We start from the raw sequence: 72,089 nt of genomic DNA on the forward strand, positions 1-72,089 counted from the left end.
TGGTCTTTTTTCCTGTCCAGTTGAAGGATGCGTGAGTACTTTTCAGCGCCATTGTAACCTGGAGCGGCATATGCATTATAGCAAGTGCAAATTTGTAGAGGGAAGACACTCGCTTCTCGACAAGGCAAAGATTATTTACGCTGAAAAACTACAGGAAGGATCAAGCGCACAGCCATTTATTGCTGGTTCTGAGCTTTCAGAACAAAGTGTTCAGGCGTTACCGCAGGGCTAGGCATTGCGATCTACGAAGAAGGCTGCCCGTTTCAGTGCTAAGCGCGCAGAAGGCCTACCTAATCGAAAAGTTTATAATAGAGAACAGACAGGATTCAAAGCAAACCCCGCACAGGTGGCTCAAGGTATGAGACATACAAAGCATGAAGACGGGAGCGGCAGATTTACTGTAGATGAATTCCTAGCCCCACAGCAAATAAAATCTTATTTTTCAAGAATGGCGGCGAAATTCAGGCAAGAAAGTCACGACGTTGCAGACGAGTGGGACGGTCAAGCTGTTGCAGAGCAAGATGCGTATCCCTCCGCCCGTGCGCACATTCTTGAAGAGTGTCGGCTGATCCACCCGATCACTAACGATACATACAACCTCTGTGAACGGTACTCAAGAAATAGGCTGACCAAGCTCAGCGTCCCTATTTTGCGCATAATATGCAGCCACTTTGAAGTGGAATCGACAATATTCCACTAAAGCTAAAAAAGCCGTATGTTCAATTAATTGAAGAGCTCGTGAGATCGTGCTCGTGTGCATAACTGTCTTAAATTTTTGTTTACGTCGATGTGAGACTATTCATCCCTATTGGGTCTTTACGTCGATCAGAGTCATCAGATAATACATGCATCGATTAGGATCGACAGACCCATTACCCATGCCTCAGTGCAAGGTGCGTAAGCCTTCAGCAGTCTGTGACGCAATTCTAACTGTTTGCAGCGGTCGGCAGTTAACGGAGTCAACTTGTGAAGCCAATACACATGCAGTCCATGCTTGGCGCTGATAAATGGTATGCACAGATTAACTACAATACTCAAATTGAAGTATAAATACGACAAAGTATCGATTTTACGGTTTGTTACAATTTACAAATTGTATCCGTCCTCGGCCGTTCAAAACATGAGGATTTTGTGTTTTGCTTCGAAAAATAATCGCTAAAAGTTTAAATTTCAGGCAGCCTGAGCAGTAGACAGGACAAATATTGATAGAAAGTAGCTTTTTATCCGAAATAGTAACGATTTTTTGTCAAAAAAACTGGCATATTGTCTTTTCCACGAGCGCTTTGCTGATTTGTCGCCTCTAATTGCGTGACAAGGAATGGCGTGTTTTGTCCTTTGTGCCACTTTTGTCTGGCGCCCTAAAATTTCGCATTTTAAGTAGCCCAAAAATTTTATTGCAGCTATTTGAAGAAGAAACCCTGTTCTTTCGCTGGATTAACTTGACATAACTCCATGCCATGTACCAAGGTGCTATTTTACCCTCTCAATTCTGCCTTTTTTTTGTCCGCCGAAATGTGTGAAATATTAAAGAAAAGCAAAAATCGCCCAAAAATTCAGTTTGCGATGGAATCGGACAAATAACATTTCAGACTGTTTGTAAATAATGTAATTTGTGATGATCTTAAATTAGCATAAATTACTATTTTGCCGGCACGGACCAGAGGGCTGGGTACGGGTTTGAGGTGCGCAGTGTATAGTGGGATTTGAGTTTGTAATCGGTGACAGTTGGCGAGGTGAGACATTCTATGGCCAGCCTTTGCCATGTTTAGGTTAAGTTTGGTTTTCTTTTAATAATATCATCAGTTGTAATCCACTGTTGTACGTTTATTTAGTTCTCTTATTGCTATTATATCGCTGTATAAAGCCTTAGGTTTATTATTCTACAGTACTGATGTTAACCAAGGATACCCTAAAACCCCGAGGGTTGCACCACTGCCTTGGTCGGGGGCACACGTTCCCAATTTTCTCCACTTGCTGGTTTTAGGGTTTTCGTGTCCGGCTTTGGTGCACTTAGCAATTGTCTTTTTATTCATAGCTTGTATTATATGCTGAGATGGAATAAACGGGACGATGGCTTGGCTGGCCAACGCACCCAATTTAATCACTGTCTAGTGTGTCCGGATGTGTAGTGGAGGCAAAATTGTGTTCTTTTGATTAAGATATTAAATGGCCAGATTACCGTTTTGTTTATTTGTCAGCGAAGCTCAAATAATGCGTTGTTTGGAGCTCGTGAAACTGATGTGAGAGCCGCCAAACCGATTTTGTCGCCGTTCGCGTAAAATAAAAATCTAATCGAACTTAAAGTATTTTTTCTAGAAATCGCTCATCCAGACCTATATTCCGGCAAAGTTTGGGGATTTTCGATTTTTTTCATTTTGCATACCTCCAGGCGAAATTTTGGGACGATTGCTCTTAAGTTATCTTATTTGCTGTCAATTATTTCTTTAAACTTGTTTTGCCGTGTTCAAATATTTTATTTTCGAATTCTTCGATTTTTTTGACGCAGAGACTTCACATATACCTCCGAGAGAGGTTCAAAGCTGATTTCTATATAATCGCTACAATCTCTGCCATCATTGGGACTGAGATAGAACTGATATCTATCTTAGCGATCGTTGTCGCAACGATTATCCAACGATTGTGATGTAGTGATGGCTGCGACCGGTTCGGTAGCAGTCATGTGGAAACCAACCGATATTTTTCCCTTGGATTTATGCCGCAAGCGAGGAGTTTGCGTGCCGTAAATTGAAAAGGAAAAAACGAGGATCTGAAACTTACAACACGGATCGAGAGGACGAGGTTATTATTTAGATGTTTATTATATCCCTCCCGAGTGTCTGATGGGTTTGAGAAAACATTTAAAGTCACGCCGAATGGTGCCCAAGGATTGACGTACGTCAAAAGCAATACGAGTCAATTGGAAATTAGATTTGTTAAATTTGCTGTACATCCATACTCATAAATATAGTTATTAAAATGATAGGAACAGGAACAGGAGCTCGAGATGGAGGTGTTTGCTCTTGATACACATCAAAATGTTACTGATAATTATACTTTCTGATTGGCCGAAAGCGTACAGTGAATTTTCGAAATCAGTGCCCGTGTTACGTCATCTAGCTGCAAATTATACAATAATCATGTGGAGGACATTCAAGGTCACGGGTAATCATGTCATGTATGACCGCGGTGCATGATTTCTTAGGGTGATTATGTCAAGTTCGCGCGCTTTGTGTTGCTTGCGGTTAGTGGAGAAGCAAAAACATGAGTTACATTTTTTTATCGTTTAATGTATGATAAAACAATTATTAGATTCGTTTTTCGTAATATTCAGAATAATCAAGGTCTCGGTAAGGTTTATCAGTCTCAGCCTTCCGCTTCGGCTGATAACCCCTACCTCGGCCTTGATTGTTCTGGATATCACAGAAACCTCATCCAATAATAATTGTCTTTATTATATGGCTTTGGCTTGTGGGCGATATAACGCGCGCTCTGATTGGCTAAGAGCGAGATCTGAGCGGTCATTACGCAGCCGTAATGCCCACGGGCCGATTACGGATTATGCAAATTAGGAAGAGCCCGGCTCGGAAAATTCAAGCGCACTGAAACGATAAAAGCCCATTAAAAACAGTAAGAGAAGTAAATTTAACTCCGAGTAGCTAAAGGTTTAGGGATTTTTCCTTAATAAAATTTATATAGAAGTTGTTTTGACTTACCGGTAACCTTGGCGGGCACTAGTGAAAAACAATCAAAGTTTGCGAGTGTTGAGTAAAGCTAAAATCGCTAAATGAAAAACACCATCGGCAGATGTGTCACGTATCCTGAGGAGAACACCACGAAGAAACTTATAAGTTATCATCTTAGTCAAAACAATTACCGAAATATTGAACTCCGTTTCAGTTCTCATCAAACAGATTCCCTCGCTTTAACACAAGCAAGTGTAAATCAGCTTCCAGGATCATCAGATGTAAACAATCGGGCGGTTTCTGTCGGTAGCAGTGTTTCTGATACCTGCTCACAAGGCTTGAAAAGTTCATTCATAAGTCCCAGAATGAAGAAGGCCAAGATATGTTGTCGAAAGCGAACGCGAAGATTGAGTTTTTCTGAGCAGTGCATTCTGAAGCATTAGTATTTCCTTTCACCGAAATTAAAGACCGTTGGTTTGAACTATTTTAAAGCACTTTCTGTCTTTTCTATATGCGTTGACGTTCCGCCACAAATGTTGGAAAAACTCCCTCATCAAGTTGTACCACCACGATACTAAAATACTTTTTTGAGGGCTGTGACAATCGTTTTTCCCGTAAAGAAATACGGTGGTAAAGTTCACTGACTGTGTAGTTTTGCCCTGGGTTTGAGACGATGAATGAATCGGTAAACGCACGCATCGCCGGATGTCAATTGACGACTTCCACTCGAAAATTTTTTTTCTTTAATTCGTGAGCCATATAATAAACAACTTAATAACCTCGACCGTTCGGTCGTCACGGGAAAATCTCAAACCTCGGCCTACCGTATTGACCTCGCTATCGCTCGGTCAATACGGCAAGACCTCAGTTTGAGATTTTCCCGTAACGACCTCACTCTCGGTTATTAAGTAGTTATAATACATTGAAAAATACATTTATTACATAACATGAAAAGTTTAATCTGTATCTGATCTTGACTGTTCTCTTTGAAGAAAAGTGAATCTTAACGTTTTGTAGTGGCTAAACCTATATTCTATAGATTTTATAGCTTTATATATTACTAAAAGCTTTATTGAAAAAGAAGAAAAAGGTGAAATGACAGTCTGAAGCTACACGGAAGTTATGCGATTTTCTTCGCCTTTATTTGAGTTTCTATTTTTGCAAAATTGTGTATATTATTAGTAATTTACTGGACAGTGCCTCCTAAATAGATAAAATAAATCAATAAATGAAATTTGTCTACACTTATTTCTGGTTCATTTACAGAGCACGAACCCAGTTCTTAGCGCCAGTTCTTTTTCCTAAGTTTGCTATCGGAAACGAAAACACCGAGTGATTAAGTCATCTTATTTGCTGTCAATTATTCTTTAAACTTGTTTTGGCGCATTCAAATATTTTATTTCAGAATTCTTCGATTTTTCATTCATACCTCCAAGAGAAGATCAAGGCTGGATTCCATATGATCGCTATCGAGCTACAATCTCTGCCATCATTGGGATCACTACAAAAAAAGTTACGTGATCGTCGACATAGAACTAATAGCGAGCTTAAGCAAAGACGGCGAAGACGCCGAGGAACACGCTGGTCCACTCCTTGGATCATTCTTCTACCGAACAGCCTGGCTCCCTCGCGTGTCAGCGTCCTCGATGCAACACCTGCAATCACATCAGTACCGTCGCACACTTTTGGATAATTTGTTATAATATCAACCTATGAGCTATTGCTATTGAGGTGACCTCCCCTCCCCCCCCCCCCCCCCCCCCTGCAAGTCCGAAGGTGCCTGTACGCTTATGGCTATCCCAGGAACGTACGACTGTCTGTACAGTATTTTTATAGTAAGGTGGCTTACTTCGCTTACTACAGTTTTCCCCTCGGCGGGGGGAACCCTTGAAAAGTTGGGTGGGGGTGTGTGGCCCCCTTCCCAAAACCCTCACCCTATTCATGACAAAAATCTGCGATTTTCCTTACCCTATTTATGGCCTGACCGAAAATTCGAAACCCTATTTATGACCTTATCCTTAAATCAATACCCTGTTTCTGACCTGCCTCATAATTAGTTCCCTATTTCAGACCAATGTTAAATTGCCGTAAACATAATTTGTGAAGGGCTTTTGCTGATGGTCTTATCAATAATGATGAAAATCTAGCTGGTTCTTAAAAGCATACCCATATCAAGACTAGAGTGCAAAAATCATACCTTATTTATAACCAAAATGGCCAAAATTCGATACCCCATTTATGACCAAAACGGCTGAAAAAACCATACCCTTCGGGGCCGCACATACCTATATAGCCCATATAAAGGATTACCCCCGAGAGTTTTTCTGAGACTCGTAGCGCGCTCTACGATTACCTGCCAGACGTCAGTATTAATCGCGCGTGCAAAAAGGACGCAAGTAACCCTAAAAGGCGACGAAATACGTGATACAAAAACCCTCCACTTGTCGCCCAACATTGTTTCGTTGCAAGTTTTGGGTCGATGTTTCGCGTTTTTCACATTGCGTGATCAACTTGTCGCGCAGCAAAAGCATTTGTTGCGGGTTGAAGAAAGTTGTTGCGAAAAGTACATGTAGACCGCGGGTCTACTTTGAGGGACAAATTTTGGCTTTGTCGCTCATTTTCGGCTTCAAACTCACAACTTGTGACGCAACAAATTTGTTTATGCTCATGCAAATCAACCAACCACCGTGCTGCATTTCTTCGACCCGCAACAAAAGTTTTTGTTGCGACAAGTTGATCACACAAGGTAAAAAACGCGAAACATCGACCCAAAACTTGAACGAAACAATATTGCGCGACAAGTTGAGGGTTTTTGTATCTCGAATTTCGCCGCCTTAAGAAGAAACGAAAACCACTTCAGCACTTTAAAGGCGTTAAATCACTTGGGTATACGTAGCAATAGTTTCAAACTCCGTTCGCCAAAAAGATATGACGAAAAAAAGCTCTATAAATAACCGGTAAAAAAGCTCTAATTTACTCTTGCTTTCTCGCACGCGATAAATGACGTCTTAAATAATGGGCATGCGCAATTCATTTCTCGTCCAAGGTTGTAAAAGCTTGTCTTTGATCGAGGATTGCTCGAAAACCTACCGTAAAACCCAGATGAAATTTTCACAGTCGATTTGTGGGAGTGAATCACGTTTAGAGCCAAAATTTAAAAAAAGAAAAACCTGTAAAACAGATTTTGAGCTCTTTTTGATCTCAAATTTTCTTAGTTTGCGAAAAATCTGCCTTACAGATTTTTATTTTACTTAGCATGAATTATAAATCATAAACAAGTTCTTATTCCTGAAATTCTGAGGTGGGGTAATACGCGGTAGATTTTGAGAGTGCCCAGTCTCTCCTTAGGTACTCGGTCGTCCATTTTGGCCATACGTTGACGTTTAATTGTATAAGTTTCACATTGAATAGCAAAAGACTTTAGCAAACAGTAAAGAGAGAAAGCAAAAGCATCTTGGAACATTTTTGAAAAGAGTTAGAGGTTGGGCTGTTATAATCCATCAAAACTGTGCTAAGCCACCTTTCGGTAGCTCCCTTTAGTTTTACGATTGCACGCGCGCTGAGGACGAAAGCTCAAGTCAGGGCGGAAAAAGCACATATAAGCGCCCTGCTCAAGTAATCTGCGCGCGCTCCAAGAAAAACGTCATTGCTTTTCGATATTTTATGGCGTCAACATGAGCAGAAAAAGCAAAACTGACAGTGAATTTTCTCGCGTTTCCTACGGTGAAATTCCGTAAAACTTGGCAGACTGGTAGTAAATGTTTTACTTTAGTCGGAGCTATTTTTTCAGGGAAATCTATAACACCAGTTTTTCGTAGCGGTAAAAGACATAAATTTGCAAAAAATCGAAAAACCTGCCTTTACAAACCCTACTTTTTTCGTGTTTAAAATTTGTATTCTGCAGGATGCGATATGCTGTGAAAACCTTGGAAGATTTCACTGAAGGAAATTCAAGAAAATCACAAATAAAGCTATAAAAAAAAAAAAAAAAAAAAAAAAAAAAAGCATTTGTTTGGGAATTTATGACTCAAGCCTAAAGCCCATAATTTTAGCAGAGATGATAGTAAAACACTATTTCACCATTGCTTATTACTTGTAATAAGTTTGAGAGGACTTGTTGTTAAAACGAGTGCAAAAACGACATTCAAAACATAACACTTGCACGCGCAACGCCATAAATGATTACCCTAAGGAGTTACCTTAATATGCCGCAGGTCTCTCGCGGCTTTGCCGCTCGCGCCGCCCGCCCAAGCGCAACAGCCTGCTCCAATGGCCAGGCAATGAAACACTAAATCCATGACTCGCTTCGTTTAACTCTAGTAAGGAAATGAGGGACCGAACGTTTGCTTCTGCAAGTGCACGTGTGTACAACTAATTTTAAGAGCTCTCAAATTAAAATGAACTTATTGGTCCATTGACAAAACCAATGCTTCAGTTGATTTAACTTGTCAGGCCCCGCAGACCAATAATTTACCGTAGCAAAAAAAAAAAAAAAAAAAAAAAAGAAAAAGAAAAGAAAAGAAAAGAAAAAAAAAATTAAGAAAAATTTACCCTCGAGTTTTCTAACCTCTCGATTGTTCGAACATAATTTCCATTCCCCAAGGTGGTTCGAAATTGTAATTCCGAAAAGTGATGGGTTTATTTGTCACCGAAGAATCACATTTTGCTTAACATCGTCAAGTATATTGCTCGCTAAAAATCAACCCAGGATGCATTGAAAACATGCCGTCTACAGCCTTGGGGAGTGATCAAAAAGTATTGGGAGGGGGAAGGGTGGGCCGGAGCAGAGAGGGGAGGGGTCATCCGTTTTTGAGCCCTTAGTAAGGTGTGGGTCGTTCAATTTTCAGCTACCCGTGGGAAGGGGGGGGGGGGGGGGTCATCGCGTTTTATAACAGAAATTGGCACGCGTTTGACACAATCGACAACAGAGGTGACTCCTTCCAGTTCCAAAGGAAAGTTTTCGAACCGTGGTTGAAAAAGTACACATGGCTGGTGTACAGTAGAGATGGAAATTTCATGTAGTGCAAAATCTGTAGGAAAGCTAAGAAGTCTCACGGAATGAGCTAGGAAGCCCAGGGCAGAAATTTTGGAAATACTGCACTCTTTCGACATGCTGGTCTTCAAGAACATCAAATTGCCAACTAGTGTCTACATGCTATTTCTCCCCAAGGGTATGGGACACATGTTCATAGATCTGGAACTCACACTCTTGGGCCTGGGGCTCATAGTTTGCTGGCGGTTTGAGTCCCAGGACTCACAACAGCGTTTTTCTTCATGGATCTCTGTTCCACGCGTAGCGAGGCTGGAAGCCAAGTGTGAAAGGTTTACGGTCAAGTTCTTGTTTTAGAGTTTACGGACATGACTTAAAGTAGCGAGAGTAAAGGAAAACAAATTATTATTTTTAGAAGATTTTGTGTTATTGTTAAGAAATGAATCTAAAATGCAAATAATACCATGATTTCATTTCACACAAAATGTGATTTTGTTGGATGATGCAATAAAAAATGTCATGTTTAATAGCGGGTGGGTCATGTAATTTTCAACCTTTATTTCGGGGTAAGTCACTCAGTTTGTGCCAAATGGAAGGGGTGGGTCACGTGGTTTCTAACCACCACATTTTCAAATGGTCCGGCCGAACCCCCATGTACTTTTTGACTAGTCCCTCACCTTTTACAAACGGACACACTTTGAATCAAGTTGGATAACTGCTGTTCCAACTGGGAAACCGAAAGTGTTATGGGGAAGAGTCATGGCCTGTCAGACAGTCCTCCCTCCCGAGAAAAAAGATTGCGTGACGAGCCATAAGGATACCTATGAAGGGGGCTAGGGAAGAGTTCATTTATGACAGATTGGGTGCAACTGATAGGTAAGCACTTTTGAACCTGCGATAGGAACATATCCTGGAGTAGGGGGTCTGTGGATAGGTGAGCTGGAATTTGAATTATTTGTGAACCTCCGGTTGCGACCACCTCTCATAAGCGACCACATCTCCTCAATGACCAGTTTTCCGAAATACCAAAAGTTCCCAAGTCAAATCAATATATTTGGGGCCTCTTTTGAGCGACCACGTAGTGTAAGCGGCCGCGACCACTTTTAGAGCTAAAAGTTTGAAATCTTCTCTTGTTTGTAACCTTTCAAAAGTAACCACTTGACAGATAAGAGAACGGAAATTGGATAATAAGTTGTTGTAGCATTCTCGCTTGTCTGGTTATTGTATGGTTCATTAATCAGGTAGGCTACACATATGTGGGTCGTGCGAAACAGTATTGTGTCTTTTCAGTGTTACTCTTCTTCATTAATACGATATTGTACATATTTGCAAATGAAATGTTTCTAATAAAATAATCATTTTAATTAAACATGAAATTCCAATGTAGTATGGCAGCTATGAGGGTCCCCCATACCCCTTTGTAAAACTCAGTCACGCAAAAATATTGGGCCTTTTCACGCGTCACGAATAATGTTCAAAATTCTTTCACGTTCACGCGAAATTCGAAACGATGACGTTTCACATAAAAATTAAAAAAAAACAAATTCACGAATTAATATTTTTCTTTCTTCTAACCTGTTTATAAAGCTGTTTATCCTCCGAGCTCGGCTCTTCGATCGAGTGCTTATCTAAATCACAAACCGGTCTGTTAGACGTGTCCTCGTTTTGTAAACTTGAGACATTGATAGTTGTCTTATTTACACACTGCAAAAGTTAAGCTTAATTCCGAGTTAAACTTCTAATTGTCTGTTTTCTGATGGAGTCATATTTCGACTTCTAACCAATGCGACCCTTTACAATTGCTAGTCTTTTCCAGAGGATGAGGTCGTGTTGGTATATGCGTATGTTCCTTCGATCAAGTCATGGGTTCCTATTCAAGTACATTTCTACATTCTTCAGTAGAATTCCGAATAGATTTTAGACAGTAGACTCGGTTAACTGCTCTTAACTTGGAGGAAATAGTATCTACGATTTCTAGTGATTGAAGGGGCGGTGGCTGATGGTTAGTGCGCAATCTAGACTCTGGATCCAGGTTCAAGCCCTGGCCGGGGCATTGCATTGCGTTCCTTGGGTAAGACACTACTCTCATAGTGCCTCTCTTGAAGGTGACGTAATGTCTTATGTTACTTGTTCAAAAAACCATTAGTGGTCTATTTTATGACTTCCATCGATCTATAAGAAGTTCACCTCCTGTCTAAATCTAACCACAGCCGTTCGAAAACAATGCGTACATTTTGAAAACAATGAAGTAGCCGGAAATTCATCACGCAAAACAAAATGGTTTGCAAATCACATTTAATTCATCTCTTCATTTACGGGTCACGCATGAAATTAAAAAATAAATAAATAAATAAAATAAAATAAAACAAAAAACGTTCACGTGGACATGAAAAGATCTTGCCATCTTGAATCACGAATCGTGAATCAAGAATTTTTTTAAATCACGATTCACGGGAAACTAAACCGCCCATTCATGTTTCACGTCTTCAACTTATGGAAAAAACCCATTCTGTCAGGGCATGTACGGGACTGTTGCCATTCAAGAGTAATTGAAATCTTGTGCAATTAGTCGGTTTTGAATAATGGTCGAAATTAGCCCTCTTAAATTACTAGAAAATAAAATACATGATATAATGAAAGAATAAACAAATTGCAAACAATTAAATTGTTAGGGTCAAGAGCACAATCCGGCGCAGTCAAGTGAGCTACATGTACATGTAAACTCTTATATCACATTTTACGTCTGTGTTGAAAGTACTACAATCAAAGCCCCCAACAACGTTGTTCGAGGTAATGGCGAGGGACTTCTTTCCTGGAAATACTGGAAGTTTCGAAAGACGACCCGACCGTGCGATGGCTTCCGAAGACTCTCGGCGACGTTCGAAATATTTCTCGGGCAAAGTCTGATGGGATGTGTTTCGTCAAAATAATGCTGTCGCCAGTAATTCAGTGGAAAATTTGAAAAATTGAAGGAGGTAACGACATTTTTATGGACTAAACGCTTCTTTCCTTGGGTGTAGTTTACAATTTTTTCGAAAGTGTGTTACTGTAACAGCTTATATGTTTGTCTAGACGAGAGTGATGGGTGCCTAGGCGTGATAGAGCGCAAGATCAAAGGGTCATCAAAGTTTTAGACGCTAAGGGTTGAGAGTCACGTTTTAGACGCGAGAGCCGGCAGGGATATACATGTGATCTGTGAAATTCAATCCAAAGCAACCACCGTCATGTGTTTGACAGTAAACCAACAAAAGGTTTGGATTGAAGAGTGTTTTAGCTTTTAGCTAATATCACGCTGATCACGCATGATTCTGTGACTGAACGTATTGCATGTTTAGCACAAAAAAAAAACAATCGTTACGAGTGTGCAAGTGATAAGAAAGAAACGTGTTTCAGCCGAGCTCTTATACCAAGCGGATTCTGTGCTGTTTCTGTGCTGAAATCGTTGCATGTGTTGTGTCACGATGAGCCAAAAGCAACAAATCCTATTGCTTCCTGACAGATTAAAACGTGTAGGAGCTACAGGGAGACACATATATACAGCGAATTTTCTCTCCTCTTCCAATTGTTTTTGATAACTTCGAAGGCAAGTTAGCTCGTAACGCAGAAGTACTAAGCCAGCAGAAATGCGAAACATGTTCTCTTTCTCCCTTGTCCGCCGTCGTTTTTCTTTAGTCCTTCACACGAACGTACTGAAAAGAATTGCAGTCGAACGATTCGACTTCTGAAAGTAAGACGGACAGAGTGATGTCGTTACAAGCTGAGGTCTGTTTCAAAGAACATGCTCTCTTTAACGGGTATTTGAACTAAGCTCAGATGTACTATATCTGATTCTATTCGGTCAAATCTGTGATCAGTTCCACGTGCAGGACTGTAGCCAGTTACAGGCAAACCCAGGCACTTGCCACAGTGATTGTTTTCGTTTTTGTTGCTTAATAGTCATCCTAAACACCCTAAATAGGTAGGAAGAGAATTTAACCACGAACATTGCTTCAGGTATTATTTTTCTCTGGTTTCGACCCTGACGTGATGCGTTAATACTTATAAGCCGCTACGTGTGTCCCGTTAAACTTATGAAATTGAACCATTCTGTCTGGGCATGTACGAAATCTTGTGCAAGTAGTCAGCTCTGACGAATAGTCGAAATTAACCATCATAAATCACCGGAAATTTAAATACATGATATAATGAAAGAATAAACAAATTGCAGACAGTTAAACTTTTTGGGTCGAGAACACAATCTGGCGCGGTCAAGTGAGCTACATGTAACTTCTTATATCACATTAAGTGTGTGTTGAAAGTACTGCAATCTAAAACATTTATCCTAGAAGTACTGGAATTTTTAGAGACGACCCGACCGTACGACTTCCGAAGCTTCTCGACAACGTTCGAAATGTTTCCGGGCAAACTTCAGTAGATAGGATGAATTTCGTCAAAATAATGTTGAAGGACATAACGACATTTTTATGGACTAAACGCTTCTTTCATTGGGTCTAGTTTACATTTTTTCGAAAGTGAGTCATCAAAGGCTGTAACCGCTCAAATTTTTATCTAGACAAGAGTGATTGGTGCCTAGGCGTGAGTTGGCGTAAGATCAAAGTTTTAGACGCCAAGGGTTGAGAGTTTTAGACGCGAGAGCTGGCAGGTATATGATGTGATCTGTGAAGTTCAATACTAAGGAACCAGCAGTCATGTTTTTGACAGTAAACTAAAAAAAAAAGTTTGAATTTATGAATGGTTCAGCTATTAGTTAATATCACGCTGATCATGCATGATTCTGTAATTGAATGTACCGCATGTGATCTGCCAAATTTAGCACAAAGTAACCAATCGTTATGAGAACTGAACACGTGTTAAGAGGTAACGTGTTTCAACTGAGCTCCTGTACCACGCTGAATCTGTGCTGAAACCACTGGACCTGTTGTGACACATCCGAGAGTAACCAATCCAATCGCTTAATTTGTGACAGATTGAGACGAGCTGAAGGGAAACATATATATACAGGGAATTCTCTCTCCTCTTCCAGTCGATTTTGATAACTGACTTTGAAGGCAAGTGAGTTTGTAACGCTGAACTGGTACTGAGCAAACAGAAATGCGACACATCTTTTCTGTCTCCTTTCTCGCCGTTTTTCTTTGGCTCTTCACACGGACGCACTCGAAAGAACTGCAGTCGAACGATTCGACTTCTGCATGTAAGGTAGGTAAGGTCAAAGTAATTCCGTTACAAACTGAGGTTTTGTTCTAAGAACCTGCTGTTTTCAACGGGAACTTATACTAGATGAGTTACACCGATGTCGATAGTACTACAGATACACCCAGATGTACTTTCTTTTGGTCAATTCTGTATTCCCACTACACGTGATCCGTACAATATACTTTTAAGCATCCGCACAGTCAATGACTTTCGATGAAAAGCTGATCTGTCAAGGCAGGTACGGGATCGAATTGTAATTTAGGAATAATTGAAATCTTATACAAGTAGTAAGATGTGACGAACAATCGAATCCACCATGAATCGCCAAAAAAGGAAAGTAATCCATCTTATTAAATAATACACGAACTGCTAACGTTCAGCTCAAAGTTATTGATTGCCGCAATACAGTACTTACTTGAGCAAGGGTGAAGATTCTGAAGTTTTACGCTAACTTTTGTTTCAACAGTCGGATCCTCATTCTGGAATGCCAGGAATGCCCGGCGTGCCAGGAATACCGGGAACTCCGGGTGCTCCGGGTAGAGATGGCTTCAAAGGAGAGAAGGGCAGCATTGGAAAGCGGGGTTCCCAAGGCACTATAGGAATCCCAGGGAAAATTGGACCACGGGCCCTGAAGGATCCAAAGGGGAGGTGGGGAAGAAAGGAGAAATTGGTAAGATGGGAGCAAAAGGAAGTACGGGTATCCCTGGGAACACTGGCTCACGGGGCTTAAAAGGATCTAAAGGAGATAGAGGCTCGATGGTAACAACAGGAAGTACGGGTATCCCTGGAAGCATTGGCCCAAGGGGCTATAAAGGATCCAAAGGAGAAAGAGGCTCAATGGGAACAAAAGGTAGAAAGGGTATCCCTGGGAACATTGGCCCCAGGGGTTTTGAAGGATTCAAGGGAGAAAATGGTATTGGAGAAAAGGGAGAGAAAGGGGATGCTGCAAACATGGACCCAAGACAAAGAGCTAATTGGAAACAATGCGCATGGAAAAGAGAGGACAACACTGACAACGGTAAAATACGGGTAAGTCATCCGCCACTAGAACCTATTAATCTTCTTGGCTTAAAACTTGCAGTCTATGAGGAAGTAAAATCCCAATGATCCCATCAAGCGTAGGGCACAAGAGGTAGGAAGCTTGGTAAAAACGAAAAAAGTACAATAATCACCTGTGCTTAAAGGTAAAACTAATAAGTCTGACTGCTCTGAAAGTTTAAACCAAGTCAGATGTTCGAACTGGAACCAATAATACACAAACAGATTGAAATTCTCCCCGCCAAGGATGATGAAAAGCAACAACTTCCGTTCTAACTGCAACTGTTAAAGTTGACGTCTTTTTCCTTAGATTTGTTGATTGATCGATTGATAGATAGATTGATTGATTGATTGATTGATAGCATTGCAATCGACCTAGTAGCGAGACAACAGAGTCACAAAAACATAGGTCCTTCTTTCTTGCCACGCGGAGAGCCTGCCCGAAGGCTGCCTGAAGCGAGACTGCCAAAGAAGTTGTGAAAAGAAGGTGAAGGGGACATCCTGCAACGATGTTTGCTCAGTCTGTAGCATAGGCGTACGAGCTAGGGGGCGAGAGGGACTACACCCCCCCCCCCCCCTCCCCCAGCTACGGAAATTATGTCATTTTGGGGGCAAAACGCGCATTATTTGGGCAACGACACTTGAGAGAAAACATAACAAGATAATACTGTTTGTGTGATTTCCAAAACTCGTAGATAAAGTCTCTAGTTAGTTACCTTTTTTAGAATTTCTTTTCTTTGAATAAGTTAAAGTTAGTTAGTTAAGTTAAGTTCTTTTAATTACTTTACTCGGAATGAGACTGTTTATAGAGTATGATTAATTGATTATGTAAGCTTTCAATGTAACTGTTTTCACGAGTGAAGATATCATATTTACGCGCGAAAGCTCTCCTGGTATTTCACCCGAGGAGGGTACTTCCTTATAGGGCTATATAGGTATGTGCGGCCCCAAAGGGTATGGTTTTTCAGCCGTTTGGTCATAAATAGGGCATCGATCTCGGCCATTTTGGTTATAAATAGGGTACGTTTTTGTACTCGTCTTAAATTGGGTATGTGTTTTTAAGAAAAAGTTACTTTTTCATCTTTATCGATAAGACCTTCAACAAGAGCCCATCATAATCTATGATTAATTAGGGCAACTGTGCCAGCCGCAACGGTAATAAATAGGGAATCCATTTTTGTTTTTTTGTTTTTTTGTTTTTTTTTTGTTGTTGTCAGGTCATAAATAGGGTAGGAAAAATCACAGATTTTGGTCAGAAAAGCTCATAAATAGAGTAAGGTTTTTGGGAAGCGGACTGCACACCCCAACCCAATTTTCCTGAGAGTATCTCCCTCTAGGTTTTTCACTGGTGTTTATATGATAAAATATTATATCTGACTGGAGTGGATTTCTTGCACCGCAAGATCATCCAACTGTGATGACATGTTCGCCGATAACGGAACGTTTCAAGCGAATGTCCGGTTTGCCACATTTAGGAAATTCTGCAAATTTAAGCAGGACAGATTCACCGAAGGAGGAAGAAAGTTAGTCGGGTCAATGTAGAAGGTCAGGTATTGGACTGCTTCTTCATTGCCGTTCATTTACTCAGTCTAACTTAATGGTAATACTTTATTAGGGCATTTGCCAGAGTTTGTATTTTACCAGATCTCCTTAGTATAAGATCTGCGTCATCGTGTCTTCGTAGTAAGACTTATGGTTGGCTTTATTCCATATTGTTGCCCGGTTGTGTCAGTCAAGGGCTGTTTCCGGGCTATTAATAATACCCAGGTTTTCGTAATTTTAAATTTTGCGACCTGATATGCACGTCGCCCTGTAATTTTGGTCAAGTACATAAAATAAAACCGCTACAACATGACTACAACGTCCCAACGACGAAGCCCGGCAAGGTTCACATGAGGCGTGAAGAACAGCGCCACTGTTCACAGATATAATCACAACAACATTGTGCGGTAGCTCTGTTCTCATCGAAGGCCAAACATGCGCTCTCACAAAATAGTGATCGGCGTTGTGCGTGTCCATCACATCGTGTACAAAGCCTGAATCCACGTACTTCCTTCCATTTTTCATTGGCTTATCGGTCATATGTCCCAGTCCGTCGTCGATGTCTGCTAGATCATTTGCAAGCGATTCTAACGCGTAGTAATACACGTGGCCGTAGTTAAAGAGAAAAGGAATGCAATGAGATGGAAAGTCCCGCCAGCCGGTCGACGGAATAAATGGCAACGAAATCGAGCTTCCAGTCGCTTGTATCTGCGGACTTTCTTTAAGAACCTTGGCAGCGAACCATTTACCATTGTCAATGCTTGCATCGAGCGTGTGGTGATTCCCACACTTTATGCAGTCGCTCACACGTTTCACAAGGTCATCGCGTTTACCGCTCAGTTTTAAGCCCCTGCACTTTAACCACCGTTTTAGCTGATCAACAGTGTATTCCTGTGGATCTCTGTCAAATTTAGAACCAGGAACGTCGTCGTTCTCGGTTAAAACCGTTAAAGATTGAAGCAAACTGCTTGCCAAACTGCTTGTCTTTGTTTGTCTGAGTCTCGAGGGGGGTCTGAAATTTCATGACGACATTAGTGCAGAGCGCTATTCTGTAGGTGTTTTTTGCTGTTCACACCCTAGTCGGAACGTGATTTGTACTCTAAAGAATAGGTATAAAATAAGTTCCTTTATCTATCTTGTTCAAACTCCCTGATGAAGTCTGTATGATCAGACGAAACCGGTCGGAGAAAATAAAGCAAGTTGACAAGATCTGTTGCTGAAGTGCTGCTCACTAGTATTATTTAAAAAAAAAAAATTGTTTACTCTTATTTCTGGTTTATTTACAAAGCACGAACCCAAATCTTCGCGCCAGTTCGTTTTCCTAAGTTTGCTATCGGTGAAGAAAACACTGAATGATTAAGTTATCTTATTTGCTGTCAATTATTTCTTTAAACTTGTTTTGCCGTATTCAAATATTTTATTTTCGAATTCTTCGATTTTTTTGACGCAGAAACTTCACATATACCTCCATGAGAGGTTCAAGGTTGATTTCTATATGATCGCTACAATCTCTACCATCATTGGGATTGAGATAGAACTGATATCTATCTTAGCGATCGTTGTCGCAACGATTATCCAACGATTGTGATGTAGTGATGGCTGCGACCGGTTCGATAGCAGTCATGTGGAAACCAACCGATATTTTTCCCTTGGATTTATGCCCCAAGCGAGGAGTTTGCGTGCCGTAAATTGAAAAGGAAAAAACGAGGATCTGAAACTTACAATACGGATCGAGAGGACGAGGTTATTATTTAGATGTTTATTATATCCCTCCCGAGTGTCTGATGGGTTTGAGAAAACATTTAAAGTCACGCCGAATGGTGCCCAAGGATTGACGTACGTCTAAAGCAATACGAGTCAATTGGAAATTAGATTTAGTAAATTTGCTGTCCATCCATCCAGATGGAGGTGACCAAACTAGGGAAATGCCCATAAATAACATGTTAAACTATATATACATTAAAGTTCCGAAAAAGGAGATTTAAACATCTAAAAAAACGTTAAAACTTAATATTCGACCGCCTTCTGCGGTCTTCTTCAGAGAAATGTATTCTGCAAGAGACATGGAATGCAAATATGTAGCGAAGACGTCGTCGTTCTTGAAAACATTACCCAATGTTCTTAGTGGGTTAAAAGCCGTCTTGATGTTTTCGCGGTTCAAAGTCTGTCTAATTCGCTCAGACACCCCTTTAACATATGCAATTGACGCATATGCTTCTGGGTTGTTCCGAGATTTTGGCTGTGTGTTGTTTGGCTGACCGACCGATTTAATGAATTTAATAATGCCTATTTTGTCTCGACGATGATTCCCGGGATCAATATCCCTTCCGAGTCACGTGGTCCCTGGCCCTACCTCTCGGCTACGTCAAAGAAATGGATTGGCCATAAAGACCTGGAAAGAAAACCTACAGGGACTACGCAAAAAAATGTTGAGATCACTAGCCATGCACAGGTTCAGTACTCGAACTCAGTAAACGGACATCCGCTCAAACTGCGAATGGTTGACCTCACTTTACCGCCGACACTAATTCTCTGTGCTCTGTATATTATCATTTGCAGGTGTTAAAAGTTAATGATGTAATTACCAATACAGTAGTATAATAACGTGACATGTTTAGCAACTGTTTTTATTTCCTACTGTGTTTGAGTCTTGTAGACCTCGATACTAAACTCTTGAGCGTAAGGCTTCCACTTTTGTTTGAAATCAAGTTAAATTCACATAACAAATTAAAGATTGTTGTATTGTTTTTAATTGTGTGGTTTAAAAGGGTGCGTTTCTTTGGAAAAATCCAACGGATCGAATTCTTATACCGTCAAAACTCTAATAAGCAGTCCTCTATTAAGCGGCCAACCTTTATTTGGCGTTGAGCGGCCCAAGGCCCGAAAAAAATGTTAGCTAAACTGTAATAAAAACCTATATTTATTATTGTTCTACTTTTCCTCCACTTGCGTTTGGTTATACTTATATCTGATAAACTGAAAAGTGCACCACGCCCAACTTTAACGTTGTTTTCGGGTGAACCTCTATTAAACGGCCTCCTCCACTAAGCGGACAGTTGTCTCTGCAGGTTAAACTGTATTTGTTGTCTGGATGGTGTTGAAGTAATTTTGGAGCCAGCCTGCGGGCATTAAAGACTGATATGACACACATACCTTCTTTTAGAAATGTTATTAGCATGAAACATACGGCTGGTGTCCTTTTTGGTTTTGGCTAGTTTTACCGTTCGGTGAAACGAAGAATTTTGTACGGTTTAATCAAAGACGGTACATACCATTGTATTGTATTTACATATTTGCAAAACGCAAAATTATATTCTTTTCACAATCCCAGCTTCAATTATTCTTAATATTTCGCAAATTTCAGCCTCGATATTCTCAAAAGATATATTCATGTAAAAAAAGAGTGTAGACTACTATATATGTGGTATACAACTTTTGTCTAGACCTGCCTAATTTATGCATGCAATTATTCCTATTTCAGGAATGTTCTTTCAACAAGCTGCACGACAATACCGCTCTCAGAGTCTCCTACCAGGGAAACGTTCGAGTCTATTCAGGTGGTAAATGTAACAGATGGTATTTTAAGTTTAACGGCAATGAATGTAGTGGTCCCTAGCCGATCGACTCAGTCGTTTGCACTAACTGGGCTGGAGGGATTTCTAGCATCCTCCGTCATCTTTCCTTTGATGGGTATTGTGAAAACCTCGCACGGGCCACAGTCAGCATTGAACTCTGGGTAGGCGTGTGTTCTGGGTACAACACACAGGGTAACGATTAAACAGTATGGAACTCAGTGTCCAGGATTATGATCAAAGAAGTACCCCCACCCCTGTAGTGCTCTTTATATTCATAACTGAAAAAAGAGAAAACAAAAACAAAAAAGATTAACGGATATATGCGATCAACGTTAGAACTTGATAGAAATACAGTTAAATTCAATTATTAGATTTAATTAGTGAAAATTCTCTATATGCATATCCAAGTTTATATACATTTCATTACAATTTTTGTTCGCGATACAGCCAATAAACGCCTAGAAATGTTACTGATACAATACAATGTTAAATACTCTTATTACACTGAGAAAATGAAATTTTAATCTGTATGTGATCTTTACATTTTTCTTTGAAGAAAATCACGGTCCGAAACTTACAGTACGGACTGAAAAGACGAGGTTAGTAAGAGGTATTTATACCTCGACGATATTTCCCAGTGATAAATATCGTCCGGGCGACGTGGTCCCTGGACGTACCTTTCGGCTTTATGTCACGGAAATTAATTGGCCATAAAGACCTGGAAGAAAACCTACGGGAGCTGAGCAAGCAAATGTAGAGATTACAGGCCATGCAGTAATGCTTCAGTAATGAAACCCCGTTAAACGAACATCCGCTCACATTATATATAGTTGACCTCATTTTACCGCCGACACTAATTCTCAGTGCACTGTATATTATCATTTGCAGGGGTTAAATGTTAATGATGTTGTCACCAATACAGTAGTATAATAACGTGACATGTTCAGCGACTGTTTTTATTTCCCACTGTGTTTGACTCTCACTGGCAAAACTCCATGCGAGACACTTGAGATGTTTCAATGAGCGTAAGGTTTCCACTTTAGTTTAAAATCAAGTTCCAAACATATAACACGATAATTAAAGATTGTTCGGTTGCTTTTAATTGTATCTTTTAAAAGGGTGCGTTTCATTGGAAAAATTCAAGATTGAATTTTTAAATCGAAGAACAGGATTTTTGCGTTTCTTTACTAAACCGGTTAATCCAAAATCATTTGGATCATGGTGCATCAAAGGAACCGAAGAATTCACTCTGGACTAGAATGCTGATGCACCATCACCCGAGTGATCTTGGATTAGTCTGTTTATTAAAGTAACACAAAATCCGTGTTGGGATTTAGGAATCAAATCATTAGTCTTTGCGTCGATTAAACATGAGTTTGTAACGTTTAATTTGCTATCCTGAGAGTAATGGAATTTTCAAAACTACCCGACCGTACGATGAGGTCGAACCCTCAGGACGACTATTGGAACGTTTCCCGGGCAAGGTCCGATAGGCTGTGTTTCGTCAATTTATATGGGTTAAACGTTTCTTACTGTAGTTCTTGCTTACCTTTTTGTGGAAAGTGTGTCATTAAAGGCTGTAACTGAGCTCAATGTTCGTCTGAATGAGAGAGATTGGTCCCTAGCTATAGGCTTGAGTGAACGCAAGGTGGAAGTTTGCTAACCAACGGCGTGAGAGTCACGTTTTAGACGTGAGAGCTGTATGGTGTATGCATGTGATCTGTGAGCCTCAATCCAAAGGAACCAGCCGTCATGTGTTTGACAGTAAAAAAAAAAAAAAAAAATGAATTGAAGTGTTTGAGCTTTTCGCTAATATCACGCTGATCACGCATGATACAGTAACTGAATGTACCGCATGTGATCTGTCAAATTTAGCACAAAGGAACCAATCGTTATGAGAACTGAACACGTGTTAAGAGGAAACGTGTTTCAACGGAGCTCTTATTCCACGCTGAATCTGTGCTGAATCTGTGCTGAAACCACTGCATCTGTTGTGTCTTGTCTAGACAAAAGTAACCAATCCAATCGCTTTGTGACAGATTAAAACAAGCCGAAAGAGAACGTATAAATACTGGAAATTCTCTCTCCTCTTGCAATCGATTTTGATAAGGCAAGTTAGTCCGTAACACGGGTACATTGTGCTAACAGAGATGCGAGACATCTTCTCTGTCTCCTTTGTCGCCGTTTTCCTTTTGTTCTTCACACGAACGCACTCGAGGGAACTGCAGTTAAACGATTCGACTTCTACATGTAAGGTAGGTAAGGTCAAAGTGATTCCGTTACAAACAGAGGTTTTCTTCTAAGAACTTGCCTTTTTCAACGGGAACTTACACTAGATGAGATACACTGATATAGATAGTACTATAGATATACTCAGATGTACTTTCTTTTGGTCAATTCTGTATTCCCACTTTACGTGAGCCGTACATTATACTTTTAAGCATCCGCACAACCAAAATTGTGATGAAAAGCTAATCTGTCAAGGCAGATACGGGACCTTTGTAATTCAGGAATAATTGAAATCTTATACAAGTATACGTGACAAACAGTCGAATGCAGCATGAATCGCCAGAAATAAAAATAATTGATGTGCTAAAGAATAGACGAATTGCTAACGTTTAGCTCAAAAGTAACTGATCGCAGCAATATAGTACTTACTTGAACAAGGGTGAAGATTCTGAAGATTTACTGTAACATTTGTTTCAACAGCCGGATCCTTATTCTGGAATGCCAGGAATGCCCGGCGTGCCAGGAATACCGGGAACTCCGGGTGCTCCGGGTAGAGATGGTTTCAAAGGAGAGAAGGGCAGCATCGGAAAGCGGGGCTCACAGGGCGCTCTAGGAATCCCAGGGAAAATTGGTCCAAGGGGCCCTGAAGGATCTAAAGGGGAGATAGGAGAAAAAGGAAGTTCAGGTGTCCCTGGGAACATTGGGCCCAGGGGCTTTAAAGGAACCAAAGGAGAAAATGGAACGATGGGAACAAAAGGGAGTGCGGGTATCCCCGGGAACACTGGCCCACGGGGCTTAAAAGGATCCAAAGGAGATATAGGTTCCACCGGAACAAAGGGAAGTACAGGTATCCCTGGGAGCATTGGCACAAGGGGCCAGAAAGGATCCAAAGGAGAAACAGGTCCAACAGGAACAAAAGGAAGTGCGGGTATCCCTGGGAACACTGGCCCACGGGGTTTAAAAGGATCCAAAGGAGATACAGGTTCCACCGGAACAAAGGGTAGTGCAGGTATCCCTGGGAGCATTGGCACAATGGGCTTAAAAGGATCTAAAGGAGATAAAGGTTCCATGGGAACAACGGGAAGTACGGGTATTCCTGGGAGCATTGGCACAAGGGGCTTTAAAGGATCCAAAGGAGAAAGAGGCTCAGTGGGAACAAAAGGTAGAAAGGGTATCCCTGGAAACATTGGCCCCAGGGGGCTTAGAGGATTCAAGGGAGAGAATGGCATTGGAACAAAGGGAGAGAAAGGGGATGCTGCAAACATGGACCCAAGACAGAGAGCTAATTGGAAACAATGCGCATGGAAAAGACCCGACTATACTGACAACGGTAAAATACAGGTAAGTCATGGTATTAGAATCTGTAAATCGTCTTGGCTTAAAACACGCGGTCTATGAGGAAGTAAAATTACAATGATCCCATCAGGTGCAAGGCACAAGAGGCAGCAAGCTTGGTAAAAGCGATAAAAGCTTATTTCCGTAGTACAGTAACCACCCGTACTTAAAGATAAAACCAAGTCTGACTGCTTTGAAAGCTTAAACCAAGTCAGATGTTCGAACTGGAACTAATAATACACAAACAGATGGAAATACTCACCGGCCAGGATGATGAAGACCAACAACTTCCGTTCCAACTGCAAATGTTAAAGTCCTTTTCCTTAGAATTGTTGATTGATCTACTGATTGATAGATTGATTGATTGATTGATTGACTGATTGATAACATTATACTCGACCTAGTAGCGAGACAAAAAAAGTCACAAAAACATAGGTCCTTCTTTGTTGCCACGCGAAGAGCTTGCCCGCAGGCTGCGTAGAGCGAGACTGCCAAAGAAGTTGTGAAAAGAAGACGGCGAAGGGGATATCCTGCAACGATTTTTGCTGAGTCTGTAACATAGGCGGACGAGCTAGGGGGCGAGGGGGTTTGCACCCCGCCCCGCACCCCCCCCCCTCCCCACCCCCAGCTGCGGAAATTATGTCATTTTTGGGGCCAAACGCTAATGATTCAGGCAACCACATTTAAGAGAAAACATTACAAAATGATGTTTGTGTAATTTGCAGAACTCGGAGATAAAGTTTCTAGTTAGTTACCCTTTTAGAATTTGTTTTCTTTTAATAAGTTAAAGTTAATTAGTTAAGTTAAAAGTTCTTTTAATAACTTTACTCGGATTGAGACTGTTGATAGAGTATGATTGATTGATTATGTAAGCTTTGACAGAAGCATATCACCCAGACTAGGATGTGCTTCTGGCTTTGATTATAACTATTTTTGGAACTATAGCAGTTTTATTAGATGTGGGAATTGTGAACATTTTTTTGTTTTTTATGCTATTTCAGTTTGTTTCCATCCCGATTTCAACACTCTCGCATTCGGGCATTGCCTAAGTTTTCGGGCAAGAAGGTCACCGCACCCCTCCCAGGTCCAAAGGTGCCCGTACGCCTATGTCTGTAGGTGTAACTTTAAAGTTATTACGAGGATTTCAAACGCAGAATTTCAACCGTGAGCTGATTTACATTGTGTGTTTGAGATATTCAAATGAGCAGGAGCGTGAAAATGTCATCTAGCCGGCTGGGTCACAGAACTTGGTTTCTCTTCCGACAAGAAACGTATCTGAATCAAAACCGAGTGTGTGGCAAATGAGTCACTAAAATTCGGATCACTGTTGAATTCATGAGGTATATAGGGCATAATGCATGGGTGCGCATAGATATGGAATTTCTCTTCGAGTGTTGAACTCGATATCTCACGAGTGAGCCCAGCGAACGAGTGAAATATAAAGTTGAACACGAGAAGAGAAATTCGATATCTACAAGCAGCCATGTAACATTTTGTTTATTATATAACCATAATAATGACGACTTTTTTGACGATTTTCCGAATATTTCCGAACACTTGCCGAAGATTTCCGAAGGTTCTCCAAAAGTTATCCGAAGGTCAGACAAACTTTTCCGAACATTTTCCGAACATTACTGAAGATTTTCGAAGATAATCGAAGATTTCCGAGGAAGACGCGATGATGTTTCGATCATAGAGCAACACATCTAAGTACAGTTTAAGGGATTATCTAACCATAGAAAGGTGATCTTTTCACCTGTGACAATAACATGATATTTTCACGTGTGAAGATATCATGTTTACGCGTAAAACCTCACCTGGTATTTCACCCAAGGGGGGTACTTCCTTATATGAGTTATATAGGTATGTGCGGCCCCAAAGGGTATGGTTTTCAGCCGTTTTGGTCATAAATAGGGCATCGATTTTGGACGTTTCGGTTGATTGGGTATGTTTTCTTAAGAAGAAGATACTTTTTGATCTTTATCGATAAGACCTTGAACAAAAGCCCAATGTAATCTATGTTTAATTAGGGCAACTGTGCAAGGAAATCCATTTTTTTTTTTTTAGATCATAAATAGGGTAGGGAAAATCGCAGATTTTGGTAATGAAAGCTCATAAATGGTGTAACGCTTTTGGGAAGCGGGCCGCACACCCCACCCAATTTTCCTGGGAGTATTTCCTCCGGAGTATTTCACTGGTGTTTATATGAAAAAATATTATATCTGACGGGAGTGGATTTCTTGCACCGCAAGATCATTCAACTGTGATGACATGTTCGCCGATAACGGAACGTTTCAAGCGAATGTCCGGTTTGCCACATTTCGGAAATTCTGGAAATTTAAGAAGGACAGATTCACCGAAAGAGTAACAAACTTCAACGGTTCGACAGTCCATAACTTATGTTGTAGTTTATTTTGTTTTATTTTTTTATCTCAAAAAGAGAGTTTAGCAAGCATGTTGAAAACAAGTTAGGCTTATATGTACATGTTAATAGACTAGTCGGAATAAAAACTTTTTGAGTCAGGAAAGAATTAGAGGCAATCATAGAAAGATGTACATAACTTACAGGCGGCTTTTGACACACGTCGCTGAAACGAAAGAAATTCATGTCCCACGCAGGATTCGAACCGCGTCTCCCTGCATACTAGTCACTACACCATCGAGGCAACCATGCTGAATATGTGGCAACTGATTGATCTGAGTAGATAGAACGCGGCCAATCCAAGGGAAATTTCATGATCCATTTTTCCGATCTCATTTGTCATGTTTCTGCTGTGTGGGATGATGATTCATCAACGACAATTAACCATTTCGATGTCAGGCCCTACGTGTTCTCATGTAACAAATTCTGAAATTCCTCCTACAGATGTCGCTCCGGCGACAAGCAAAACGAAAAATGAAGCGAAACTTTCCTTTATAAATGGCTCTCAATACATTTAGTCTCGATCACCAGATTCGAGAGAACAGCGGCAATCGAGCCTTTAATGCATTCTGCATCGTTTTAATTCATTCGTTTAGATGGACGGCAGAAAGGCCAAGTTCAGTCACAGTTCACTGACTTGTTCTTCGATGATATGATGCTATTGAACGGCAAAATCACTAACACACCCACATTCGGTTTCAAGGTGGAAAGCTTTACCAAACAAAACACTTGGTAAATTAAAATCTTTCCAAAGCCTGTTGGCAGAATCGCAACAACATTACGAACTGCTACACACGATTCCGACCCTTCGATTTGCTCTGGTTTCAAAGATTTCTATTTTCAGATATTGAGATAGACGCAAGACGTCACACTCCTTTCGCGCCTCCAGGATTACGCACGGCAGCTTTTTTCTCGCGGTTTTCTTTCGCGTCACGAGCGATGGAGAGACTATACTATACACTGTAAGGATCTTGCTTTTCCGGCCTAGGCTGAATATTCTTATTTTTCTGCCGGTTTTAGGCTGAAAATATTTTTGTGAATATTCTTACATCATAGCGTACGACCTGATTTCTGTTTTGGAATGTATTTGTTGTCTGGTTGGTCTTGAAGTAATTTTGGAGCCAGCCTGCGGGCATTTAAGCCTGATATGACGCACATACCTTCTTTTAGAAATGTTATTAGCATGAAACATACGGCTAGTGATGTTTTTATTGCTTTTTGGCCAGTTTTACCGTTTAAAGAAACGAAGAATATCATTGCATTGTATTTACAGATTTTCAAAACACATAATTATATTCTTCACAAAATCTCAGCTTCGGGTTTATTCTTAAATTATTCTTAATATTTCGCAAATTTCAGCCTGGATATTTTTATAAAATCAATTCTTATAAAAAATAAGTGTGTAGTCTACTATCTATGTGGTAATACTTTTGTCTCCTTAATTTATGCATCCAATTATTCCTTTGTGACCAAACATCTTTGATCACTTTTTTTTTACTATTTCAGGAATGTTCTTTCAACAAGCTGCACGACAATACCGCTCTTAGAGTCTCCTACCAGGGAAGCGCTCACGTCTATTCAAATGGCAAATGCAACAGATGGTATTTTAAGTTCAACGGCAATGAATGTAGTGGTCCCTTGCCGATCGATTCAATCGTTTACAATCGTTGGGCTGGAGGACTTTCTGATATTCAACGTAATCATTTCTTTGAAGGTTATTGTGATAACCTTGCACGAGGCTCAGTCAGCGTTGAACTCTGGGTAGGCAAGTGCCCTGGTGTTACACTGGGTGACGCTTACACAGGATGGAAATCAGTGTCCCGGATTATGATTGAAGAAGTACCGCCATCCCAGTAGTGCTGTTTATATTCATAACTGGGAAAGAGATAAGATTAAGCGGTATATACGATCAACGTTAGAACTTGATAGAAATACAGTTGGATTTAATTATTAGATTTAATAAGGGAAAATTTCATATATGCATTTCCAAGTCTGTAAACTGCTTATTATAATTGTTTGCTCGTGATACAGCCGTGATGTAACTGTGACATAACTCGTGATCGATATAACTGTTTGCTCGTGATACGCATCAAAATGTTACTGATAATTATAGTCTCTCTTTTCTGATTGGCCGAAAGCGTACAGTAATTTTTGGAAATCAGCGCCTGTGACGTTATCTGGCTGCAAATTATACAATAATCATGTGAAGGACATTCAAGGTCAGGGGTAATCATGTCATGTATGACCGCAGTGCATGATTTCTTAGGGTAATTATGTCAAGTTCGCGCGCTTTGTGTTGCTCGCGGGCAGTGAAGAAGCAAAAACACTACACTAGTTACATTTTGTTTTCGTTCAATGTATAATAAAACAATTATTAGATTCGTTTTTTTGTGATATTCAGAATAATCAAGGTCTCGGTAAGGTTTATCAGTCTCAGCCTTCGGCTTCGGCTGATAATCCCTACCTCGACCTTGATTATTCTGGATTTCACAGAAACCTCATCCAATAATAATTGTTTATAATACATTGAAAAATACATTTATTACAGAACATGAAAATTTTAATCTTTATCTGATCTTGACTGTTCTCTTTGAAGAAAAGTGTATATTAACGTTTTGTAATGGCTAAACCTATATTCTATAGATTTTATAGCTTTATATTTTACTAAATGCTTTATTGAAAGAGAAAAAAAAAGTGAAATGAAAGTCTGAAGCTACACGGAAGTTATGTGATTTTCCTCGCCTTTATTTTAGTTTCTATTTTTGCAAAATTGTGCATAGTATTAATATTTTACTGGACAGTGCCTCCTAAATAGATAAAATAAATCAATAAATAAAATTTGTTTACACTTATTTCTGGTTCATTCACAGAGCACGAACCCAGTTCTTAGCGCCGGTTCTTTTTCTTAAGTTTGCTATCGGTAACGAAAACACCGAGTGAGTAAGTCATCTTCTCTGCTGTCAATTATTCTTTAAACCAGGAGCCAAAATCGGGGACGGAGACCGTAAGTCTTGGGATCCGCGCGCACCTATGATATGGGACAATTTTTCTATTTTTAGAACAAATTGCGCCATCCTGACGTCATATATCCGCGCGGATCCACGCACGAATCGGGGCCTCTCGCGTGGATGTTGTCACGTTGCGTGATCAAATGGTGAGAGTTGCGAGATTCTCTTGCAGATTTTTCACAGCGATGGCAGGGAATAAGGCAGGGAATAAGAACCAGTTCTCTTATATGTAGTTTTATGCTCTGAGCTAACGGAAAAGGTGGGTTTTTCAGGGTCGAAAACAAGACTTCAATCTCGCCCTGGGAATGAATAACAAGATCTGCTCGCGGTAGTTGTAAGCTTACGCGTATATGCTTTTGCGTTTGTTTTGACTTAAGAATATAGCAAGAAACCTCTCTACTCTGGTATCGAGTTAATTTGTGAGTTTCTCAGACAATGCTTAATCATAACCAAAACCTGTTTTTCATGGTTTGTTATTGCTTCTGCTTGTTTAGCGAGTTTGCAAAGTTTTTAAAAGGAAAGTCTGACGCGTACAACTAGCTCATTTACATAGTGCAGCTCGTGCACTTTCAAGTCCGAGTCGGTGTTTTCAATTGTCAACAAATCTTGAGAAAGATTTGTTTCTTTATCTTTTGTGTTGAGATGCTGCAACAAATTTCACGAACGCAAAAAGGCCACTAACATCATATGTGTTTCTTCAACAGAGTGAAATTTTACACTGCGAAAATGAAAATAGTCAAGGAGTTTTGATAACTCAATCAACAAAATCGAAATCGTTATTCGAAGTTGATTAAAGAAAGCGTTATCGTAACTTTGCTGATTATTTCTGCTTTATTCACATATTTTCAGCTTAGCTTTATGTTCTCAAACATTTATCTTAAACATGTTTAAAAACTATGGAGTTATTGTTTGAGTTCGATGTACGTTTTCACATGAAAGTGCGGCGGAAGTACAATTTGTCATGTTTACTGACTGTACAAAACGCGCATCGGCGAACGTTTTCATTCATCGACAAAAGACAATTTACTGGATTTTTACACAAATAAAACTGAGCAGTATCTACGGACGTAAAGTTATTGGGCCTTGCTGAAACATCAGTCGTTGCTTACAATTCAGGCGAAACCCAAGCTAGCAATTGTTTTGTTTTACTTTTCGGTCGCGACAGACTGGCAAATTCCTCGCAAGCGTGTGGTAAGAGGAGCTAGGAAACTATGAAGTCCTGAAACTCTGCTATATCTAAATATATCCAGCTAGTGTTTTGCTGTGTCATGGAAAAGCTGTTAATCTTCAACATATGTGAAATTTACAGTGGAGTAATGTACAGCTCATGTAAAAGAAGCATCGGAACACAACTTGGTCAGCGATATATACAAGCTTAAAGCGGAGCATACCTAAATTCGACACTGTCTTACTTCACTCCAACTGGAGCAGCTTACTACGAAAATATTTCGGCAAAATTCCAACAGACGTAAACGCGTTGAGTTGTGGGCCAAAAACATGAAAAAGTTCGGGATTTCGGACGCCATTTCCCCCGCGCGACATCCGCAAAAATCCTCGCAGCATGTACGCGCGTGTGCCGCAGGCGATGGCGCAATTTGTTCTAAAAATAGAAAAATTGTCCCATATCATGGGGACAGCCCCAGGAGCCATAATCGGGGACGGAGACCGTAAGCGCGCGCCATTTCTAGTATTAGGGTTGTCCCCAATTTGTTGACAATTCAAACACGACTCGGACTTGAAAGTGCACGAGCTGCACTATGCAAATGAGCTAATTGTACGCGTCAGACTTTCCTTTCAAAAACTTTTGCAAACTCACCAAACAAGCAGAAACAATAAGAAACCGTCAAAACAGGTTTTGGTTATCATGAACCATTGTCTGAGAAACTCACAAATTAACTCGATACCAGAGTGTAGAGTTTTCTTGCTATATTCTTAAGTCAGAACAAACGCAAAAACATACGCGTAAGCTTACAACTAGCGCGAGCAGATCTTAGTATTCTTTCTCAGCGCGAGATTGAAGTCTTGTTTTCGACCCTGAAAAACCCACCTTTTCCGTTAGCTCAGAGCATAAAACTACATATAAGCGCCCTGGTTCGTATTCCCTGCCTTATTCCCTGCCATCGCTGTGAAAAATACGCAAAAGAATCTCTGAACTCTCACCATTTGATCACACAACGTGACAACATCCACGCGAGAGCCCCCGAAACGTGCGTGGATCCGCGCGGATATATGACGTCAGGATGGCGCAATTTGTTCTAAAAATAGAAAAATTGTCCCATATCATAGGTGCGCGCGAATCCCGATTAGGGCTCCTGGACAGCCCCCAATACTAGAAATGACGCGCGCTTACGGTCTCTGTCCCCGATTATGGCTCCTGTTTAAACTTGTTTTGGCGTATTCAAGTAGTTTATTTTCGAATTCTTCAATTTTTGACGCAGAGAGGTCATATATACTTCCACGAGAAGATCAAGGCTGGATTCCATATGATCGCTATCGACCTTCAATCGCTGCTATGATTGGGATCGCTACAAAAAAAAAAAAAAAATTACCGGATTGTCGAGATAGAACTAATATCCACTTCAGCGACCGTTGTCGGTTCAACGATTGCTATAATCTCTGGCTGTGACTGTTTCGGTAGCGATCATATGGAAACCAGCCTTCACCAACCGCTATTTTCCCCTTCGACTTATGACCCAACTAAGCGCGGAGTCCGCAAGCCATAAGTCGAAGGGAGTAAAAAGGAGGATCCGTAACTTGCAATACGAACTGAGAAGATGAAATGAGTCAGACATTTATTATATCTCTAAATGATTGACATCCGTCAAAAACAAAAGAAGTCAATTGCTTACCGTTGCTAAGTCGTTATCACGGGTTAATACATGACATCGAAATTTTAGGGAAAAAAAACGTTTAACAGGTTTATTTGCTATGAATGTTAACAGAACTTTGGTGTTAAATCACGTGACATTTTGGCGGCAAAAGTAGTTTTATATTTCAGCTGTCACGACCACTCAATTGACCAACCACGGTGCACGTTGTAATTCACTTTCAAACATGACGTCATTGATTGGAATTGTCAATTGAGTCAAATTAACATCAAACATGGCTCAATGTCCTAGTATTAAGTTGCTGGCTAACGCGCGCGAAAGAAGCATTTATTTACGTTTATTACGTTCCATTTGTGAACATTAAATCAATTGGAAACGTCCTTAAAACATGAACGTAAAAAGACTTCTAATTTTCTAATTAACAAGATAATTAATTTTTTCATTTGTGCCATGAAAAAAAGCAATTCGCCGAGATCAATGCCAAGAGGGGAGGGGGGTGGGGGAGGAGGCGGGGAAGTGGTTTTGGTGTTTAGCCTCGAAAGGTCCACGGCGGGAGCTTCTACGGTAATTTGTAGGGATTTACTGAGTGAAAAAATTTCAAGCCACGCCCACAAAGCAGGATCTTGGTACCTCTTAGGGGTTCTTTTCAAAGTTTCCGACGGGCACCCCTGTCCTTTTTATATGGGAGTCCCCCTTCCCTGGGATTAATGGTCAATTCCCTCTTTGAGACGTGCCTGCAGGGAATCATGGTAGTTGCATTCATCATCTCGGACTAGATAATTGTTTTGATGAATACAGCTACCATGATTACCTACAAGCACGTCTCAGAGGGAATTGCCCATTCGTGAGCGGTCCATCTCAGCAGTCCGTGCTGGAAAATTTGGACCGCTAAGAGAACCAATCAGATAGAATTTGCCTTTTCGTCGCGGACCAGTTCAGCCATTTAAGGACATTCACGCTAATGGTTTCTGCGCATCCCTAACTGCGCATGCAAATTCGCATTCCACGTCATGCATCGATGCGCGCGCTAAATCATAAAATGAACAATGATAGGGCAGATGACCGTTGCTATAGCTTTGCCTTAGTTCAACGATTTTGGACGTTCGATGATCCCTATTTTTCTCTTCATGGATCCTTTTCTCTACCGATTTTCTACGTTTGATTTTCTACGATTTTCTACGTTTGAAGAAAATCTATCGATTAGAAGTTTGAATTTTTTGCAAAATGCACCATTGAATTTCGTTCTTTTTAGGCTTCGTTTATCTATGCGGACGTTTCAAATGCTTTCTTGAAGGTTTAAGTTTTGTGAAAGCGTTGGTAACGTTTGGAATTATTTACGCAACGGACCCAGTTCTACAAAATATGACTAAGGTTGTTTGCTTTGTTTGACACATCTTCGATATTTTTAACTATAAACCCCTTTAATTACATGCGCCAATTGTTCAAAATCAGGGTAGTTTTCCACACGCTTTTATCTCTGAAACAAAACCGGTGACCCTCAATTTTTTTTTTTTTTTTACATTTCTGACACAAGTAACTCATTATCTGACTCAGCAAAAATTAAAAAAAAAAAAAATGCATCGACAGGAAAATTTTCGCGCGAACATCCTTAATAATGCCTATTATGTCTCGACGATATTTCCTGTGATCAATATCTCTTTTGGGTCACGTGGTCGCTAGTCGTACCTCTCGGCTACGTCAAGGAAACGAATTAGCCATAAAGACCTGGAAAGAAAGCCTACATGGACTGCGCAAGAAAATGTAGAGATTTGAAGCCATGTACAGGTTCGGTAGGTCGAATCCCACTAAACGGACATCGGCTCACACTGCGAATAGTTGACCTCACTTTACCGCCGACACTAATTCTCAGTGCACTGTATATTATCATTTGCAGGGGTTACATGTTAATGATGCTATCCCCAATAAAGTAGTATAATAACGTGACAAGTTAAACAACTGTTTTCATTTCTTGCTGTGTTCGACTCCGGCAGAACCCCATGCGAGAACTTGACATAGTTGAATGCGCGTAAGGTTTCCAGTTTAGTTTGAAATCAAGTTCCATACATATAATTAAAGATTGCTCTGTTGGTTTTAATTGTATGGTTTAAAAGGGTGCGTTTCACTGGAAAAATCCAAGATTGAATTTTTAAATCGAAGATTTTTGCGTTTTTTTTTACTAACTTAAGGTTAATCCAAAATCACTCGGATCATGGTGCATCAAAGGAACCGAAGAATCCACTCTGGACTAGGATGCTGATGCACCATGGCCCGTGTGATCTTGGATTAATCTGTTTATTAAGGTAACAAAAAATCCATGTTGGAATTTGGGAATCAAATCTTGGTTTTCCCAAAGTAACGCACCATTAGTCTTTGCATCGATTAAACATGAGTTCGTAATGTTTAATTTACTATCCTGAAAGTAGTGGAATTTTTAAAATGACCCGACCGTACGATGAGGTCGAACGCTCACGACGATAATCGAAACTTTTTCCGGGCAAAGTCCGATAGGATGTGTTTCGTCAATTTATATGGGCTAAACGTTTCTTACTAGTTCCTGCTTACTTTTGTTTTCGAAAGTGTGTCATCAAAGGCTCTAACTGAGTTCCATGTTCGTCTGGATGAGAGAGATTGGTCCCTATCTTATTAGGGTCCCATTAGTACTTAATGAATTTTAGTATTTTATCATCATTGTAATTTAATATATTTTCCTTATATTGGTTTCGTTATCATTTTTCTCATTTTTATTCTGTAAGAGCATTGAGATTTTTTAATGTAATGCGCTAGAAATAAATTATTATTATTATTATTATTATTATTATTATTATTATCTATAGACGTGAGTGAGCGCAAGATGGAAGTTTTCGAACCAACGGCGTGAGAGCCACGTTTTAAACGCGAGAGCTGGCAGGTATATGCATGTGATCTGTGAACCTCAATCCAAAGGAACCAACGGTTATGTGTTTGATAGTAAACAAAAACTGAAAATTGAATTGAACAGTGTTTGAGCTTTTCGCTAATATCACGCTGATCTCGCATGATTCTTTAACTGGATGTACCACATGTGATCTGTCAAGTTTAGCACAAAGTAGCCAATCGTTTTGAGAACTGAACACGTGTTAAGAGGAAACGTGTTTCAACGGAGCTCTTATTCCACGCTGAATCTGTGCTGAATCTGTGCTGAAACCACTGCATCTGTTGTGTCTTGTCTAGACAAAAGTAACCAATCCAAACGCTTGGTGACAGATTAAAACAAGCCGAAAGAGAACGTATAAATACAGGAAATTCTCTCTTCTCTTGCAATCGATTTTGATAACTGAAGTCAAGTTAGTCCGTAACACGTAGATTGAGCAAACAGAAATGCAAGACATCTTCTCTTTCTCCCTTGTTGCCGTTTTCCTTTTGTTCTTCACACGAACGCACTCGAAGGAACTGCGGTCGAACGATTCGACTTCTACATGTAAGGTAGGTAAGGTCAAAGAGATTCCGTTTCAAACTGAGGTTTGTTTGAAGTAAGAACTCGCTTGTTTTAGCGGGAACTTGCAGTAGATGAGATACATCGATATAGATAGTACTATAGATATACTCAGATGTACTTTCTTTTGGTCAATTCTGTGTTCCCACTTTACATGATTCGTACACAATAATTTTAAGCATCCGCAAAATCAAACTTTTGATTAAATGGTAATCTGTCAACTCAGGTACGGGACCTTTGTACTTTAGGAATAACTGAAATCTTACACAAGTAATAAAAGGTGTGACGAACAGCACTACATTCTTTTCTTTTTTTATATTCAAGAACCTTTTTTATAAGAACGTCGAGGCTGAGATTAACCAAAATTTTAAGAACGTATTAAGAACATTCGTCAGGCTGAGAGTCGATTAAGAACGTTTTTATTTTGCTAACCTCCATGTATTATTTGACAAGCATAAAATAAAGGTACTAAAACATCCACCATGAATAACCAGAAAGGATGTTTATCTAGCAAATAAATGATTTTATGCTCCTTGTGGTCAATGAATCTTTTCAGGCTTCCGGTGAGGTGATAGTAATACGATCTTGCAATTTAACTCCTCGTTATGAGGCGCAGATGAGCTATATTCATCCTTCTTGTCTTAAACATTCAAGGCGAAACCAACTACACTTTTCGCACCCACCCATCCCTGTTTTTCCAATCAAAACTACTATTAGCACACGTTCGGGTATCCCCTCACCTTTGCTGGGAACAGTTTCATTTAAAGTAAGCTCCATCTGAATTGGCATAGATTTTTACTAAAAATAAACGGCCACTTCGGTGGCCAACAGATGGCAGCGTGTGTCACGCAATCTCTCTTCCCAGCAAACCGAACTCAGCCAATACAAGGAGTACGGTTTACAATAAATGAGCTGACTAAATAGTACACGAACTGCTAACGTTTAGCTCAAAGTTAGTGATCGCAGCAATACACCACTTACTTTAGCAAGGTTGAAGATTCTGAAGATTTACGTTAACTTTTGTTTCAACAGCCGGATCCTTATTCTGGAATGCCAGGAATGCCAGGAATGCCTGGAGTGCCAGGAATACCGGGAACTTCAGGTGCGCCGGGTAGAGATGGCTTCAAAGGAGAGAAAGGCAGCATTGGAAAGCGGGGTTCACAAGGCGCTATAGGAATCCCAGGAAAAATTGGTCCACGGGGACCTGAAGGACCCAAAGGGGAGGTGGGGAAGAAAGGAGAAATCGGTGAGATGGGAGCAAAAGGAAGTACGGGTATCCCTGGGAACATTGGCCCACGGGGCCAGAAAGGATCTAAAGGAGAGAGAGGTTCAATAGGAACAAAAGGAGGTGCGGGTATCCCTGGGAACACTGGCACACGGGGCTTAAAAGGAGCTAAAGGAGATAAAGGCTCGATAGGAACCAAAGGGAAGTAACGGTATCCCTGGAAACATTGGCCCCAGGGGTTCAAAAGGGTCCAAGAGAGAAAATGGCATCGGAGCAAAGGGAGAGAAGGGAGATGCAACAAACGTTGACCCAAGACAGAGAGCTAATTGGAAACAGTGCGCATGGCGATCACCTACGGGTATTGACAACGGTAAAATAAAGGTAAGTCATCATATTAGGATGTATAGCTGGTTTTCACATGACGTCCCTAAAATTCGAACTACAAAACTATTGATCTTCCTCAGATTTTACTTAAATGATGTATAAGAGCAGCTGAAAACTAATATTCATACAAATTTTCGCTCCGAATGGGTGTTTGGTTTTGTGATACACTACGCTTCAATTTCTAAGCTTTTGCGTGACGCGGCATTTACCTGACAGCCTAGAGAGCTGTTATGATGGTTAAAAACGTGTCTTATTTCGGGGAACTTAGCTATCTGAACAGTTCATGTCTTAGAAAAAGTATTATTTTAATGTTTTAGAGTTTCTCGAGGGATAAATTCACGTCTTTGTAGCAAAACTCAGTGACAGATGTTTCTGTTGGTTTCCGGCCGCCATGTTGGTGCCCATAGGGATGGGCACCAGCATGGCGTTTCCATACAAATCTCTATAAATTTGGGTAAAAAATTTCTCCGCATATCTCGCATAAGAAAAATTGCTATGACCAGAATTTTGGCGAGAGTCTTTGCATATTTACTTTCTTTCATTTCCCAGATTCTGGACTTTATCTATTGACCGGTTTTGATTTTATTTTGATCTATTTTGAATTGCGTGACACTGAAAACCAGCAATTAAACTTCTTGGCTTACTGACTTGCGGTCAATGAGGAAGTAAAATTCCAGTCATCCAGATACAGGGCATCGTTCTCTTTTTCTATCCCTCTTAATCGTTGTGTCAGTAGAGTTAGGAAGCTTTGTAAAAGCGTTTAAAGCTTATTTCCGTGGTATATGATGGCTGGCGCTGAAAGGTAAAACCAAGTCAGATGTTCGAGCTCAATAAATAATACACTAACTGATGGAAATGACGAAAAACAATAACTACTTGTGTTCTAACTAAAACTACCAGTCTACACTGCAAATGACGAAATTATCCTTTCCCTCAGACTTGTTGATTGATCGATGGCTTTATTCATCGATTTATCAATCGATTGATGGACTGATGGATTAAGTGATTGATTGATTGACTGATAGATAGATTGATTGACTGATAGATTAATTGATTGATTGATTGGTTGATTGATAGGATTGTACCCCACTTATGTAGACTACGAGTAGTCCCTCTTTCGCTTAGTCCGTCGGACGTGACGCGAAAGAAAACCGCGAGAAAAATGTGTGACATGGATTTCTAAGCTTATTAACCGTATCCGATAGAATTCCTCATCTTGATGTTCTATCATAATCGTCTGGCCTGGATGATGTGTTAAAGAAAGTCGCTCGACACTCAGGTAGCGAGGCAAACACATGCCTTGGGAAGTATGTCTTTGTCAATCGAAACTGTCAAAGAACTTGTGAAAAAGAGAATTATCTCGACGGGGTCATCTTTCAATTCAATGATTTTTCAGCGCTCGTCCGTCGGTGTAACTTTAATTCTTATTTCGGGGATTTCAAACGCTGAATTTCAAGCGAGAATTCACATTACGTATTTGAGATATTCAAACGTTGGTGCAGCAGTGTAAATATGTCGTCTGACCGGTTTGGTCACAGGACTTGATTTTTCTTCCGACAAAAAAAACGTATCTGAATCAAAACCGACTGTGTGAAAAATGTGTCGCTAAAATTCGGATCACTGTTGAATTCATGAGCGTATAACATTATATCTGACGGGCATGGATTTCTTGCGCTGCAAGATCATCCAAGTTTGCCGACAACGGAACGTTTCAAGCGAATGTCAGGTTTGCCACATTCAGGAAATTCTGCAAATTTAAGGAGGAAAGATCGAAGGAGGAAGAAACCGAAGGAGGAAGAAACTTCAGAGATAAGATGACTACCGAGTTAGGAGTTGAGTTGAGTTTGAGTTGAGTTTGAGTGGAGTTTGAGTTGAGTTTGAGTTGAGTTTGAGTTGAGTTTGAGTCGAGTTTGAGTTAAGCTTGACTTAAGTTTGAGATACCGTTTTCTATATTTTTCACTAAAACAAGTTTTAAATGAGCGGTCCAGATCACCTTTTACGGAAAATAAGCAGGTAATTTCACCGGTCAGTATACAAAATGCAGATTGCAGACTGCAGACCGGGTACAAAATGCAGACTAGGTACAAAATGCAGACTGCAGACAGTTATTGGAGGCACAATCAAATTACTATAATTTGGTTGAGTGTTGATACATCCTTTTCTTGCACAAAATCGAAAGGTATGTTGAATTCCACCGCAAAGCTCCTTCTATCAGCTGTTTCATTAGCCGGTATATATAGAGCATGAACCGAAATACAAATGTGTCCGTCTGAAAACCGTCTTTGCAAGCCTGGTTTTGCGCGCCTCGGTTTGGGGCCAGCCAGTTTCAAATGAGATTTTAGAAACGCACGACCGAAAGAAAGTGCTACGTTCGTAGTTTTCCAATCACACTTCCCAGGTTCTTAACACGATAGAATGTTAGGAGCTAAGCGCAGACTCGTCATACAAAAATTACTGTGCAAAAATAGTAGCAATGCATGATTAGTTCAGTACCTTGATATATTTAAATTTTTCCAAGACTCCCGGAGTTGCAATCGCCAGGAAATGTACGAAAGCACTCGAAGGTAGGTAAGGTCAAAGTGATTCCGTCACAAACTGGAAACAATGCGCATGGCGATCGCAAACTGATACTGACGACGGTAAAATAAAGGTAAGTCATCATATTAGGATCTATTAAACTTCTTGGCTTATTGACTTGCGGTCTATGAGGAAGTAAAATTCCAGTGCTTCCATTACAGGCCATCTTGCTCTTGCTCTATTCCTCTTGATTGTTGTGTCAGTAGAAGTGGGAAGCTTGGTAAAAGCCTTTGAAGCTTATTTCCGTGGTGTATGATGGCTATAGCGCTGAAATATAAAACCAAGTCAGATGTTCGAGCTTAATGATAATAAAATTCACAAAATGATACACAAACAGGGGGAAATGACGAAAAACAATAACTACTTGTGTAACTAACTATAACGATTAGTCTATACTGCAAATAACTAAATTTTCATTTTCCTCAGACTTGTTGATTGATCGATTGATTGACTGATAGACTGATTGATTGACTGATATATTGATTGATTGACTGATAGATTAATCGATTGATTGATTTATTGACTGATAGATTAATTGATTAATTGATTGATTGAATGATTGATTGATTGATTGATTGATAGGATTGTACCCTACCTATGTAGACTACGAGTAGTCCCTTTTTCGCTTAGTCCGTCGTGCGTGACGCGAAAGAAACAGCGAGAAAAAATGTGTGATGTGAATTTTTAAGCTTAATATACCCTATATAGTAGATTTCCTCATCTTGACGTTCTCTCGGTATCGCCTAGCCAGATGATGCGTTAAACAAAATCGCTCGACACTCAGGTAGCGAAGCAAATACATGCCTTGAGAAGTATGTCTTTGTTAATCGAAACTGCCAAAGAACTTATGAAAAGAAGAATTATGGCGACGGGATCATCTTGCAATTCAACGATTTTTCAGCGCTCGTCTGTCGGTGTAACTTTAAATGTTATTACGGGGATTTCTAACGCAGAATTTCAAGCGAGAGTTGACATTTTGTATTTGAGATATTCAAACGTCGGTGCAGCAGTGTAAATATGTCGTCTGGCTGGTTTGGTCACAGGAGTTGATTTTTCTTCCCACAAAAAACGTATCTGAATCAAAACCGAGTGTGTGAAAAATGTGTCACTAAAATTCAGATCACTGTTGAATTCATGAACGTATAACATTATATCTGACGGGCGTGGATTTCTTGCACCGTAAGATCATCCAAGTTTGCCGATAACGGAACGTTTCAAGCGACTGTCAGGTTTGCAACATTAAGGAAATTCTCCAAATTTAAGGAGGAAAGATTCACCGACTAGAAGAAAACTCAGAGATAAGATGACTACCGAGTTAGGAGTTGAGTTGAGTTTGAGTTGAGTTCGAGTTAAGTTTGAGTTAAGTTTGAGTTAAGCGCGAGTTAAGTTTGAGATACCGTTGTGTATATTTTTCACTAAAACAAGTATTAAATGAACGGTCCAGATCACCTTTTACGGAAAATAAGCAGGTAATTTCACCCGTCAGTACAAAATGCACACTACAGACTGCAGACCGAGTACAAAATGCAAACTGCAGACAGTTATTAGAGGAACAATCAAATTACTTTGTTTTGGTTGAGTGTTGATACACCCTTTTCTTGCGCAAAATCTAAAGGTACGTTCAATTTCACCGCGAAGCTCTTTCCATCAGCTGTTTCAGTTAGCTGGTATATATAGAGCATGAACTGAAATACAAATGTCTCCGTCTGAAAACTCTTTTTGCAAGCCTGGTTTTGCGCACCTCGGCTTGGGGCCAGCCAGTTTCAAATGAAATTTTAGAAACGCACGACAGAAAGAAAGTGCTACGATCTCACTTCGAGAAATTCGAATGCGTAGTTTTCCAATCACACTTCCCAGGGTCTTGGCACGATGGAATGTTAGGGGCTAAGCGCAGACTCGTCATACAGCTGTGCAACAATAGGTGTACATGTACATGTTTATCGACTAGTAGAATAAAAACTATTTGAGTCAGGGAAGAATTAGAAACTAGGAGAGAAAGATGTACATAGCTTAAAGCAGCATTCGACACACGTCTCTGAAACGAAACAAAATTCGTGTCCCAAGCAAAATTCGAACCCGCGTCTCCCTGTGTACTAATCGTACCATCGAGGCAACCATGCCGGATACGTGGTCAACTGATTGATCTGAGTAGATAGAACGCGGCTGATCCAAAATGAAATTCATGATCCATTTTTCCGATCTCATTTTTCATGTTTCTACTGTGTGGGATGATTCATCAACGACAATCAACCATTTCGAGGTCAAGCCCTACGTGTTCTCAGGTCAACAAATTCTGAAATTCCTCCTACAGATATCGTTCCGGCGAGACGCACAACGAAAACTGAAGCGAAACCTTCCTTTATAAATGGCTCTCATACATTTAGTCTCAATAACCGGATTCGAGAGAACAGCGGCAATCGACCCCTCTCATGCATTCTGCATCGTTTTCATTTAATCTTTCAAATGGACGGCAGACAGGCCAAGCTCAGTCAGTTCACTGACTTGTCCTTCGATGATATGATGCCATTGAGCGGCAAAATCACTAACACAATCACATTCCGGTTCAAGGTGGAAAGCTTTAGCAAACAAAACACTTGATAAACTACATTATCTTTTTCTCAGCTCGTGAGCGGGCGGAATTTAACAAATCCTGCAATCTGATTGGTTTCTGGAGAGGGCGGAATTTTCTCATCCGGACCGCCACAGCGGGCGGAATCCGTCGAGTTAGGGCGTTTAAATATTTTTTTTTCCGCCCTGGTAGAGTTGATCTATTTTCGTGAACGAATTGGCGGTACTCGTCAATCTTTCGCCTATTTTACACTTCCATAGTCGATTAATCAACGCAAGGTTCTCTAGTATTCATCTTTAAATGGCAAGTAAAGTCACTGTAAGTAAACTAAATTGAGTTTTTTGAAGTTGTGAGAGTTTGTTTGGCTGTTTGTGGCTGGCCGCTGTAATAGCGCGTAATCCTGCGTGTCTCTCTCTGTACAATTTTAAGTAAAAAATGAGTCAATTTCAGTCGAGTTTACCTCTCCGATCGTTGCTGAATTTGAGAGAATTTCTGTGGAATACACATAACGAATTTCTTCGCTACCTGCTACTCAATTTTACGGTAGAAAAGTCTGATTTCGAGTGATTCACAGCGGCTGACAGAAATTGTTTTTGTAGCACAACTTCAAACTTTGCACGAAATCTCACACCGGGAAAAACGTTTGGAGAACTTAACTGGTGAACTAAATGCAACTAACATAAAGTAGTTCGAAATAAATCTGTTCTTTAATACATCTTTCTTTCTCTAGTATTTGACTCACTCGCTCGTTACATTTTTTTACGAATGGTTTGTAGACAGCGCGTAAGCCAATTCAATGACAAAGTTACGTAAACAAACCCAGTTGTAAGCCAATTAAGATAAACATGTTATTGTCCGGCTTAAGGTCGGTCCGTATAGTGAAAAACTGTGACCTCGGGCTTGAAAATGCTGCCATCAGCCTGCGGCCTCGGGCAGCATTTTCAAGACCTCGGTCACGGTTTTTCACTATACGGACCTCCCAGCCGGCCAATAACATATATTTCTATCCGAAGCCTGTTCGCAGAATCGCAACAACATTACGAACTGCTACACACGATTCCGACCCTTTGATTTGCGTTGGTTTCAAGGATTTCTATTTTCAGATATCGAGATAGACGCAAGACGTAACACTCCTTTTGCGCCCCCAGGATTTCGCGCGGCAACTTTAAATTTTCTTCTCGCGGTTTTCTTTCGCGTCGCGAGCAATGGAGAGACCATATTCGTACACTGGTTTGCTATAAGGATCTTGCTTTTCCGGCCGAAGCGGAATATTCTTATTTTTCTGCCGGTTTTAGGCTGAAAATATTCTTGTGAATATCCTTAGATCATAGCGTACGACCTGATTTCTGTTTTGGAATGTATTTGGTGTCGGGTTGATGTTGAAGTAATTTTGGAGCCAGCCTACGGGCATGAGCCTGATATGACGCACATAACTTATTTCAGAAATGTTACTAGCATCGAACATAAGGCTAGTGCCTTTCTTTTCTTTTTTTTTTTTTTTTTTGCTTTTTGGCTAGTTTTATCTTTTAGAGAAACGAAGAATTTCATACGGTTTGATATAAAAACATATCATTGCATTGTATTTACACATTTTCAAAACACGAGATTATATTCTTTCCAAGATTATATTATTTTGCAATTTTCAGCCTCGATATTCTGATACAATATTTTCTTATAAAAAAAGAGCGTAGTCTGCTATCTATGTGGTATTACAACTTTTGTCTAAACTTCCCTAATTTATGCATGCAATTATTCCTTTGTAAGCTATCTCATTATTCAAACGTCTTTCACTTTTTTTTTTTTTACTATTTCAGGAATGCTCCTTCAACAAGCTGCACGACAATACCGCTCTTAGAGTCTCCTACCAGGGCAACGTTCAAGTCTATTCAGATAGAAAATGCAACAGATGGTATTTTAGGTTTAACGGCAATGAATGTAGTGGTCCCTTGCCGATCGATTCAGTCGTTTACACCGACTGGGCTGGAGGGATTTCTAATATTCACCGTAATCATTTCTTCGAAGGTTATTGTGAAAACCTTGCACGGGGCAGGGTCAGCGTTGAACTCTGGGTAGGCAAGTGTTCTAGGTACACACTGGGTGACGCTTACACAGGATGGAACTCAGTGTCCCGGATTATGATTGAAGAAGTACCGCCATCCCAGTAGTGCTGTTTACACTCATAACTGGGGAAAAAGATAAAATTAAGCGGTATGAGGGATTAGTGTAAGAACTTGATATAAATACAGTTAGATTTAATTATTAGATTTAATAAGGGAAATTCCATATATGCATATGCAAGTTCATATACTGTTTATTATAATTGTTTGCTCGTGATACAGCCGTGATATAACTGTGATATAACTCGTGATATATCTGTTTGCTCGTGATACACATAAAGATGTTACTGATATAATACATCGTAAAATACATTCATTGCAGAACATGAAGAGTTTAATCTGTATCTGATCTTGATTGTTCTCTTTGAAGAAAAGGCGTTGTGCAGTGGCTTAACCTATACTCCATAGATTTTATAGCTACATGTGTTACTAAAATCTTTATTAAAGAAGAAATAACAGACTGAAGGTATACGGAAGTTATGCGATTCTCTTCGCCCTTATTTTACATTCTGTTTGCGCAAAATTGTGCATAGTATTAATACTTTACAAGACAGTGCCTCCTAAATAGATGAAATAAATAAAAAAATAATTTTTTTTTTACTCTTATTTCTGGTTTATTTACAAAGCACGAACCCAAATCTTCGCGCCACTTCGTTTTCCTAAGTTTGCTATCGGTGAAGAAAACACTGAATGATTAAGTTATCTTATTTGCTGTCAATTATTTCTTTAAACTTGCTTTGCCGTGTTCAAATATTTTATTTTCGAATTCTTCAATTTTTTTGACGCAGAAACTTCGCATATACCTCTGAGAGAGGTTCAAGGTTGATTTCTATATGATCGCTACAATCTCTGCCATCACTGGGACTGAGATAGAACTGATATCTATCTTAGCGATCGTTGTCGCAACGATTATCCAACGGTTGTGATGTAGTAATGGCTGCGACCGGTTCGGTAGCAGTCATGTGGAAACCAACCGATATTTTCCCCTTGGATTTATGCCCCAAGTGAGGGGTTTGCGTGCCGTAAATTGAAAAGGAAAAAACGAGGATCTGAAACTTACAATACGGATCGAGAGGACGAGGTTATTATTTAGAAGTTTATTATATCTCTCCCGAGTGTCTGATGGGTTTGAGAAAACATTTAAAGTCACGCCGAATGGTGCCCAATGATTACTGTACGTCAAAAGCAATACGAGTCAATTGGAAATTGAAAATTTGCTGTCCATCCAAACTCATAAATATAGTTATTAAAATGATAGGAACAGTAGCTCGAGATGGAGGTTACCAAACCAGGGAAATCCCCATAAATAAAATGTTAAACTGCATATACATTAAACTTCTAAAAAAGGAGATTTAAACATCTAAAAAAACGTTAAAACGTAATATTCGACCGCCTTCTGTGGTCTTCTTCAGAGAAATGTACTCTGCAAGAGACATGGAATGCAAATATGTAGCGAAGACGTCATCGTTCTTGAAAACATTACCCAATGTTCTTAGTGGGTTAAAACCCGTCTTGATGTTTTCGCGGTTCAAAGTCTGTGTAATTCGCTCAGACACCCCTTTAACATATGGAATTGACGCATATGTTTCTGGCTTCTTCCGAGACTTTGGTTGTGTGTTGTTTGGCTGACCGACCGATTTAATGAATTTAATAATGCCTATTTTGTCTCGACGATAATTCCCGGGATCAATATCCCTTCCGAGTCACGTGGTCCCTGGCCCTACCTCTCGGCTACGTCAAGGAAATGGATTGGCCATAAAGACCTGGAAAGAAAACCTACAGGGACTACGCAAAAAAATGTAGAGATCACTAGCCATGCACAGGTTCAGTACTCGAACTCAGTAAACGGACATCCGCTCAAACTGCGAATGGTTGACCTCACTTTACCGCCGACACTAATTCTCTGTGCTCTGTATATTATCATTTGCAGGTGTTAAAAGTTAATGATGTAATTACCAATACAATAGTATAATAACGTGACATGTTTCGCAACTGTTTTTATTTCCTACTGTGTTTGAGTCTTGTAGACCTCGATACTGAACTCTTGACAATGTGAATGAGCGTAAGGCTTCCAGTTTAGTTTGAAATCAAGTTAAATTCACATAACAAATTAAAGATTGTTCTGTTGTTTTCAATTGTGTGGTTTAAAAGGGTGCGTTTCTTTGGAAAAATCCAACGGAATCGAATTCTTATACAGTCAAACCTCTAATAAGCGGTCCTCTATTAAGCGGCCAACCTCTATTTGGCGTTCAGCGGCCAAAGTCCGGAAAAAATTGTTAGCTAAACTGTAATAAAAACCTATATTATCGGCCACCTCTATTAAGCGGCCGCGGTCAGCTTCTTGCCGTCCCAAAGGTGATGTTGTTTTATACGTACATTATATTAAACGGCCAGGAAAATTTCAAGCTGGGCGTTTTCAGCCAGATGAAGCTAAAAAGAATAACAATATGGAATACTATAAAAACACATTCCAGCAGTATTTAGTTAAAACAATCACAAAACAAAGTCTCGAAGAGTTATAGTTTGTTACTACAGTACACAAGTCAGTGTTGGGTTGACCGACACGTTGCGTCTTTACAGGTAATTATTTCTTTGGCTTTTGTTAACGTTATGGACCGCATTATAACCATTATTGTTCTACTTTTTCTCCACTTGCATTTGTTTATACTTATATCTGATAAACTGAAAAGTGCACCATGCCCAACTTTAACGTTGTTTTCGGGTGAACCTTTATTAAACGGCCTCCTCTATTAAGCGGACAGTTGTTTCTTCAGGTTAGACTGTATTTGGTGTCTGGATGGTGTTGAAATAATTTTGGAGCCAGTCTGCAGGCTGATATGACGCACATAACTTCTTTCAGAAATGTTATTAGAATCGAACATACTGCTGGTGCCCTTTTTAGTTTTGGCTAGTTTTACCGTTTGGTGAAACGAAGAATTTTATACGGTTTAATCAAAGACAGTACATACTGTATTAACAGTATTGTATTTACACATTTTCAAAACGCAAAATTATATTCTTTTCACAATCTCAGCTTCGACTTTATTCTTGAATTATTCTTAATATTTCGCAAATTTCAGCCTCGATATTCTCAAAAGATATATTCTTGTAAAAAGAAAAGAGTGTAGACTACTATATTTGTGGTATACAACTTTTGTCTAAACCCGCCTAATTTATGCATGTAATTATTCTTTTGTAAGCTGTATAAGTCATTTTTTTTTTTTTTTTACTATTTCAGGAATGTTCTTTCAACAAGCTGCACGACAACACCGCTCTTAGAGTCTCCTACCAGGGAAACGTTCGAGTCTATGCAGATGGCAAATGCAACAGATGGTATTTTAAAGGTCAAATGCAACGAAATTTGGCCTAGTTTGATTATAAGTTAAAATAAAAGATACTAATCCAAATAATCATAATCCAAAATTTTATCTGATTTAGTCAAAAAGCCGCCGAGATGTCAGACCTTGAAAACAGCTATTTTTCTTCGCTTTACAAACGGAACGGTTCGTGGAAACTTCGGACAATTGTCGGAACTGGATTTTGTGACGTCATAATTGATGAGCTCCCGTTCAGAGCAAGAAAGTATTAGGGCAAATATGAGTGTTTTGTGCAGCGTTAATTGTAGCAATCATTCGAAAATCTGTGGTGTGAGCCTGGTTACATCCGTTTAAAGGATGAGAAGCGATGTAGAGAAGTGTTTCATCTAGTTTCATTTCATCTTTGCGCTACCAGCAAACATTTCAGCAGAAACCTCGAAGCGGTATCTTTCGTAATCGCTAAGCAGGGTCTCGAGTTCAAGCCCAAAAACCTTCGAAGCTGTACCATATGCCGTAAAACCAAGCGTTGACGACGAACATCCAAGAAACAAACGCTCTACCAACACGTAATGCAATTGTTCGGCAGCGGCAGCCATATTGTGAAGAGCAGAAAGCGAGGTAAAGCCCGGGGTAAAGTCGCTGTATTTAACAATTATTCAGCGAAGAGGAGGTAAATATCCACCACTTTCACCGACACTGAGGTGAATAATTGTTTTAGTATATACCACACAAGTTGAATAACTAGCGGACCAAAGAGTAACTTTATTTGTTTAAGAGTAACTTTATTTATTTGAAACGGAAAGCCATTTTGTTTTTCTTCGGCTGCTCGGAGGTAAATAGTACGTGGCTAATCACCTCCGAGCTAGCCAATCAGCATGCGCGAAAAGTACTATTCATTTGTGTGGTATATACTAATTAACAATTATTCACCAAAGTGGAGGTGAATAGTGGTGGATATTAACTGAGCGGCGAGGTAAATATCCACCACTTTCACCGACACTGAGCAGACCAAAGCAGACCAAAGAGTAACTTTATTTGTGACAATATACCGACAAAGCGAAACGAGAAGCCATTTTGTTTCTCTTCGGCTGCTCGGAGGTGAATTGTACTTCACAATCTCATTTTCTAAACTTAGTCTAGTTGAAATAAGAAAAGGAACTAGAAAAGTGTGATTTTTTGTCATTTAACATGATTTCACGCCATCGTGATTTGTAAATAATTAACAATTATTCACCAAAGTGGAGGTCCATCACTTTCACCGACACTGAGGTGATTAATTGTTTTAGTACTTTATATACCACACAAGCTGAATAATTAGCAGACCAAAACATTATTTTATGTGTGACAAGCGGTTGAAAATTTTAAAACCTCTCGGCCGGCTGCTCGGAGGTGAGTAGTATTTGCTAATCACCTCCGAGTTAACCAATCAGAGCGCGCAGAAAGCACTATTCACTTGTGTGGTATATACTAAGCTTAATTAAGACTTCATTCTTTAAAAACGCCTAAATAAATCATCTCGAATTACCAATTTTCTGCAACAACATTGTTATTAGTTGAACAAAATATAAACATACTTTTTACAAGAGCATTGAGGATTTTTTTCAGTCGTAACTTCAGTGCTGGGATGAAGTGTCAGGTTGGTTTCAGTGCATCCGGTGTTAAGAGGGATGAGGGTACTAGCCTGGAAAGCGGAGTTAGATTCCTGAAGTAGAGTAATGTCAGTGTGACTCGAGCTTTGAGTGATAACTGAAAGATGCCATCCTAAAGCAGACATACAAATTAAACCCATAATGGTATCCAATGCTTTTATCCAGGATTTCATAACTGACAGGCCTAAACCAAGAACATAGTACGACTATATTCTCTTACATGTAGCTCTGACTTGCAACCCTTAGTGATACTTTGTTGAGTGAAGAAGACAAGGCATTTCACCCGAAACACCCTTAGTCAAGGCCGTAGCTACTGTAAGGCAAACCGAGCCACTTGCCTCAGCCATTTTTTTCGTTTCTGTTGTTTTTTTTTTGAAGGCAAAGTAAAACACTGCTAAATATCTAGGAAGAGAATTTTATTTTGGACATTGCCTCAGTCATAGTTTTTCCTGGTTATTGCCCTGTAAGTAATGCTATAATGTTGTGGGAATTTTCATTGTTCATCAGCGTGCTGATAAATAACCTTTTTGCTGGAAAGATGGATTGAATGCAACAATCACAAGCCCCCTTGCATGATATAAATGGTACTTCTTGATGAAGACTAGCAGTGAGTAGTTGTTGTGTTGTGATCTATAACTCTAGTGACCTCACCATGAGACAAATGATAATACCACAGTTCTCATCTTTTTACTATGCAAAAAGAGACAACAAGCATCCACAGAGCTTCCACATGAGATTTCCTCCACTGGGAGTTTGCAATAAATTTATCAAGGTCACTAACCTCTTTTTAAATCCTAAAAGAGCTATTTATTTCTCTTTGAGCATGTCCAGTTGAAATTGAAGAAATAACTTATCTGTCTGGATTTGTGTGTGCCATAATTATCCCTTCAGGTGCCAATGGGTTAATTCATATCTGTTCTGTCAGAATATTTTTTGTTTTGAACATCTCTCATGTTTCTAATTGAGGCCAGAGTGCTTAATTGGAAACCAAAACCAGGATCTTTACATTCAGTACATGTACTGTATGTCATTTAATTTATAAACAATAAAGTTTAATTGAAGTTTAGCTGATGTGGTGTGAATAGCCATAGGAAGCTACGTGTATAATGCTTCATTGAACAAGTAAGTTAGTAATTTATCAAAATAAACAGACACATGTTAAATGGGTAGGTAAGCGCTTGTAAATGCGGGGAATAATATCACAAAGGATGAATAAAAGCAATTTAAATATATAATCCTATAGTACTAGTCATTGTGGGAGGTGCAGTAGCCTCATGGTTTGTGCACTCGACTCAGGAGTGAACGGTCCGGGTTCGAGCCCTGTCCGGGGACATTGTGTTGTGTTCGTGGGCACTCTACTCTCACATTGCCTCTCTCCACCCAGGTGTATGAATGGGTACTGGCGAAGTTAATGCTGGAGGGTAAGCCTGCGGTGGACTAGCATCCCATCCAGGGGGGAGTAGAAATACTCCTGGTCGCTTTATGCTACCGAAACCGGGATAAGCTCCAGCCTGGTGGGCCGCTCAGCTCGTATGTAGACTTTACCTTTTACCTCCCTAACAGCCATACTTTTGAATTCCATCCATTTACAACTGATACATTTTCAACAAATTTACTTCTTTGTTAAGAAAATAGTATTCGAGATTCCAGTAATGTTATATTTTAATTTTATTTGATTTTCCTTCAAAATGTCAATGTTAATTCCCTGACACAAAATAAAATTACCTAACCTTGATGAACTAATTTTCCCTAGAACTTTTCTGACCTGTGAAAACCCTACAACCCATAGCATTCTAACGACGAAAAAGCAACTACATGTCATGTAAAACGACAAAAACAAGATGAGCTTAAACATTCAACGTTCGCCCAAAACGACAATCAGTAAGGGCTTACATCAGGTGAGCTGATCAACTTTTCTTCCTGACCGAAAGAAAATTGTAAACATCATCTTTTGCAAAATAAAACAAGGCAAAGACTCGAAGATGAACTTTATTCATAAATTTGTTACTAATCTTTGAACAGCAGTTTTCAACATATTCAGAAAGGCTCACCAATCCATGTGGTCGATTCTTTCGTTGTTGATATCGTGATACCATCTTGTTCACTCGACGAGTCTGACCCACTCAAGTTTATGTCGACTGAATCGTTGCCTGATTCCCATGGTTCAGACTTACACGGCCGTATTTGGACATTTCCAAATAAAACATCAGGATCTTGATCTATTTTATACATCGCCAAGCCAATAAACGCCAGGAAATCCTTGAAACAAACTCAGTAATTTCAAGTAAATTATTTGGTTGCGAAAATGAGCTCGCCAAATATGACGTCACAAATACCTATAATTTCGTTTCCACTCCAAGCGCAGCCATTTCTGGTTCGTTTACGCGAGGCTCTCGGAAATCGTCGGATTTTCGTGTCCTGGACGCCACAGTTCACACAAAACTTATTTTTAACAGTTGATTCTGCTTCATGTTGGTATAACTGACTTTTTTATAAAGGTTTTACGAGGTACCGCCACCCCTGTAGTGCTCTTTATATTCATAACTGAAAAAAAACAAAACAAAACAAAACAAAAACTATGCGATCAACGTTAGAACTTGATAGAAAGACAGTAAAATTCAATTATAAGATTTAATTAGTGAAAATTCTCTATATGCACATCCAAGTTTATATACTTTTCATTACAATTTTTGCTCGCGATACAGCCAATAAACGCCTAGAAATGTTACTGATACCATACAATGTTAAATACACTGAGAAAATTACACTGAGAAAATGAAATTTTAATCTGTATGTGACCTTCACGTTTTTCTTTGAAGAAAAACACGGTCCGAAACTTACAGTACGGAATGAAAAGACGAGGTTAGTAAGAGGTATTTATACCTCGACGATATTTCCCAGTGATAAATATCGTCCGGGCGACGTGGTCCCTGGACGTACCTTTCGGCTCTCCGTCACGGAAATTAATTGGCCATAAAGACCCGGAAGAAAACCCACGGGAGCTGAGCAAACAAATGTAGAGATTACAAGCCATGCAGTAATGGTTCAGTAATGAAACCCCGTTAAACGGACATCCGGTCACCTTACGAATAGTTCACCTCATTTTACCGCCGACACTAATTCTCAGTGCACTGTATTTTATCATTTGTAGGTGTTAAATGTTAATAACGTTATCACCAACACAGTAGTATAATAACGTGACATGTTCAGCGACTGTTTTTATTTCCCACTGTGTTTGACTTTGGCAAAACTCCATACCAGACACTTGACATATTTGAATGAGAGTAAGGTTTCCAGTTTAGTTTGAAATCAAGTTCCAAACATATAACACGTTAACTAAAGATTGTTCGGTTGCTTTTAATTGTATCTTTTAAAAGGGTGCGTTTCATTGGAAAAATCCAAGATTGAATTTTTAAATCGAAGAACCGGATTTTTGCGTTTCTTTACTAAACAGATTAATCCAAAATCATTTGGATCATGGTGCATCAAAGGAACCGAAGAATCCACTCTGGACTAGAATGCTGAGCACCATGACCCGTGTGATCTTGGATTAATCTGTTTATTAAGGTAACACAAAATCCGTTTTGGGAGTTAGGAATCAAATCTTGGCTTTTCCAAAATATCGCACCATTAGTCTTTGCATCGATTAGACATGAGTTTGTAACGTTTAATTTACTATCCTGAAGGTACTGGAATTTTCAAAATGACCCGACCGTACGATGAGGTCGAACGCTCACGACTATAATCGAAACTTTTTCAGGCAAAGTCCGATAGGATGTGTTTCGTCAATTTATATGGGCTAAACGTTTCTTACTAGTGCTTGCTTAGTTTTGTTTTCGAAAGTGTGTCATCAAAGGCTCTAACTGAGTTCCATGTTCGTCTGGATGAGAGAGATTGGTCCCTATCTATAGACGTGAGTGAACGCAAGATGGAAGTTTTCGAACCAACGGGGTGAGAGTCACGCTTTCAACGCGAGAGCTGGCAGGTATATGCATGTGATCTGTGAACCTCAATCCAAAGGAACCAACGGTTATGTGTTTGACAGTAAACAAAAAGTGAAAATTGAATTGAACTGTGTTTGAGCTTTTCGCTAATATCACGCTGATCTCGCATGATTCTTTAACTGAATGTAGCACATGTGATCTGTCAAGTTTAGCACAAAGTAACCAATCGTTTTGAGAACTGAACACGTGTTAAGAGGAAACGTGTTTCAACGGAGCTCTTATTCCACGCTGAATCTGTGCTGAAACCACTGCATCTGTTGTGTCTTGTCTAGACAAAAGTAACCTATCCAAACGCTTGGTGACAGATTAAAACAAGCCGAAAGAGAGCGTATAAATACAGGGAATTCCCTCTCCTCTTGCAATTGATTTTGATAACTTTGAAGTCAAGTTAGTCCGTAACGCGTAGATTGAGCAAACAGAAATGCAAGACATCTTCTCTTTCTCCCTTGTTGCCGTTTTCCTTTTGTTCTTCACACGAACGCACTCGAAGGAACTGCGGTCGAACGATTCGACTTCTACATGTAAGGTAGGTAAGGTCAAAGAGATTCCTTTACAAACTGAGGTTTGTTCGAAGTAAGAACTTGCTTGTTTTAACGGGAACTTACACTAGATGAGATACAGCGATATAGATAGTACTATAGATATACTCAGATGTACTTTCTTTTGGTCAATTCTGTGTTCCCACTTTACATGATCCGTACACAATAATTTTAAGCATCCGCAAAATCAAACTTTTGATTAAATGGTAATCTGTCAAGGAAGGTACGGGACCTTTGTACTTCAGGAATAACTGAAATCTTACACAAGTAATAAAACGTGTTACAAACAGTACTACACTCTTTTCTTTTTTTATATATATAAGACCCTTTCTTATAAGAACGTCGAGGCTGAGATTAACCAAAATTTTAGGAACGTATTAAGAACATTCGTCAGGCTGAGAGTCGATTAAGAACGTTTTTATTTTGCTGATATCTATGTATTAAATGACAAGCATAAAATAAGGTACTAAAAAATCCACCATGAATAGCCAGAAAGGATATTTATCTGGGAAATAAATGATTTTATGCTCCGTGTGATTAATGAATCTTTTCAGGCTTCCGGTCAGGTGATAGTAATACGATCTTGCAATTTAACTCCTCGTTATGAGGCGTAGATGAGCTATATTCATCCTTCTTGTCTTAAACATTCAAGGCGAAACCAACTACACTTTTCCCACCCACCCATCCCTGTTTTTCCAGTCAAAACTACTATTAGCACACGTTCGGGTATCCCCTCACCTTTGCTGGGAACAGTTTCATTTAAAGTAAGCTCCATCTGAATTGGCATAGATTTTACTAAAAATAAACGGCCACTTCGTTGGCCAAAAGATGGCAGCGTGTGTCACGCAATCTCTCTTCCCAGCAAACCGAACTCAGCCAATACAAGGAGTGCGGTTTACAATAATTGAGCTGACTAAATAATACACGAGCTGCTAACGTTCTGCTCAAAGTTACTGATCGCCACAATACACTATTTACTTGAGCAACGGTGAATATTCTGAAGATTTACGTTAAATTTTGTTTCAACAGCCGGATGCTCATTCTGGAATTCCAGGAATGCCCGGCGTCCCAGGAATACCGGGAACTTCAGGTGCTCCGGGTAGAGATGGCTTCAAAGGAGAGAAGGGCAGCATTGGAAAGCGAGGATCACAAGGCGCTATAGGAATCCCAGGGAAAATTGGTCCACGCGGCCCTGAAGGATCCAAAGGGGAGGTGGGAAAGAAAGGAGAAATTGGCAAGATGGGAGCAAAAGGAAGTACGGGAATTCCTGGGAACATTGGCCCACGGGGCTTGAAAGGATCTAAAGGAGATAAAGGTTCGATGGGAACAACGGGAAGTACGGGTATCCCTGGGAACATTGGCCTCAGGGGATTTAAAGGACTGAAAGGAGAAAGAGGCTCGATAGGAACAAAAGGAAGTAAGGGTATCCCTGGGAACACTGGCCCCAGGGGCTATAAAGGGTCCAAAGGAGAAAATGGCATCGGAGCAAAAGGAGAGAAGGGAGATGCGGCAAACATGGACCCAAGACAGAGAGCTAATTGGAAACAATGCGCATGGCAGTCGGGGGCGAGTACTGACAACGGAAAAATAAAGGTAAGTCATCATATTAGGATCTGTTAAACATCTTGGCTTACTGACTTGCGGTCTCTGCGGAAGTAAAATTCCAGTGATCCAATTACAGGGCATCTTGCTCTTTTTTATCCCACTTCATCGTTGTGTCAGTAGAGATAGGAAGCTTTGTATATGATGGTATATGATGGCTAGCGCTGAAAGGTAAAACGCTGAAAGGTAAAACCAAGTCAGATGTTCGAGCTCTATAAATAATACAGAAACAGATGGAAATTACGAAAAACAATAACTAGTTGTGCTCTAACTAAAACTATCAGTCTACACTACAAATGACTAAATTATCCTTTCCCTCAGACCTGTTGACTGATCGATTGATTTATTCATTGATTTATCGATCGATTGATGGACTAATGGATTAACTGATTGATTGACTGATTGACATAATTATTGATTGATTGATATTATTGTACCCCACCTATGTAGACTACGAGTAGTCCCTTTTTCGCTTAGTCTGTCGTGCGTGACGCGAAAGAAAACCACGAGAAAAATGTGTGACATTGATTTCTAAGCTTATTAAACGTATCCGATAGAATTCCTCATCTTGATGTTCTATCATAATCGCCTAGCCCGGATGATGTGTTAAAGAAAGCCGCTCGACACTCAGGTAGCGAGGCAAATACATGCCTTGAGAAGTACATCTTTGTCAATCGAAACTGTCAAAGAACTTGTGAAAAAAAGAATTATGACGACGGGGTCATCTTGCAATTCAACGACTTTTCAGCGCTCTTCTGTTGGTGTAACTTTAAATGTTATTACGGGGACTTCAAACGCTGAATTTCAAGCGAGAATTAACATTATGTATTTGAGATATTCAATCGTCGGTGCAGCAGTGTAAATATGTCGTCTAGCCGGTTTGGTCACAGGACTTGATTTTTCTTCCGACAAAAAACGTATCTGAATCAAAACCGAGTGTGTGAAAAATGTGTCACTAAAATTCGGATCACTGTTGAATTCATGAGCGTATAACATTATACTTGACGGGCATGGATTTCTTGCGCTGCAAGATCATGCAAGTTTGCCGACAACGGAACGTTTCAAGCGAATTTCAGGTTTGCCACATTCGGAAATTCTGCAAATTTAAGGAGGAGAGATTCACCGAAGGAGGAAGAAACTTCAAAGATAAGATGACTGCCGAGTTAGGAGTTGAGTTGAGTTTGAGTTGAGTTTGAGTTGAGTTTGAGTTGAGTTTGAGTTGAGTTTGAGTTGAGTTTGAGTTGAGTTTGAGTTGAGTTTGAGTTGAGTTTGAGTTGAGTTTGAGTTGAGTTTGAGTTGAGTTTGAGTTGAGTTTGAGTTGAGTTTGAGTTGAGTTTGAGTTGAGTTTGAGTTGAGTTTGCGTTGAGTTTGAGTTGAGTTTGAGTTGAGTTTGAGTTGAGTTTGAGTTGAGTTTGAGTTGAGTTTGAGTTGAGTTTGAGTTGAGTTTGAGTTGAGTTTGAGTTGAGTTTGAGTTGAGTTTGAGTTGAGTTTGAGTTGAGTTTGAGTTGAGTTTGAGTTGAGTTTGAGTTGAGTTTGAGTTGAGTTTGAGTTGAGTTTTAAAGAAAAACAAAATCCCCCCAAGAAAATCAAATCGCTTATAAGATAATAATAAATAAAAAATAAAAGTGGAAAACTAAAATATGTTAAATGAAAATAAGAATCCCGAATTTGACGCAATGACATGTTAATTACAGAGAATGACAAGAGGTCACTTAAAAGCCACATAAGCGCCTAATTTACGACGAATTTAAATTGTATTGAACAGGCAGATGGCTCGAAGCTTGCGTGAACTCCCATTCTCGTTTTTGAAATTGTTGTTAGAATCAGTAGCTAATTCTCGGCTACATTTTCGTGTCAGATATGAGCGTTACAGTTGGCGTTACAGTTAATTAGAGAACTTACGTACGAAAGCTTAAGGACATGGCTTGCTTTAAAGGAGCTACGTCACGATTTGCGCATCTTGAAAAAAAACTATTCTAGTTTTTCAAGTTCGTCATTTGCAGTCCTCGTTAATCTTTGCCATCCTTAACCGTATAACGATCCTCATTCCGTTTTGATTTGTTCTTGCCTCTTAAGTGTTTTCTATCCTAGAACACGATCATGTTAAGGTTTTATTCTATTTAAAGGCAACTCTTTACGACCCTAAGAATGACTCTAAAAATCGTGACGTAACTCCTGAAATGTTGTTTATTCTCGGGTTGCGTTATCGTTCACACTATCGATGTTATTCTTATATATTTTTTGTAAAACAGTTGTATTTCCTTGAAATACAGATGGCTTGTTTCGTTTTATTCCAGTGTGAAATATCGTATTCCAAACTCGCATCTTATAAAAGTATAGACTTGTCTCAAAGACGGAAATTGTTTGAAATGATCAGGTGTTTAATTTGTTTAGTGTTTTTAGTTTTTGTGTTTCGATTCATACGTTTGGCCTATTATTACCATGCTGACTCGTTTTATGACAGTTTACCTTTGATGCAAGTGAATATACGAAATATCGTTTATCTGAACTGCGGAGAAAGATATGAAGACATGATTGATCATCGCAATCAAAACCCAACAGCCTGAAAAAAATTCATCTGTGACCAGTTCCCAGTTGGCTTGATATTATAAAAGTATAAAGGAATATCACGTTGTGCTCACAGTAGTCACTCTAGTGTAATTTGCTCAACAAAATTTTGAATTTTGAATCTTCAATTTTCAATTTTGAATTTTTTTCCTTGTCCGATCCGTGATCCGATCCGTGATCCGGTCCGATCCTGATTTTGTCGACGCCGCAATTTCACCGCAAAGCTCCTTCCATCAGCTGTTTCATTAGCCGGTATATATAGAGCATGAACCGAAATACAAATGTCTCCGTCTGAAAACTGTCTTTGCAAGCCTGGTTTTGCGCATCTCGGTTTGGGGCCAGCCAGTTTCAAATGAAATTTTAGAAACGCGTGACAGAAAGAAAGTACTACGTTCTCACTTCGAGAAATTCGAATACGTAGTTTACACGATGGAATGTTAGGAGTTAAGCGCAGACTCGTCATACAAAAATTACTCAGTGTGCAAAAATAGTAGCAAGCATGATTATTTCAGTACCTTGATATATTTAAATTTTTCCAAGACTCCCGGACTTGCAATCGCCAGGAAATGTATTTAATGACCTTAAATCCCATGATCATAACTTTTACACGAAACTTGTACAGCTCTTACCCAGAACTCCGACACATTTAAACGAAACTTGTGAGCGCTCGGCACAGAGTCGACACGCATAGATTATAAGCACTGAGGCGTATTGGAGAAATGTAAATACCTAATTATTTTCAGGAAAAAGGGATGCCAAACTTAACGGAAACTTAACACAAACTTAACTCAAACCCAACTCAAACTCAACTCAACTCCTAACTCGGTAAATGGACGATCCCGAAACTTCAAGGGTTCGACAGTCCATAGCTTATATTTTATTTTGTTTATTTTTTATCGTAAAAGAGAGGTTGGTAAGCATATTGAAAACAAGTTAGGCTTATATGTACATGTTAATCGGCTAGCCGAATAAAAACTATTTGAGTCAGGGAAGAATTAGAAACTAGGAGAGAAAGATGTACATAACTTACAGGCGGCTTTCGACACACGTCTCTGAAACGAAACAAAATTCGTGTCCCAAGCAGGATTCGAGCCCGCCTCTCCCCACATCTTAGTCGCTACATCATCGAGACAACCATGCTGGATACGTGACAACTGATTGATCTGAGTAGATAGAACGCGACCAATCCAAGGGAAATTTCATGATCCATTTTTCCGATCTCATTTGTCATGTTTCTGCTGTATGTGATGATTCATCAACGACAATTAACTATTTCGATGTCAGGCCCTGTGTTCTCATGTCAACAAATTCTGAAATTCCTCCTACAGATGTCGCTCCGGCGAGACGCAAAACGAAAAATAAAGCGAAACATTCCTTTATAAATGGCTCTCATACATTTAGTCTCAATAACCGGATTCGAGAGAACAGCGGCAATCGAGCCTCTCATTCATTCTCCATCGTTTTCATTTAATCTTTCAAATTGATGGGAGAAAGGCCAAGCTCAGTCAGTTCATGGACTTGTTCTTCGATGATATGATGCTATTGAGCGCAAAATCACTAACACACCTACATTCGGGTTCAAGGTGGAAAGCTTTATCAAACAAAAGACTTGATAAATTTAACTCTTTCCAAAGCCTGTTGGCAGAATCGCAACAGTATCACTAACTGCTACACACTATTCCGACCCTTCGATTTGCTCCGGTTTCAAAGATTTCTGTTTCCAGATATTGAGATGGCGGAAGACGTCACACTCCTGTCGCGCCTCCGGGATTCCGCGCAGCAACTTTTTTCTCGCGGATTTCTTTCGCTTCACGAGCGATGTAGAGACTATATTCGTACACTGTTTTTCCATAAGGATCTTGCTTTTCCGGCCAAGGCTGAATATTCTTTTTTTCCTGCCCGTTTTAGACTGAAAATATTCTTGTGAATATTCTTAGATCATAGCGCACGGCCTGATTTCTGTTTTGGAATGTATTTGTTGTCTGGTTGGTGTTGAAGTAATTTTGGAGCCAGCCAGCGGGCATTAAAGCCTGATATGACGCACATAACTTATTTCAGAAATGTTATTAGCATCAAACTTACGGCTGGTGATGTTTTTATTGCTTTTTGCCTAGTTTTACCGTTTAAAGAAACGAAGAATATTCTGCATTGTATTTACAAATTTTCAAAACACAAAATTATATTCTTTACAAAATCTCAGCTTCGGGTTTATTCTTAAATTATTCTTAATGTTTCGCAAATGCGAGCCTAGATGTTTTATAAAATATATTCTTATAAAAAAAAAGAGTGTAGTCTACTATCTATGTGGTATTTGAACTTTTGTCTAAACCTCCCTAATTTATGTATGCAGTTATTCCTTTGTAACCTGTATCAGTTTTCAAACATCTTTAGTCGATTTTGTTTTTTACTATTTCAGGAATGCTCTTTCAACAAGCTGCACGACAATACCGCTCTTAGAGTCTCCTACCAGGGAAACGCTCGAGTCTATTCAAATGCCAAATGCAACAGATGGTATTTTAAGTTTAACGGCAATGAATGTAGTGGTCCCTTGCCGATCGACTCAGTCGTTTACAATTCCTGGCCTGGAGGGCGTTCTACTATTCAACGTAATCATTTCTTCGAAGGTTATTGTGAGAACCTTGCACGAGGCTCAGTCAGCGTTGAACTCTGGGTAGGCAAGTGCCCTACTCAATCACTGGGTGACGCTTACACAGGATGGAAGTCAGTGTCCCGGATTATGATTGAAGAAGTACCGCCATCCCAGTAGTGCTGTTTATATTCACAACTGGGAAGAAGTGTAGTTTAAGTGGGATATGGGATCAGTGTACGAACTTGACAGAAATACACTTAGATTTAATTATTAGATTTAATAAGGGAAAATTCCATATATGCATATCCAAGTTAATATAGTGTTTATTATAACTGTTTGCTCGTGATACAGCCGTGATATAACTTTGAGATAACTCTTGATATAACTGTTTGCTCGTGATACGCATAGAAATGTTACTGATATAATACATTGTAAAATACATTTTTTGCAGAACATGAAATGTTTAATCTGTATCTGATCTTGACTGTTCTTTTTGAAGAAAACGTGTTGTGTACTGGATTAACCTACATTCTATAGATTTTATAGATACATATGTTACTGAAAGCTTTATTAAAAAAGAAATAAATGAAATAACAGACTGTAGCTATACGAAAGTTATGCGATTTTCCTCGCCCTTATTTTAGTTTCTATTTGTGAAAAATTGTGCATAGTATTAATACTTTACTGGACAGTGCCTCCTAAATGGATAAAATAAATAAATAAATGAAATTTGTTTACTCTTACTTCTGGTTCATTTACAGAACATGAACCCAGTTCTTTGCGCTAGTTCTTTTTCTTAAGTTTGCTATCGGTAACAAAAACCTCGAATGATTAAGTCATCATATTTGCTGTCAATTATTCTTTAAACTTATTTTGGTGTATTCAAATAGTTTATTTTCGAATTGTTTGATTTTTGACGCAGAGACTCCAAGAGAAGATCAAGGCTGGTTTCCATATGATCGCTATCGAACTACAATCGCTGCCATCATTGTGATCACTACAAAAATAGTTACCGGATTGTGGAGATAGAACTAATATCTATCTCAGTGATCGTTGTCGGTGCAACGATCACTATAATCTCTGGGTGTGACTGTTTCGGTAGCGATCATATGGAAACCAGCCATCACCAACCGATACTTCCCCCTTCGATTTATGGCCCGACTAAGCGCGAAGTCCGCTTGCCATAAGCTTAAGTCGAAGGAAATAAAAAGAGGATCCGTAACTTGCAACACAGACCGAGAAGATGAAATGAGTCAGATATTTATTGTATCTCCAAATCATGGACATACATCAAGAACAAAAAGGAGTCAATTGCATAACGTTGCTAAGTCGTTATTACGGGTTAATACATGACGTCAAAATTTTAGGAAAAGGAAAGTTTACTAGGTCTATTTGATGTGAATGTTAACAAAACTTGGTGATAAATCACGTGACATTTTGGCGGCAAGAGCAGTTTCATATTTCAGCGGCCACGACTGCTCAATTGACCAATGACAGTGTACGTTGTAATTCACTAGCAAACATGACGTCATTGATTATGTCTCTTCACATGCGAACCAAAGATATACGATCTTTTGCAGTGGAATGGCATGATTTTTCTCAGCTGAAGAAATCACTGTAATTCATGTTACTTGCCTTGTGTGAGAAATACTTATAGGAATTTTGTTCTGCTGCCTCGCGCCTCCTTTAATTTTACAATAGAGCCAAGTAAAAATAGTTTTCATAAGCGTGGCTCAATCTCCGCTCGGAAGTTAATCAGAGCGATGCGTTGGCAAGTAAAAATCATCAAGTAAGCGCTTGATATCCTTCCCTAAAGGACTGCTAAGCTGACAAAGAAAAGGAGTAGACAAAAGTGTCAGTTTGCCGTTATGTCTCAGTCTAACGACTTCATCTTCCATCGTCTGAAATCAAAATCCCGGTCTTTCGGGACAACAAGAGCAAGAAAAATCACCTCCTAGAATGGTCACTCACCTTTTAAAAGCGGTGTCTTTGAATATTTATAATCATTACTTCCTTGAAAGCTTCGGGGGTCATACTTCTTTGGGGACAAAATGTTGCCGAATAAACGCTGGGATTCAAAAACCGACTATTTAAAAAATGCTTGTCTGTTTTTAGCCACATACTTGTTTTAGACATGAAATTAAAGGTGGAATGTCTATTGAGCTTTTAAATCTCAGAGGCCGTTTAGTCCCACGCAAAGGACACTGGTGTAGTCATGACATTGCCAATTGAGTCAAATTGACATCAAACGTGGCTCAATGTCTTTGTGAAATTGCTGACTAACGCGCGCGAAAAAAAACATTTATTAACGTTTGTCACGTTCCATTTGTGAACATTAAATCAATTGGAATTGTCCTTCAAACATGAAGGTACAAAGATTTCTAATTAACAAAATACTTTATATCATTTGTGCCATGAATTAAAGAAGCAATTCGCCGAGATTAATTTCCAGAAGGAAGAGGGTGGGGGAGCGGTTTTGGTGCCTCTTAGAGTGTTCAGCCTCAAAAGGTCTAAGGGGGGAGCCTCTACAGCCGTGACCTTTTAAGGATTTACGGGGTGAAAAAATTTCAAGCCACGCCCACAAAGTAGAATCTCGGTACCTCTTAGGGTTTCTTTATAAAGTTTCCGACGCGCACCCCTAAGAGAACCAATCAGATAGAATTTCCCTTTTCGTCGCGGACCAGTTTAGCCATTTAAGGACGTTGGCGCTAATTGTTTCTCAGCATCCTTAATGCGCACGCAAATTCACACACCACGTCATGCATCGCGCTATGTCATAAAATGAACAACGATAGGGCATGATCGCCATTGCTGTAGCTTTGCCTGGATTTAACGATCTTGGACGTTCGGTGGCCCCTATTTTTCTTTTGATGGATCATTTTCTCTACTGATTTTCCACGTTTAGCGAAAAAATGAAGAAAATCTATTATGTAGAAGTTTGAATTTTTTGCAAACTGCACCATCGAATTCCGTTCCTTTTAGCTCTTCGCTTATCTGTGCGGCGGTTTCAAGTGCCTCTTGAGAGGTTAAGTTTTGTGAAAACGTTGGTAACATATGGAATTATTTACGCAACAGACAAGCTTCTACAAAATATAACTAAGATCGTGTGCCTCCTTTGACTCACCATCGATATTTAAATGTACCTCTTAATTACATGCGAAAAAAATCATGGTAGTTTTCCACACGCTTTATCTCTGAAACGAAGTCGGAGACCCTTAATGTTTTTTTTTTTTTTTTGCATTTATGACACAAGTAACTCATTACCTGACAGCAGTAAAAATTAAAGAAAGAAGCTATGGAAAGGGAAATGCTCGCGCGAACGTCCTTAATAATGCCTATTATGTCTCGCCGATATTTCCCGGGATCAATGTCCCTTCCGGGTCACGTGGCCCGTGGGGGTACCTCTCGACTACGTCAAGGAAATGAACTGGCCAGAAAGGCCTGGAAAGAAAGCCTACAGGAACCACACAAGATAATGAAGAGATTACAAGTCATGCAGAGGTTCAGTAGTTGAACTCAGGTAAACGGACGTCCGCTCACATTACGAATGGTCGACGTCACTTTACCGTCGACACTAATTCTCAGTGCACTGTATATTATCATTTGCAGGTGTTAAATGTTAAATGATGTTATTACCAATACGGTAGTATAATAACGAGACATGTTTATCAACTGTTTTTATTTCTTACTGTGTTCGACTCTGGCAAAACTCCATGCGAGACACTTGATATGTTTGAATGAGCGTAAGGTTTCTAGTTGAGTTTGAAATCAAGTTCCATACATATAATTAAAGATTGTTCTGTTGGTTTTAATTGTATGGTTTAAAAGAGTGCGTTTCATTAGAAAAATCCAAGATTGAATTTTTAACTCGAAGAACCCGAATTTTGCGTTTCTTTACTGAACAGGTTAATCCAAAATCACTCGGATCATGGTGCATCAAAGGAACCAAAGAATCCACTCTGGATAAGAATTCTGATGCACCATGACCTGTGTGATCTTGGATTAATCTGTTTATTAAGGTAACACAAAATCCATTTTGGGAGTTAGGAATCAAATCTTGGTTTTCCCAAAATAACGTACCATTAGTCTTTGCATCGATTAGACATGAGTTTGTAACGTTTAATTTACTATCCTGAAAGTACTGGAAATTTCAAAAAGACCCGACCGTACGATGACGTCGAACGCTCACGACGATGTTCGAAACGTTTCCCGGGCAAAGTCCGATAGGATGTGTTTCGTCAATTTATATGGGCTAAACGTTTCTTACTAGTTCTTGCTTACTCTTTTTTTGAAAGTATGTCATTAAAGGCTGTAACTGAGCTCAATGTTCGTCTAAATGAGAGAGATTGGTCCCTATCTCTCGCAAGATGGAAGTTTTCGCACCAAAGGCGTGAGAGTCACGTTTTAGACGTGAGAGCTGGCAGGTATATGCATGTGATCTGTGAACCTCAATCCAAAGGAACCAACGGTTATTTGTTTGACAGTAAACAAAAACTAAAAATTGAATTGAGCAGTGTTTGAGCTTATCGAGCTGATCTCGCATGATTCCTTAACTGAATGTACCGCATGTGATCTGTCAAGTTTAGCATAAAGTAACCAATCGTTTTGAGAACTGAACACGTGTTAAGAGGAAACGTGTTTCAACGGAGCTCTTGTTCCACGCTGAATCTGTGCTGAATCTGTGCTGAAACCACTGCATCTGTTGTCTCTTGTCTAGACTAAAGTAACCAATCCAATCGCTTTGTGACAGATTAAAACAAGCCGAAGGAAAACGTATAGATACTGGGAGTTCTCTCTCCTCTTGCTATCGATTTTGATAACTTTGAAGGCAAGTTAGTCCGTAACACGGGTACATTGAGCAAACAGAAATGCAAGACATCTTCTCTGTCCCCCTTGTCGCCGTTTTCCTTTTGTTTTTCACACGAACGCACTCGGAACTGCGGTCGAACGATTCGACTTCTACATGTAAGGTAGGTGAGGTCAAAGAGATTCCGTTACAAACTGAGGTTTGTTCGAAGTAAGAACTTGCTTGTTTCAACGGGAACTTACACTAGATGAGATACACCGATATAGATAGTACTATAGATATACTCAGATGTATTTTCTTTTGGTCAATTCTGTATTCCCACTTTACGTGATCCGTACACAATAATTTTAAGCATCCACAAAATCAAACTTTTGATTAAAAACTGATCTGTCAAGGCAGATACGGGACCTTTGTAATTCAGAATTAATTGAAATCTTATACAAGTAATAAGATGTGACGAACAGTACTACACTCTTTTTTTATATATATAAGAACCCTTTTTATAAGACCGTTCAGGCTGTGATTAACCAAAATTTTAAGAACGCGTTAATAACATTCGTCAGGCTAAGAGTCGATTAAGAACGTTTTTATTTTGCCAAATTCTATACGATCTTGCAATTTAACTCCTCGTTATAAGGCGCAGATGAGCTATATTCATCCTTCTTGTCTTAAACATTCAAGGCGAAACCAACTACACTTTTCCCACCGACCCATCCCTGTTTTTCCAGTCAAAACTACTATTAGCACACCTTCAGGTATCCCGTCACCTTTGCTGGGAACAGTTTCATTTAAAGTAAGCTCCATCTGAGTTGGCATAGATTTTTACTAAAAATAAACGGCCACTTCGGTGGCCAAAAGATGGCAGCGTTTGTCACGCAATCTCTCTTCCCAGCAAACCGAACTCAGCCAATACAAGGAGTGCGGTTTATAATAATTGAGCTGACTAAATAGTACACGAACTGCTAACGTTTAGCTCAATGTTAGTGATCGCAGCAATACACTACTTACTTGAGCAAGGTTGAAGATTCTGAAGATTTACGTTAACTTTTGTTTCGACAGCCGGATCCTTATTCTGGAATGCCAGGAATGCCTGGAGTGCCAGGAATACCGAGGACTCCGGGTGCTCCGGGTAGAGATGGCTTCAAAGGAGAGAAGGGCAGCATTGGAAAGCGGGGTTCACAGGGCGATATAGGAATCCCAGGAAAAATTGGTCCACGGGGCCCCGAAGGACCCAAAGGGGAGGTGGGGAAGAAAGGAGAAATCGGTGGGATGGGAGCAAAAGGAAGTACGGGTATCCCTGGGAACATTGGCCCACGGGGCCAGAAAGGATCTAAAGGAGAGAGAGGTTCAATAGGAACAAAAGGAGGTGCAGGTATCCCTGGGAACACTGGCACACGGGGCTTAAAAGGATCTAAAGGAGATAAAGGCTCGATAGGAACAAAAGGAAGTAAGGGCATCCCTGGAATCATTGGCCCCAGGGGTTCAAAAGGGTCCAAGGGAGAAAATGGCATCGGAACAAAGGGAGAGAAGGGAGATACAGCAAACATGGACCCAAGACAGAGAGCTAATTGGAAACAGTGCGCATGGCGATCATCTACGGGTATTGACAACGGTAAAATAAAGGTAAGTCATCATATTTGGATCTATTAAACTTCTTGGCTTACTGACTTGCGGTCAATGAGGAAGTAAAATTCCAGTGATCCAATTACAGGGCATCTTTCTCTTTTTCTATCCCTCTTGATCGTTGTGTCAGTAGAGGTAGGAAGCTTGGTACCCGTAAAAGCGTTTAAAGCTTATTTCCGTGGTATATGATGGCTAGCGCTGAAAGGTAAAACCAAGTCAGATGTTCGAGCTCAATGGATAATACACAAACAGATGGAAATGACGAAAAGCAATAACCACTTGTGTTCTAACTATAACTATTAGTCTACACTGCAAATGACAAAATCATCCTATTCCTCAGACTTGTTGATTGATCGATTGATTTATTCATCAATTTATTGATCGATTGATGGACTGATGGATTAACTGATTGATTGATTGATTGACTGATAGATAGATTAATTCATAGATAGATAGATTGATTGATTGATAGGATTGTACCCTACCTATGTAGACTACGTGTAGTCCCTTTTTCGCTTAGTCCGTCGTGCGTGACGGGAAAAAAAAAAAAAAAAAAAAAACCGCGAGAAAAATGTATGGCATGGATTTCTAAGCTTATTAACTGTAGCCAATTGAATTCCTAATATTGACGTTCTCTTATTATCGCCTAACGCGGATGATGTGTTAAATAAAGTCGCTCAACACTCACGTAGCGAGGCAAATACATGCCTTGAGAAGTACATCGATCTTTGTTAATCGAAACTACCAAAGAACTTGTGAAAAGAAGAATTAAAGCGAAGGGGTCATCTTGCAATTCAACGATTTTTCAGCGCTCATCTGTCGGCGTAAATTTAAATGTTATTACCGGGATTTCAAACGCAGAACTTCAAGCGAGAATTAACATTATGTATTTGAGATATTCAAATGTCGGTGCAGCAGTGTAAATATGCCGTCTAGCCGGTTTGGTCACAGGACTTGATTTTTCTTCTGACAAAAAACGTATCTGAATCAAAACCGAGTGTGTGAAAAATGTGTCACTAAAATTCGGATCACTGTTGAATTCATGAGCGCATAACATTATATCTGACGGGCATGGATTTCTTGGGCTGCAAGATCATCCAAGTTTGCCGATCAAGGAACGTTTCAAGCGATTGTCAGGTTTGCCACATTCAGAAAATTCTGCAAATTTAAGGAGGAAAGATTCACCGTAGAAGGAAGAAACTTCAGAGATATTATGACTAGCGAGTTAGGAGTTGAGTTGAGTTTGAGTTGAGCTTGAGTTAAGTTTTAGTTAAGCTTGAGTTAAGTTTGAGATCCCGTTTTCTATATTTTATACTAAAACAAGAATTAAATAAGCGGCCCAGATCACCTTTTACGGAAAATAAGCAGGTAATTTTACCGGTCAGTACAAAATGCTGACCGCAGACTGCAGACCGGGTACAAAATGCAAACTGCAGACAATTATTGGAGGCACAATCAAATTACTTTGTTTTGGTTGAGTGTTGATACACCCCTCATTGGCTTGTAGAAAATCGAAAGTTACGTTCAATTCCACCGCAAAGCTCTTTCCATTAGCTGTTTCATTAGCCGGTATATGTCGAGCATGCACTAAAATACAAATGTCTCCATCTGAAAACTGTTTTTGCAAGCCTGGGTTTGCGCACCTCGGTTTGGGGCCAGCCAGTTTCAAATGAAATTTTAGAAACTTACGACCGAAAGAAACTCCTACGTTCTCACTTCGAGAAATTCGAATGCGTAGATTTCCAGTCACACTTCCCAGGGTCTTAGCGCGATGGAATGTTAGGAGCTAAGCGCAGGCTCGTCAAATAACGGCGCAAAAATAGTAGCAATGCATGATTAGTTCAGTACCTGGGTATATTTAAATTTTTCCAAGACTCCCGGACTTGCAATCGCCAGGAAATGTGTTTAATGACCTTAAATACCACGATCTTAACTTTTAGACGAAACTTGTACGGTTCTTACACAGAACTCCGACACATTTAAACGAAACGTGTGAGCGCTCGCACAATGTCGACGCGCATAGAATATAAACACTGAGGCGTGTTGGAGAAATGTAAATACCTAATTATTTTCAGGAAAAAGGGATGCCAAACTTTTCTTTAGTACGTTTTTAGTCAAAAGTGTTAAGAAACGATAACTCAAACTTAACTCAAACTCAGCTCAACTCCTAACTCGGTATATGGCCGACCCCTAAACTTCAACGGTTCGACAGTCGATAACTTATGTCTTATTTTATTTTGTTTTATTTTTTTTATCTCAAAAGAGAGGTTAGTAAGCTTACGCTTATATGTACATGTTAATCAACTAGTAGAATAAAAACTATTTGCGTCAGGAAAGAATTAGAAACAAGGGGAGAAAGATGTACATAACTTACTGTCGGCTTTTGACTCACGTCTCTGAAACGAAACAAAATTCGTGTCCCAAGCAGGATTCGAACCCGCGTTTCCCCGCATACTAGATGCTACACCATCGAGGCAACCATGCTGGATACGCGGCAAATGATTGATCTAAGTAAACAGAACGCGGCCAATCCAAGAGAAAATTCATGATCCATTTTTCCGATCTCATTTTTCATGTTTCTACGGTGTGGGATGATTCCTCAACGACAATTAACCATTTCGATGTCAGGCCCTTCGTGTCTCATGTCGACAAATTCTGAAATTCGTCGTACACATATCGCTCCGGCGAGACGCACAACAAAAAATAAAGCGCAACTTTCCCTTATAAATAGCTTTCATACATTTAGTCTCGATGACCAGATTCGAGGAACAACGGCAATCGAGCCTTTCATGCATTCTCCATCGTTTTCATTCAATCTTTCAAATGGACGGCAGACAGGCCAAGCTCAGTTAGGTCACTGATTTGTTTTTGGATGACATAATGCTATTGAGTGGAAAAATCACTAACTTTATCACGTTCGGGTTCAAGATAAATTAAACTCTTTCAAAAGCCTGTTAGCAGAATTCGAATCGCAACAACATTACGAACTGCTACACACGATTGCCGCCCTTCGATTTGCTCCGGTTTCGAAGATTTCTATTTTCAGATATCGAGATAGACGTAATTCGTCACACTCCTTTCGCGTCCCCAGGATTTCGCGCGGCAACATTTTTCTCGTGGTTTTCTTTCGCGTAAGGAGCAATGGAGAGACCATACCCGTACACTGTTTTTGCATGATTTCGCTTGTCCGGCCGAGGCTGAATATTCTTATTTTTCAGCCGGTTTTAGGCTGAAAATATTCTCTTGAATATTCTGAGATTATAGCGTATGACATTTCTGTTTCTCAAATGTATTTGTTGTCTGGTTGGTGTTGAAATAATTTTGGAGCCAGCCTGCGGGCATTAAAGCCTGATATAACGCACATAACTTCTTTCGCAAATGTTGTTAGCATTGAACATAGGGCTAGTGCGTTTTTTGTTTTTTGTTTTTTTCTACTTTGTGGCTAGTTTTACCGTTTAGAGAAACAAAGAGTTTCACACGGCTTAGTTAACACACAAAATTATATTCCTTTCAAAATCTTAGCCTCGAGTTTATTCTTAAAATATTTTTAATATTTCGTAAATTTCAGCCTCGATATTCTTATAAAATATACTCTTATAAAAAAGAGTGTAGTCTACTTTATTATATGGAGAAGAGTGTTTTACTGGGAACTAAACCACTCGTAGATTCCATACGCCACTTCATCCGGGACCCGAGTGGCGTATTTTCCGTATGTCACCTTTGTGAGTGTCGTATCGTTCAATGAAGTCACGATTCCCGCCTTTTGCTTTCGTTGAATTGGTTTCTCCATATAATAAAAAGAACATTACACGTTGGCTCGAAGATATGAATTTTATGTTCTCGTGGCAAGAACAATATCTCACGAGTGAGCGAAGCTCACTCGTGAGATATTGTTCTTGCCACGAGAACATAAAATTCATATCTTCGAGCCACCGTGTAATATCCTCTGTATCTATGTGGTAGTACAATTTTTGTCTAAACTTACCTTATTTATGCATGCAATTATTCCTTTGTAAGCTTTATCGGTATTCAAGCATTCTTGGTCACTCTTTTTTCACTATTTCAGGAATGTTCTTTCAACAAGCTGCACGACAATACCGCTCTTAGAGTCTCCTACTAGGGAAGCGCCCAAGTCTATTCAAATGGCAAATGCAACAGATGGTATTTTAAGTTCAACGGCAATGAATGTAGTGGTCCCTTGCCGATCGATTCAGTCGTTTACAATCGTTGGGCTGGAGGACTTTCTGATATTCAACGTAATCATTTCTTTGAAGGTTATTGTGATAACCTTGCACGAGGCTCAGTCAGCGTTGAACTCTGGGTAGGCAAGTGCTCTGGATACAGCACACAGGGTGACGCTTACACAGGATGGAATTCAGTGTCCCGGATTATGATTGAAGAAGTACCGCCATCCCAGTAGTGCTGTTTATATTCATAACTGGGAAAGAGATTAAGCGGTATATACGATCAACGTTAGAACTTGATAGAAATACAGTTGGATTTAATTATTAGATTTAATAAGGGAAAATTCCATATATGCATTTCCAAGTCTGTAAACTGTTTATTATAATTGTTTGCTCGTGATACAGCCGTGATGTAACTGTGACATAACTTGTGATCGATATAACTGTTTGCTCGTGATACGCATTAAAATGTTACTGATAATTATAGTCTCTCTTTTCTGATTGACCGAAAGCGTACAGTAATTTTTGGAAATCAGCGCCTGTGACGTCATCTGGCTGCAAATTATACAATAATCATCTGAAAACCATTCAAGGTCACGGGTAATCATGTCATGTATGACCGCAGTGCATGATTTCTTAGGGTAATTATGTCAAGTTCGCGCGCTTTGTGTGGCTCGCGGGCAGTGAAGAAGCAAAAACACTACACTAGTTACATTTTGTTTTCGTTCAATGTATAATAAAACAATTATTAGATTCGTTTTTTTTGTAATATTCAGAATAATCAAGGTCTCGGTAAGGTTTATCAGTCTCAGCCTTCGGCTTCGGCTGATAATCCCTACCTCGACCTTGATTATTCTGGATTTCACAGAAACCTCATCCAATAATAATTGTTTATAATACATTGAAAAATACATTTATTACAGAACATGAAAATTTTAATGTTTATCTGATCTTGACTGTTCTCTTTGAAGAAAAGTGTATCTTAACGTTTTGTAGCGGCTAAACCTATATTCTATAGA

The 72,089-nt window shown here is 39.7% G+C and overlaps 4 protein-coding genes and 1 pseudogene across 5 annotated transcripts in view; all 5 read left to right on the forward strand.

Annotated features, from left to right (window-relative positions):
• Positions 1-13,635: 13,635 nt before the first annotated feature.
• Positions 13,636-21,794, forward strand: LOC149095669 (uncharacterized). The gene is made up of 3 exons (XM_089281829.1): positions 13,636-13,869; positions 14,333-14,895; positions 19,928-21,794. Exons 2-3 carry the CDS (start codon positions 14,542-14,544, stop codon positions 20,060-20,062), a joined length of 489 nt encoding a protein of 162 aa, XP_089137955.1. The 5' UTR covers positions 13,636-13,869; positions 14,333-14,541; the 3' UTR covers positions 20,063-21,794.
• A 291-nt stretch (positions 21,795-22,085) lies between these two features.
• Positions 22,086-28,859, forward strand: LOC149095670 (uncharacterized). Its single transcript, XM_089281821.1, has 3 exons — positions 22,086-22,276; positions 22,731-23,591; positions 27,514-28,859. The coding sequence occupies exons 1-3, from the start codon at positions 22,172-22,174 to the stop codon at positions 27,862-27,864; spliced, it is 1,317 nt and encodes a 438-aa protein (XP_089137947.1). The 5' UTR covers positions 22,086-22,171; the 3' UTR covers positions 27,865-28,859.
• Positions 28,860-35,163: 6,304 nt separating this feature from the next.
• Positions 35,164-44,652, forward strand: LOC149095671 (uncharacterized; annotated as a pseudogene). Its single transcript, XR_016204811.1, has 3 exons — positions 35,164-35,305; positions 36,348-36,921; positions 43,885-44,652. The product of XR_016204811.1 is annotated as an uncharacterized LOC149095671 (transcript).
• An 8,817-nt stretch (positions 44,653-53,469) lies between these two features.
• LOC149095672 (uncharacterized) lies at positions 53,470-61,199 on the forward strand. Its single transcript, XM_089281822.1, has 3 exons — positions 53,470-53,683; positions 54,726-55,289; positions 60,283-61,199. The coding sequence occupies exons 1-3, from the start codon at positions 53,579-53,581 to the stop codon at positions 60,631-60,633; spliced, it is 1,020 nt and encodes a 339-aa protein (XP_089137948.1). The 5' UTR covers positions 53,470-53,578; the 3' UTR covers positions 60,634-61,199.
• A 4,023-nt stretch (positions 61,200-65,222) lies between these two features.
• The window catches only part of LOC149095673 (uncharacterized), a 7,075-nt gene continuing 208 nt past the window's right edge, over positions 65,223-72,089 (forward strand). Inside the window, exons 1-3 of the mRNA XM_089281826.1 lie at positions 65,223-65,426; positions 66,323-66,886; positions 70,953-72,089. The exon at positions 70,953-72,089 is cut by the window's right edge and continues 208 nt beyond it. Coding sequence (XP_089137952.1) covers positions 65,325-65,426; positions 66,323-66,886; positions 70,953-71,006 — 720 coding nt within the window. The 5' untranslated portion in view covers positions 65,223-65,324 and the 3' untranslated portion in view covers positions 71,007-72,089. The remainder of the gene's footprint in view (positions 65,427-66,322; positions 66,887-70,952) is intronic.

The sequence above is a fragment of the Orbicella faveolata genome, unplaced genomic scaffold (genome assembly GCF_042242905.1).
Source record: "Orbicella faveolata isolate gen_17 unplaced genomic scaffold, um_ofav_v1 contig_5, whole genome shotgun sequence".
NCBI classification, from domain to species: domain Eukaryota; kingdom Metazoa; phylum Cnidaria; class Anthozoa; order Scleractinia; family Merulinidae; genus Orbicella; species Orbicella faveolata.

Coding starts and splice junctions, on each gene's coding strand:
- LOC149095669 (XM_089281829.1), top strand. CDS start 14,542: ATGGGAGCAAAAGGAAGTACGGGTATCCCTGGGAACACTGGCTCACGG. Junction 14,896..19,927: donor CTGACAACGGTAAAATACGG/GTAAGTCATCCG, acceptor TTCCTATTTCAG/GAATGTTCTTTCAACAAGCT.
- LOC149095670 (XM_089281821.1), top strand. CDS start 22,172: ATGCGAGACATCTTCTCTGTCTCCTTTGTCGCCGTTTTCCTTTTGTTC. Junction 22,277..22,730: donor ATTCGACTTCTACATGTAAG/GTAGGTAAGGTC, acceptor TTGTTTCAACAG/CCGGATCCTTATTCTGGAAT. Junction 23,592..27,513: donor CTGACAACGGTAAAATACAG/GTAAGTCATGGT, acceptor TTACTATTTCAG/GAATGTTCTTTCAACAAGCT.
- LOC149095672 (XM_089281822.1), top strand. CDS start 53,579: ATGCAAGACATCTTCTCTTTCTCCCTTGTTGCCGTTTTCCTTTTGTTC. Junction 53,684..54,725: donor ATTCGACTTCTACATGTAAG/GTAGGTAAGGTC, acceptor TTGTTTCAACAG/CCGGATGCTCATTCTGGAAT. Junction 55,290..60,282: donor CTGACAACGGAAAAATAAAG/GTAAGTCATCAT, acceptor TTACTATTTCAG/GAATGCTCTTTCAACAAGCT.